Here is a 72,089-nt window from a genome sequence, read left to right on the forward strand (position 1 = left end):
CAGATTGGCCTAACAAAAATCGGCCAATCTGCCCCCAAGGGGGGCAGAAATGGTCTAAATACAATTTGCCCCCCAGGGGAGCAACCCTTGCCTAAGTGGTCGCTCCCCATATCTAGAAAACGGAGAAAAAAATGATCCCTAGCGCCTAAAGGATTCTGCCCCCCCGGGGGCAGATCGGCCTGATAACAATAGGCCAATCTGCCCCCAGGGGGAGCAGAAAAGGTCTAAAATAAATTTGCTCCCCCCCTCTCCCCCAGGAGAGACCCTTGCCTAAGGGGTCGCTTCCCTTGGGTGAAATTGGCACAAAAGAAAAAATCCCCGGTGCCTAGTGGTTTCTACCCCCATTGGGGGCAGACTGGCCTAACAAAAATCGCCTGCAGAAATGGTCTAAATACAATTTGCCCCCCAGGGAGAGACCCTTGCCTAAGGGGTCACTCCCCACCTCTAAAAAACAAAACAAAACAAAACAACAAAAAAAATGATCTGTGGCGCCTAGAGGTTTCCGCCCCCCGTGGGCAGATCGGCCTAATAACAATAGGCCGATCTGCCCCCAAGGGGGGCAGAAATGGTCTAAATATTATTTGCCCCCCAGGGGAGCGTCCCTTGCCTAAGAGGTCTCTCCCCACCTCTAAAAAACAAAACAAAACAAAAAAAGATCCCTGAAGCCTAGAGGTTTCTGCCCCCCAAGGCAGATTGGCCTAATAACAATAGGCCGATCTGCCCACAGGCGGGCACAAATGACCTGAAATAAATTTGCTGCCCCCTTGGGAGCGACCCTTGCCTAAGGGGTCGCTCCCGTCACAAGAAATTGGCAAAAAAAAAAGATTTGCGGTGCGTAGTGGTTTCTGCCCCCCCTTGGGGGCAGATTGGCCTAACAAAAATCGTCCGATCTGCCCCTCTCTAAATACAATTTGGCTCCAGGGGAGCGACCCTTGCCTAAGGAGTCGCTCCTCACCACTTAAAAAACAAAACAAAAACAACAAAAAACCCAAACAAATGTATCCCTGGTGCCTAGAGGTTTCTGCCCCCTCTGGGGGCAGATCGGCCTAACAATAGGCCGATCTGCCCCTGGGGGGCAGAAATGGCCAAAAATAAATTTTCCCCTATGGGGAGCAACCCTTGCATAAGGGGTCGCTCACCTTCTGTGAATTTGCCATAAAAAAAACCTCCCTGGTATCTAGTCGTTTCTGCCCCCCTTGGGGCAGACTGGCCTAATAAAAATAGGCTGATTTGCCCCCAAGGGGGGCAGAAATGGCTTACATATAATTTGCCCCCTAGGGAGCGACCCTTGCCTAAGGGGTCGCTCCCCAACTCTAAAAAAAAAAAAAAAAAATGATACCTTGCGCCCAGTGGTTTCTGCCCCCGGGGTCAGATCGGCCTAACAACATTAGGCCGATCTGCTCCCAGGTGGGGCAGAAAAGGCCTTGAAAAAAATTGCCCCCCTGGGGAGCGACCCTTGCCCACGGGGTCGCTCCCCTTATGCCAGTTTCTTTTGAAAAAATACATCGCTGGTGTCTAGTGGCCATTTCAAAAGCCGGATCGGCTTCACGATCCGGCTTTTGAAATGCTCTGAGAGACTTCAAAGGGAAGGAAATTCATTTCCTTCCCTTTGAAGCCTCTCAGGGCCCACATCACATGATCGGAAGAGAAATGCGATCAAGCGTGATGGGAAAGTGGCCTCTGAGAAGGTCAGCACGTGAATGCACTCTGATGTCATCAGATATCACTGGGGGGTCAGGGGGAGTCGGGGGTGGGAGGGAAGCCTACAGAGGGAGCTCTAGCGCTCCTTCTGAGCTCAGTGCAGAGGACATAATGGTTACGTCCTCAGCACATGAGCACTGTGCCGTTGGACGTAAACCATTAAGTCCACAGCACAGAAGGGGTTAAAGGAAAAATGTTTGGTAACATGAAGCATTACAAGTAAATAGCATGGGGATGGCTATGTATTTGTAATGAAGCAAAGAACCTTGGAAAATATTACTGTAGGTTAACCCATCAGGTGACAGCTGTACTGTCATGCCAGACCTAAACATCCATGTAGGTTGACTGCCCTCCTCCCATCTGCGCTGCTCACAGAGAAAAACACCATAAATTATCCAGTTATGTAAGACATGTTAATAGCATTACAATGTCATGTGTGTTCCCCTTAAAGTTCAAGCTCAGGCAGCTGGATAACTAAACAAATCACAGCTGTTTGGAGGGCAGCTTCTTTTTTGTGGAAGCATACACAATCTACTCAATCAAAAACATGTACTTCTGGCTCCCAACATGTTGGTACAGCGAAAGACCTTCCCTAGTAATACTCATGTAATTGTCTGGTGACAGCAGCGCTGTCGGGGCAGAACATTCTAAACAAGCATTTTCAATGCAATGGGTCTCGCATTTGCTCGAGTTAGAGCTATTAGCATTCTAAACTCCTAACCAGACTCTTCTTGCCACATAAATTGAAAATGAAAAGTAAAACCGTTTCACATAAGCAAGCACATTCAAACTGCCACCGCATCAGCGTGAAGGAGCATCCAAAAGAAACAAGAAGTTTGCTCGCAGTCAAACGTATCGACAAATGTACAATTAGCCATGTAACAGGGGCAATGACCAAGGCGGTAACTAAACCGCCCCAAGGAGGGACAAACGTAAAGCATTTACAAACGAAAATAAAGGATTTTTGAAGGGAAGCCCATGGACAAGTGATCGTGATGGGCATGTGGTGGGCGTGGTTAAAACGCCCAGGTACATACCAACACATTGGAAAAGCAGCACTTGTGCGCTGCTATGCTTGACCTAAAAAAACTTACACAACGGTGTAAGTTTACCTTTGAGCACCAGGCTCTCCGTGTTCACAAATACTTCTCGAGCAGATTGTAGGGCACCCATTGCAGTACTATGGTTACAGAGGTCTGCATTTCGCCCAACTCTAGAGAGGCAAAATGGAAAGATGGGTGGATACCTAAAAAGAAGTAGGTGACGGTGGAGAAAGAGCGAGAGAGGAGGTGAAAGAGAGAATGAGAACAAGCAGGAGAGAGGGTGTGTAACAAGGTGGGATGGACGAGAAAAGAGTGAGACACATACTAAAAAGTCCGATAGGAGTCAGAGCAATAAATACCAAATGCAAAAATAAATATTCTCACGTGCCTGTTTGCCCTTTGTCCCAACATCCAGCAACCTGAAGACAGAGTTTGTGTTTCGGCCCTCCTTAAAGTTGTTCACAGCTTCCACTATGGAATTTTTCTCGTCCCTACTTAGTTGATTCCCAAGCGATGCACAATAGCCCCTGACGCGAATGAGAGCGCTAAAACCGCTACCCACCATAACTCCATCCCGGGGCATCATCTGGCTTGCTGTGGGGATAGAGAGACCTTCGCCATGCGGAATCTGCCTCCCTTTGGCTGATGGCTGTAAATGCTTTGCCTGGAATGCAGTTTGGAAATAGAAAGACTGGCACAGGTGATTTTCCGTCCAGCCAGGTGACTTATGTACCTGAAACAACGCCTCCAAGGGAAGCATGCCAGGGCTAACCAAGGTCTCCGGGCACTTCAGGAGCCAGAAGGCACTGCAGTGAGGTAACTCCAGGACTGCACAATACCAGTTGCTTCAGTATGTTTGATTTTTAGCAGGTGTTGTCTCTCAAGTGCTTTTGTGTATATAAACAGAGAGTAGACACTCAAAAAAAAGGCATCAACGACATACCAAAGTTGGCGAGATAGGCATGTGTGCTTTACTTTGTGAACCCGGAAATACACATATTAAACAATTTTATCAAAAAAAGTGACAAATGGAAAACAAATGGAAAACAAAGTAAAACAAGTGTGATCGGGCTATGTAAAACCCATCGCGATTGCGCTGCGTGGAAATAAAAAGATAAAGTAGTGCAGAAAGCATGCTGAAAACATGGAGCCTCATATGCTTTCAGTAGTTGGCTGGTGTGCTCGAGGAGGGCTAAACACTGGAAAAAGCATAACGTTTGCATGCCTTTTACAAATATAATTAAGCGGATTTTAAAAGGCAAGCCCACGAACGAATGAAAGTTACAGGCGTGATATGGACGTGGTTAAACACCCACAGAGAGATTACAACGGAGACAGAGCGCTTGTGCGCTCGACCCTAATTATGGCCCACCTGGCCATAAAACAGGCCTACAAACTGCTAAACTACCGGCCCACACACTAATCTTTCAGATCCAGCCCACCGGGTACTACCTGATTTCCCCTTAGGCCAGCCTGACCCTGAAAACATCATTTCACTCCTCTGTACACAAGGACAAATACATACACACGACGCACTACTGGAGCAGAAAAGTCAGCCTGCCACCTCCGAATCACACGCACGGTATTTGCAACCTGTAATATCTGCTTTTGTTCTAAAGACATTATACAGAATTGTGTTTCCCCAGCAGTTTCTCCGTAATACACTAGAGCATGGGATATTGAGGTAGCAACACATATGAACTTTTAATTTCCTTCAGTTTTACTACTGGAGTAAAAACTAAATTATAATACTTACCATCATTAATATGGTTCCCTTTCCAGACAGAGGAAAATTATCAGTCAATGGCAACTGACCCTTAATGCCAGTAGGATTAAAGGTTTGAATGAGGGCTGTGAAAATTGCAGTGCCTGACGGGAAGCTATTTCAGAAGCTGATATTTTGCGACGCGTCCGACTCTATCACCAAGCCACGCCGCGCGCCTCTTTCCTGCCCTGTTATCACTTAGGACGTAATCTGGTGTATGAGACTTCCCCGTATTATTAGCATGTGACTGAACAAAGGCCGGTACATGCTGTTCGTGAGGCAGTGCACTTCGCTACAACCCTCGGCTTCCTCCCGAATGCTGTTTTGTTCTTCCGTTGAGAAGTGACACCAGCGGTGCGCAGTTAATTAAAGCAAACATTGCGCTTCGGGGTAAGCAAGTCTCGCTGCTCGGTCTTCTGCGGTAAGGTATCAGGCAAAACAATGATTCAATATGTGCTAAGGTATGCGCTGGCGTGGTTGCTGCTTTCGGGGCTTTGTTAATTAGATAACAAGCTGTGCTGCACTGCAATTATTAGACACATCCAGAACAGAATAAACTGCGCGGACATGCCATGTAGGCAGTTTGGACCAATATTGGGTTGAAGTGAACAAATACCTCTCACGTGTGCAATCACACACCTACAGCTGCTAACAGAAGCACACAGACCACCAGACAGACACATAGGTGTAGAGCGCCTGACAGGCAGTCCCACATACACACAGTCATTTGTTTTACAATTTGCATAGTGGTTTATGCGGCTCTGAGGCCGCCTCAAAGCACTAAATATGACAGGAAAGTGGCCATCAGATAACAATAGAAGGGAAACGAGGAATAGGCTGTAAAAGTGAAAAGATCATTCTCAAAATGGAGCTGTTCCTGACAGCGGACCGTAAGTATCCGAGAGGCAAGACAGAAGAGGAAAACAGGCTGCAGGAGAGGAAAGGTGAGAGCAGAATATGTTAGTTATAAATAGAAGGGACAAGCTAGGTTGACCACCTGGCATGGAGGCAAATTCAGGGCAGGATTGTAAAAAATTCATGACAAAGGGTCAAAATTCTAGACAAAAATTTAAGACAAAAGGTCAAATTTATGGGCACATCCAAGATGCGGCCATATCCCACTACTTTATCAGTGCATGTATTTACTATTTTTATGTTGCACTTATTTACTATTTTTATGCTCCGTGCTATAAGTATATGATATATTCAGATGGTGCATTATGTTCTTGTTTAATAGTAAATTGATGCCTTTGAGCACGTTGTCAAGGGCATCACATCTACCCAAATCTAACCAAATTTTCTTGGAGAGAAAGCAACAGCAAAATTGTGATTATGGTTCTAAATATTTCAATACCCATGGCAAACAGTCGGGGGAACATTAAGGTAAGTTACTTTTTCACCTTCTGCCCACCTCACTTTCCACTAGACATCATACATAAAACAATTAATGAGACCAAGAAGATGGAATGGGTGACAGTCTCACACCTAATGTCAGGATGTGAGGTACCCACAACTTGGCTGTAGTCTCACAGCACCAAGAAGAACCAACTGATACTTCAGGTTATACGTCAGGGATTCTACATTTATCTCAGAACTGGGAGTCCAATCACGAGACAGAGAATTAAGGAGCAAAATGAAATTAAGATCAGGTGAGAGACCCATAGCAACTAATTGAAAGGGACATTTGTTACAATCATGATGGATACTCGTAGATTATAAAAGAAGTAGGTTTATTTTAGTTGTAGGTTACAGTAAAGGCCCTGCTCAGCCCCTCTCACTTCAACTGTCCACACATCCAAGCACAAACACTCTCCAACATTCCAACCATACAATGAACTCACTCACTGGCTGTGCAGCTGGGAACATTAATATTGTGGGGATAATGCATAAAATAGCAAGAAGCCACAACGCATCTCCTCCTCTTATGAAAACAATAGAAAATTCAGCAGAACGGAGGAATGCAAAACCATGCCCACAAGAAGCCCTACAATACTTTAAGTGCCACCCCAACAAAATAACCATAAGAGTTTAAACAACCACTCTCTGCATTACTTCAATGTTCCAATGGGATGCAAGATGGTAAAAACACAGTTAATCAATACGTTCCACAAATTTACAATACAAGTGTACTGATAACCCAAAACTTCCCTGCTCATCCAACAGAGAGCAATAACCTGCGCCCCTCCACATGACATACACTACAACAGGACCAGCCCGTTCCCCTCCAGAACTCCACACTCAACAGGACTAGGGCTTCTTCCAACTCTACTGCATTAGGGTGTAACACATACCCCTCTCACCATTCATTTAGACAGGACAAGGGTTTAACCTACCATCTACTGCATTGGGGTTTAACCATGTACCCCATCACCATTCACTTAAACATAATCAGGGTTTCAGCTACCCTGTACTGCATTGGGGTGTAACACATATCCCCTTAACATTGGACATATTACTCTGCCCCCACATCCTTAACCCCTTTGGAAGGAATTACACATATCACTGCAGTGTACTCCCTTAACATTGGGCTTAGCACACGTACCCCCTGAACAATGGGCATAATACACCGCTCCCAAATCCTTAACCCCTTAGGAAGGATTGACACATATCACTGGGGTGTACCCCACTTAACATTGGGATTAATACACTGCCCCCACATCGCTGACCCCTTAGGAAGCATAGTCAAAAACACAATCCCACATAAAGACAAAGATACTAATATCACAACACTAAGATGTCACTCTGCATATGTGACTCTAACATCCAACATCAAATCATACATCTCTAAGATTTAACATTGCTTTGTAACTTCAGCACACTATACATGTGCAAATATTTTTGTAAGCCACTTTTCACATAGCATATGCAAATATATTTCACATGGCATGCGCAACATAAGTATACTCCTCACGACCCAACAACTTTAAAACTTGTCAGTAACAGCACAGCATTTCTCAATTCAGTAGAGCAAAACAAAATTTAAGTTCAGCGATTTCTCCTAATCTATTCACTTTGTTAATTATCCTATGCTTTTTCCCTGGTCTGCTGCAGCTTTTCCATAGCCAATTTAGGGGAGGGAAAAAAGCATTTCCTACTTCCGAGGACTTCCCCTTCCAGTGCAAGTTAACGGGTCATTTTCATGCTCTCCTTGTGGAGAATGCACATAAATTGTGATGTGGACAAGGACATGCAGCTGATGCATGCAGCCGGAGCATCACTGAAGCGCTGAAGGCGCACTAAAGGCAAGCCTATTAGTACCCATCCATGCCTGGATTGTACCTTGTACCACAACCCCTGGCAGATTTTTCCCAGGAAAAGACTCTTGATTTAGCTTACTGTAGAGAGCAGCTTTACTCTGGCGAAATTACAGTAATTGTTCTGAATGTCTTTACTCCACTGAATTTAACAAACTCTAACACAATAAGAACAGCAGCTGCCCAGAAGGTGGATTTGAAGTCACTCCTGCAGCACCTATTTCCAGTACAACCTTTCTTTTGCTTAACAATCCCATGTCCCTTCATCTTGGGGAAACGATTGTCTAAAGAGTGCCCAGTTATCTGGGATTCTTGATCAATGCTAGGTCCCTGGTGAAAAATAAAATGGAGTTTGTGGAATTCATTGTGACTCATGACCATGACTTGGGGGGTCATTCTGACCCTGGCGGTCTTGGACCGCCAGGGCAAGAATGACGGAAGCACCGCCAACAGGCTGGCGGTGCTTCATTCACTATTCTGACAGCGGTGGTAAAGCCGCGGTCGCACCGCCGGGGCCGGCGGTTTCCCGCCGATTTTACCCCGGCGGTGATAATCCGCCAGGGCAGCGCTGCAAGCAGCGCTGCCCTGGGGATTATGACCCCCTTACCGCCAGCCTGTTTCTGGCGGTTTACACCGCCAGGAAGAGGCTGGCGGTAAGGGGTGTCCTGGGGCCCCTGGGGGCCCCTGCACTGCCCATGCCAGTGGCATGGGCAGTGCAGGGGCCCCCTAACAGGGCCCCGGCCTGCTTTTCACTGTCTCCATGGCAGACAGTGAAAAGGGCGACGGGTGCAACTGCACCCGTCGCCCGGCCGCAACACCGCCGGCTTCATTAGGAGCCGGCTCCTGTGTTGCGGCCTCATTCCCGCTGGGCCGGAGGGCGCTAACATGGTTAGCGCCCGCCGGCCCAGCGGGAATGTTGGAATGGGGGCTGCGTTATTGCGGCCGCATGGCGGGTTCCGCCTACCGCCGCCAAGGTTGGAATCACCCCCTGGGTCTTTGTAACAGAAACCTGGGCCAAGGAATCGTCCGGTTCGACCTGGTTGATACCATCCCCTAGGTTACACAATTATTAAACAGGACAGGACGGGCAGATCAGGGGGAGGGCTAGCAGTCATACACAAAACCAGATACACATGCCCCATGGAACCTTTTCAGACCTCGACCCCTTGTGAAGCGAAATATTTCTCTATAAAATGCTACCTACCAACTCATTTCCGGGGGTCCTTGTCTAGAGACAGCCTGGTTCTAGGTCCGCCTTCATACTAGAGTTTGCTCACCTAATATAACCATACCTTATAAAATGTAACATCAAGCTCCTGGGGGATTTTAATTTCCATCCTCTAGAGATCTCTTCATACCAGAGTTTGCACAACTAATATAACCATACCTTGGAAAACATAATATCAGGCTCCTGAAGGATTTTAATTTCCATTTGGAAAATGATATGTGCAATGACTCCCGGGCTTTTAGGTTCATGATGACATGCTGTGGATTCTCACAATTAGTTATGACACCAACACACAGAGCAGAGCATACTTTGGATGGCATCTTGTCTAATGACACTCGCCTTAAGTTTTGGAGCCTTGCCCCTCACCAGTTCCGACCATTATGTTGTCCCTTTCTCCCTCTCCTGGCTTCATACATGGGAGATCTCTAACTGTGGGAACAATAGAACATCTAAAATAAACTGTAAAATAGTTAGTGTTAGACCTGACAGCCTTAGGGTGATCACCCCTAACTTTTTGCCTGCCTCCCTCCACTTTTTGGACACTGTTTTTTCTGGCTTTTAGACTCTGCACACTTTACCACTGCTAACCAGTGCTAAAGTGCATATGCTCTCTGTGTAAATTGTACTGTTGATTGGTTTATCCATGATTGGCATATTTAATTTACTTATAAGTCCCTAGTATTGTGCACTATATGTGCCTAGGGCCTGTAGATTAAATGCTACTAGTGGGCCTGCAGCACTGGTTGTGCCACCCTCTTTAGTAGCCCCTTTACCTTGTCTCAGGCCTGCCATTGCAAGGCCTGTGTGTGCAGTTTCACTGCCACTTCGACTTGGCATTTAAAAGTACTTGCCAAGCCTAAAACTCCCCCTTTACTACATATAAGTCACCCCTAATGTGTGCCCTAGGTAACCCCTAGAACAGGGTGCTGTGTGGGTAAAAGGCAGGACATGTACCTGTGTAGTTTACATGTCCTGGTAGTGTAAAACTCCTAAATTTGTTTTTACACTACTGTGAGGCCTGCTCCCTTCATAGGCTAACATTGGGGCTGCCCTCATACATTATTGAAGTGGTAGCTGCTGATCTGAAAGGAGTAGAAAGGTCATATTTAGTATGGCCAGAATGGTAATACAAAATCCTGCTGACTGGTGAAGTTGGATTTAATATTACTATTCTAGAAATGCCACTTTTAGAAAGTGAGCATTTCTTTGCACTTAAATCTTTCTGTGCCTTACAATCCACGTCTGGCTGGGTTTAGTTGACAGCTCCTTGTGCATTCACTCAGACACACCCCAAACACAGGGTACTCAGCCTCACTTGCATACATCTGCATTTTGAATGGGTCTTCCTGGGCTGGGAGGGTGGAGGGCCTGCTCTCACACAAAGGACTGCCACACCCCCTACTGGGACCCTTGCAGACAGGATTGAACTGAAAGGGGACCTAGTGCACTTCTTAGCCACTCTTTGAAGTCTCCCCCACTTCAAAGGCACATTTGGGTATAAAACAGGGCCTCTGCCCTACCACCTCAGACACTTGCTGGAGAAGAAACCGGAACCAGAACCTGCATCCTGCCTAGAAGAACTGCCTGGCTGCCTAAAGGACTCACCTGACTGCTTTCTACAAAGGACTGCTGCCTTGCTGTTGGCCTGCTGCCTTGTTGAACTCTTGTCTGGCTGCAAAAGTGCTCTCCAAGGGCTTGGATAGAGCTTGCCTCCTGTTCCCTGAAGTCTCAGGACCAAAAAGACTTCTCTTTTTCAACTGGACGCCGTGTGCGCCGAAAAATTTGACGCACAGCTTGCTCCACGGTGAAAAGTTCACTGCATGCCGATCCGGAAAGACGCCGCTCGATGTGATGCCTGCGGTGCGACCAGAATTTCGACGCACGGCCTCGCATGGACAACGCCACCCAACTTCCAGAGAGGAAATCGACGCAACGCCTGCCGTGAGAAAGAAAATTCCACGCACAGCCCACCGGAACGACGTGCAGCCGGATAACAAGCAGACGAATCCACGCACAGACCCTGGGACATCTGGTAATCCCGCGATCCATAGAAGGAGACGGTCCGCGTGCTGGAAAACGATGCGCGTCTTCCCCGAGTGAAAAATAACGACGCAAGTCCATGTGTGAAGGGGCGAATCTGACGCACACACCATTTTTCTTCCCGTAGAACGACGCACGTCTCCCCGCGTGAAAAATAACGACGCAAGTCCGTGTGTGAAGGGGCGTAACCGACGCATCTCCTCTTCTGCGGCCCTCTGCAGAGATTTTCCACTCCAAACCAGGTACTTTGTGCTTGAAAGAGACTTTGTTTGCTTTTTAAAGACTTAAGACACTTTATATCACTTTTTGGTGATATCTTTACAAATTCATATTGCATCTTTGATCGTTTTGGCCTGCAAATACCCAGATAAATATTATATATTTTTCTAAACACTGTGTGGTGTATCTTTGTGGTGCTATATTGTGTTATTGTATGATTTATTGCACAAACACTTTACACATTGCCTTCTAAGTTAAACCTGACTGCTCGTGCCAAGCTACCTGAGGGTGGGCACAGGATCATTTTTATTGTGTGTGACTTACCCTGACTAGAGTGAGGGTTCTTGCTTGGACAGAGGGTAACCTCACTGCCAACCAAAAACCCAATTTCTAACAGTTGGCAAAGAAGCCTTATCCCAGGCCCTAAATAGCAGTAACTGGACCAATCACGGGGATGCAGAACTAGCAGCCGCTGAGTTCTGCAGGCTCACTTCAGCCATTAATATTACAACTCCCATTAAAAAAACATATACGTGGAGGCAGACGTCATGTTCCCTGTGGTTTTCAGAGAGGCTTAGAGTTTCAAGACAGGCCTGTTATCGTCAAGAATGAGCCTGGTGAAAATGATATGATGTGCAGGAAAGAGCCTTATACAAGTCTTCTTTGGTGGAATACAAAGCTTCCATCAATTAGGAGAAATCACTCTACTTGTACCAACAAGTTGGCGACTGCCAAATCCACTAGAGAGCCCCTTCCAGTATAGAGGTTTCTTCACACTAAAATCCTGAATATTTATAAAGAACTCAATCGCCTCAACTAAGAGCTCCATGGTCCTTCCTAATGGGACGTCCTTGCTGAACTAAGCCTATCAAAAACTGTGATAACCAGAGGCAGCCCAACAGGATCCCTCCCCTGCTTTGCCCACCTTACACAAGAACAGACAGAGTGCTATCTTTTCAACTTGAGATCAGGTTCTCCTTTTGAATCTTTTCTTCCCAAAATTCTGCAGCTGGGAGCTAACACCATTGCCTCACATGTTACAGTAACCTTGAATAAGATAATCACTGTAGGATGCTACCCACAAGTGAGGAAAGAAGCGACTGTTAAGCCACTTCTTAAAAAAGCCTAATCTGCAGCCCACTGATTAAAAAAAAAAAAAACTGCCAGCCTATTTCCCTTCTGCCTACCCCTGCTAAAATCCTGAAAAAAGTGCCTGAAATCCCAGTTGATGGCCTATCTGGAGCAATATGAATTGCTGGATGCCTCACAGTTTGAGTTCAGGAGTAACCATGGAACCAAAACTGCAGTAGTATCAGTACTCAATAACATGTGTACCATGGTTGATGCAGGGCAGGCTGTGGCACCATCTCTCCTACCTTGCTTGTGGGTCGGCTGCAGGAACTGGGGGTCTCATGTTCAGCACTAAAGCTCCTAACATCCTTTCTCAGTGACAGGTCACAGATGGTAATGATGGATCAATTCTGCTCCGAGTCCATCATTCTGCCATGTGGGGTTCCTCAGGGTGCTTCCCTGAGCCCTACCTTCTTCAATTGTTTGTCACCCCATTGGCTAAGCTTATAAGCTCTTTTGGGCTACAGGCTCGTTCATATGCTAATGACACACAAATAATCATGTCAATTATCAAAGAGACGTAGGCTATTTCAACCAGCTTTAAGAACGGTGGGCAGGCAGTAGCCATCTGGATGGGGAAAAAACGACCTCAAACCTAATGGAGACAAGACGGAGGTGTTGTTCTTTGGCAGTCAATCATCCATTTGGACCATTTCTGGGTGGCCAGAAATGCAGGGTAAATTCCCCACTCCCACAGACTTCATAATAAACCTTGAAGTACTGGTAGATAAAAGCTTGTCCTTTGAGCTTCAGATCAATCAGATGGTCTCATCCTGTTTCTTAGTGATCAGGACTTTAATGAATGTGTTTTCTTATATCCGTCTTCCAGTGCTAAAGCAAGTGGCTCTGGCAATGCATTTTATTTGGACTTCAACAAAACTGCAGTAGCCAAGTTGCAGCTGGTTTAAAATACGGCAGCAAGACTGGTCCTTAATGTTCCTAAATATCAGTCAGTCTCAGCAGGGATATATGAGCTCCACTGGCTATCTGTGAACAAGCATGTTATTTTTAAAGCTTTATGCATTGTCCACAAGGAATTGCAAAACCCCGGGAGTGTAGGAATTAATAAATTGTTATCAATAGTATATTCCCTCCAGACAGCTTTGATCATCTAGCCATAACTGAGTAATTATTCCTACATTCTGAAAGACAAGATGGGGAGGCAGAGCCTTTTCAGTCCAAGCTCTAGAACTCCCTCCCACGTTCCATCTCCAGCCTCATACCCAGTTCCATAAGGCTTTAAAAACCTGATTCTTCACTCTTTAATGGAGGCTCAGGGTCCTGGAGGTCATAGATTTCTACTTCCTGTAAAAAGTGTTTATTTGACATATGGAAGTGTTTCAAATTAGTATATTGGATCATAACATTGCATTGATATTTTTGAACTGGATGTTTCTAAACATGAACTTTAAAACATGTATTAACCCTCCCTCCTGACAAAGTTGTGAGTGAACAAAGTGAACCAATTGTCTGGTTCCCTTATATCATGACGAATAAGGGTTTTATTTGTAGCTGGTGGAACAATACTGACCATTTAAGCATATACAAATGAGATTTTTGTATAGGATCCATTTGAACTTAAATACTTGAAAGTGCTTCTAGATGTCACTATCAAGTGAACTTGACACATGAAGTAAGTTGATTTTACTTAAATCACACAATTTAGTCATGTGGGTGAGCCGGTATTTTAGCCAAGGTTTCCTGGTCACACATAGGCCCACATTATGACATTGGTGGTAAATGCCGCTTACCGTCACTGCTTACGGCCACCAACATACTGCTGCGGTGGCGATTAACTGTTCGCCATATTATGGCACACACACACCAATCCGACAGAATACTGCCACAAACACAAATCCGCCGGCCCAAAGGTTAGTGCAAAAGTGGCGGTCCCAACACCCATACGTTACGCCAACAAAACAACACCCATCACATTATTACCCACGAATAACCATGGCGGACATTCAACGGCGGTAAACCATTGGCGGTACATACCGCCGCGCTAAGAATGGATACCCATATACAAAACAACACTACAATGGCCAATATGAAAAACACACACCTGACATTAATACACATACCAAACCCACACACCCATGTAGGAAAGTACCATCTTGCCTGGCATGTTACCCCCATATTTCACTGTATATATGTTGTTTTAGTTGTATGTGTCACTGGGACCCTGCCAGCCAGGGCCCCAGTGCTCATAAGTGTGCCCTTTATGTGTTACCTGTGTTATGACTAACTGTCTCACTGAGGCTCTGCTAATCAGAACCTCAGTGGTTATGCTCTCTCATTTCTTTTCAAATTGTCACTAACAGGCTAGTGACCAATTTTACCAATTTACATTGGCATACTGGAACACCCTTATAATTCCCTAGTATATGGTACTGAGGTACCCAGGGTATTCGGGTTCCAGGAGATCCCTATGGGCTGCAGCATTTCTTTTGCCACCCATAGGGAGCTCTGACAATTCTTACACAGGCCTGCCACTGCAGCCTGAGTGAAATAACGTCCATGTTATTTCACAGCCATTTTACACTGCACTTAAGTAACTTATAAGTCACCTATATGTCTAACCTTTACATGGTAAAGGTTGGGTGCTAAGTTACTTAGTGTGTGGGCACCCTGGCACTAGCCAAGGTGCCCCCACATTGTTCAGGGCCAATTCCCCGGACTTTGTGAGTGCGGGGACACCATTACACGCATGCACTACATATAGGTCACTACCTATGTGTAGCTTCACAATGGTAACTCCGAATATGGCCATGTAACATGTCTATGATCATGGAATTGCCCCCTCTATGCCATCCTGGCATTGTTGGCACAATCCCATGATCCCACGGGTCTCTAGCACAGACCCGGGTACTGCCAAACTGCCTTTCCCGGGGTTTCACTGCAGCTGCTGCTGCTGCCAACCCCTCAGACAGGTTTCTGCCCTCCTGGGGTCCAGCCAGGCTTGGCCTAGGAAGGCAGAACAAAGGACTTCCTCAGAGAGAGGGTGTTACACCCTCTCCCTTTGGAATAAGGTGTCAGGGCTGGGGAGGAGTAGCCTCCCCCAGCCTCTGGAAATGCTTTGATGGGCACAGATGGTGCCCATCTCTGCATAAGCCAGTCTACACCGGTTCAGGGATCCCTCAGCCCTGCTCTGGCGCAAAACTGGACAAAGGAAAGAGGAGTGACCACTCCCCTGACCTGCACCTCCCCTGGGAGGTGCCCAGAGATCCTCCAGTGTGCTCCAGACCTCTGCCATCTTGGAAACAGAGGTGCTGCTGGCACACTGGACTGCTCTGAGTGGCCAGGGCCAGCAGGTGACGTCAGAGGCTCCTTCAGGTGTTGCTAGCCTATCCTCTCTCCTAAGTAGCTAAACCCTCTTTTCTGGCTATTTAGGGTCTCTGCTTTGGGGAATTCCTTAGATAACCAATGCAAGAGCTCATCAGAGTTCCTCTGCATCTCTCTCTTCACCTTCTGCCAAGGAATCGACTGCTGACTGCGCTGGAAGCCTGCAAAACTGCAACAAAGTAGCAACGACGACTACTGCGACACTGTAACGCTGATCCAGCCGCCTTCTCAACTGTTTTCCTGGTGGTGCATGCTGTGGGGGTAGTCTGCCTCCTCTCTGCACTAGAAGCTCCGAAGAAATCTCCCGTGGGTCGACGGAATCTTCCCCCTGCAACCGCAGGCACCAAAGAACTGCATCACTGGTCCTCTGGGTCTCCTCTCAGCATGACAAGCGAGGTCCCTTGAACTCAGCAACTCTGTCCAAGTGACTCGCACAGTCCAGTGACTCTTCAGTCCAAGTTTGGTGGAGGTAAGTCCTTGCCTCCCCACGCCAGACTGCATTGCTGGGAACCGTGTGTTTTGCAGCTACTCCGGCTCCTGTGCATTCCATGAAGATTTCCTTTGTGCACAGCCAAGCCTGGGTCCACGGCACTCTAACCTGCATTGCACGACCTCCTGAGTTGTCCTCCGGCGGCGTGGGACTCTCTTGTGCAACTTTGGGTGAGCACCGTTTCACTCCACTTCGTAGTGCCTGTTCCGGCACTTCTGCGGGTGCTGCCTGCTTCTGATAGGGCTCCTTGTCTTGCTGGGTGCCCCCTCTGTCCCCTGACGCAATTGGCAACATCCTGGTCCCTCCTGGGCCACAGCAGCACCCAAAAACCCTAACCGCAAGCTTTGCAGCTAGCAAGGCTTGTTTGCGGTCTTTCTGCAGGAAAACACTTCTGCACGACTCTTCACGACGTGGGACATCTATCCTCCAAAGGGGAAGTTTCTATCCCTTGTCGTTCTTGCAGAATCCTCAGCTTCTACTGTCCAGTAGCAGCTTCTTTGCACCCACAGCTGGCATTTCCTGGGCATCTGCCTACTCTCGACTTGATTGTGACTTTTGGACTTGGTCCCCTTGTTCCACAGGTACCCTCGTCTGGAAATCCATTGTTGTTGCATTGCTGGTTTTGGTCTTTCCTGCAGAATTCCCCTATCACGACTTCTGTGCTCTTTGGGGAACTTTAGTGCACTTTGCACTCACTTTTCAGGGTCTTGGGGTGGGCTATTTTTCTAACCCTCACTGTTTTCTTACAGTCCCAGCGACCCTCTACAAGGTCACATAGGTTTGGGGTCCATTCGTGGTTCGCATTCCACTTTTGGAGTATATGGTTTGTGTTGCCCCTATCCCTGTGTCCCCATTGCATCCTATTGTAACTATACATTGTTTGCCCTGTTTTCTATTACTATACTGCATATTTTTGGTATTGTGTACATATATCTTGTGTATATTTGCTATCCTCATACTGAGGGTACTCACTGAGATACTATGGCATATTGTCATAAAAATAAAGTACCTTTATTTTTAGTATATCTGTGTATTGTGTTTTCTTATGATATTGTGCATATGACACTAGTGGTACTGTAGGAGCTTCACTCGTCTCCTAGTTCAGCCTAAGCTGCTCTGCTAAGCTACCTTTTCTATCAGCCTAAGCTGCTAGACACCCCTATACACTAATAAGGGATACCTGGGCCTGGTGCAAGGTGTAAGTACCCCTTGGTACTCACTACAAGCCAGTCCAGCCTCCTACAACCCACACCACTATAAAACACACACCCACATTACCCACAACCCTTTATGAATACAAATCATTGCCACAAGACTGACACCAAGACCACTGCAAAAACTAGACATCCCTCACGCACACCACATCACACACCCCAAAACACTACTCAACACACACTCACCAACACACACCACACAACACCCATTGCCCCACAAAGGCACCCCGTTTTACTGATGAGGAGTTAAAGGTCATGGTGGAGGATATTGTCAGGGTAGAGCCACAGCTCTTTGGAGCACAGATGCAGCAGATATCTATTGCAAGGAAGATGGAGATATGGCAGAGAATCGTCGACAGGGTGAACGCTGTGGGACAGCACCTCCAGTCCAGCAGGTAAGTACACTTTGGGCATGATGCATGTGGGAAGGATGCATGGAGATGTGTGCGCAAGCATCGTGTCATGGCCTCTGCAGGTCAGCGCCCATCAAAAGAAGGGATTATGGCATGCCATTGCCAGGGACTGGCGGACCCCGGGGGTCTATGGCAGGCGGAGCACCCACTGTCAGAAACTGTGGGAGGACCTGAGACGCTGGGCACAGAAAACCGGGGAGCCCCAGCTGGGGATGGCCTCCCAACAAGGAAGGGGTGCCCGTCAGAACATGACCCCCCTGATGGCCTGCATACTGGCGGTGGCCAACCCTGAGCTGGATGGGCTCTTGAGGGAATCACATCAGCCACAAGGGGTGAGTACAGTGGGTATCATTACACATTTTGGCAGGTGGGGTGGAATCCAGGTGGTGGATGTGAGATACTGGGTGCCCCTAAGGCCAGGCCAGACGTTGCTGCGTGGGTCATCTCTAGGATAATGTGTATATATTAAATACAAGTAACCTAGCTTGTTAGCAATCTATTTTAGGCAGGGCATTGCGGGTCCCAGGAGGGGTGCAGTTGGCGGTGTGTGGCCCTCATCGTGCCTTAGCATCTAGCCATGTCACTGGCAGTGCAATGCATAGTGCTTAAGCCTGTTCCCTGTGTGTGATGGTGCTGTGTATGCCAACTGTGGTGTTGGTGCAGTCACTGATCCAGTGTTTCCTTGGTCTCTCTCCCCCAATTTTTTGTTCTGTCTTCCTGTCCTTGTGTGCATTAGCATCAACTGGTGGAGGAGCAGGGGTACTGGTGACAGAGGGAGCTGCATCCCACAGGGACCAGGAGGCAGAGTCCACTGATGCTAAGGGAACCAGTGGGACAGAGGGCGAGGGGAGCACCACGGCAGAGACAGGAGGTGACAACACAGACTCAGATACCTCCTCCGATGGAAGCTCCCTGGTGGTGGTGGAAACCTCTGTGACCACCCCAGCTGCAGGTACGGCAGCCACCCCCGTACCAGCACTGCCCTCTCAGTAGCCCCTCAGCGAGTGGCCCATGCCCGCTCACCAAGGAAGGTGAGCATCTCCTTCACCTCAGGCACCGCAGGCCCTCCCCCAGTCAACCCTGCTACCCTGAGTGAGGAGGCAATTGACCTCCTGAGATCCATCTCTGTAGGGCAATCAACCATTGTGAATGCCATCCAGGGGCTGGCATCCCAGATGCAGCAATTCAATGCATTCCTGGAGGGCATTCACAGTGGATTGGCGGTCCAACAGAGATCGATTCAGGCTCTCGCATCCTCTCTGATGGCAGCCATTGTCCCTGTTTCTACTGTCCCCCCTCCAGCTACCACTTCCCAGTCCCATTCTCCTCAAACCCAACCCATCCCAGGCACACATACAGACAAGCATGCACACAAGACAACACCCAAGAGTGGCACAGGCAAACACAAGCACCACACTTCATCCCACAAGCACTCACGTAAACACCATCTAGTTGCAGACACGACAACATCCACTGCCTCTCCCTCCTCCTCCACTTCCCTCACAGTCATGTCCACACTCACACCTGCATGCACTACATCAACATCGACCACCAGCATCACCACACCAAGCAGCACACACAGCTCACTAGCAGACACCTCCACAACATCCATGCACGCGTCTCCTCTGTCCTCTCCCACCCTGTCTGTCCCCTCTCCTAAAGGACACAAACGCAAGCACTCACACACCCATCCACCTCACATCAGCATACAGCCCATAGAGCAATGGGCATGGAGCCCCCTCCAGAACCAGTGGGCTTGTTCCCGACTCTGGCTGAGGTGTCCCCCCTTCCCTTGAGGTGCCTGCCCACTTGCAAACTGATGGCCCTGCAGAGTTCTATCCAGATGAGGTCAGGATTTGAGTTTGACCTTGGACTGTGCCCTATGGCCATGTGGGCCCTTTGAACAATGGACTGGGCAGTGTACATATCTGTTTCACAGACAATTTGATAATTTATTAGCTGTTCATATGAATACATTCATTTTCGTACATTCCTGTTGTCCTTGCATTATTCTGCTGTGTATCGGATGCAAATAGTTTTTCATGTGCAGCTGGACGTGTGTATGGTGTGTGTGTGTCTGGTGTGTGATGTGCGTGTGTGTGTCACTATCGTTTTCCTTCCTCCCTCCCTTGTGTGCTAGGCAGCTGTACTCACCATCATCGTCTTCGTCGGCATTGGTGTTCCAGGTGGAGCATAACGTAGAAGATCATCGGTAAAACATGCAGTTCGGGTTCCATTGCTGCGTTGTTGTTCCTTGTGTCTCCGATCGTGAGTCTTTTCTCCTCATTGATGTGTTTCCGCCAGGCTTTTGATGGCGTTGGTACCGCCCCGGCAAAGGTGGCGGTTTGCAGTGTCATGATATGGTGGGTGGTACTTTGTCTCCCGCCTGGCTGTTGGCGGCTACCGCCGTGGTGAGTGTTCTTTCTGTCTTGGCGATTGGTGTGGTACATTGGCTGTCTATGGTAGTTATCACCGCCATGGTCATAATTTGGCGGTAGTTACCGCCAGCCTGTTGGCTGTATTACCACCACTTTATCACTCTTCACCAGTCTCATAATGAGAGCCATAGTGTATTTAAGCAACTGACTAGATTACTTTCTTTTTCTCAATATCTTTTAGCACCAGAGGACAGTAGCTTTGTACAAGTCTGTCAGATGAGTAGACTATGGCCCTCATTATGAGACTGGCAGTCATTAGACCACAGACCCATCGATAAAGACCGCAACACTACAAGTTGTGGGGTTTGTCAAAAGACAAACCTCCACAACACCACCTGGCCCACCGGTGTGGTTGCACCGAAGTGGCCGGCGGTGTAAACCTCCAACCCGGCGGCAGGCCTTAGCTGGCCAGCCCGATTTCAAGGTTGCGGACTGCCAGGCTTTCCGCAGAGGTCACCCTGCCATGAAAACCATGGCAGTAACGCACCCGGCGACAGGAATCCCCTTTCCTGTCTCCAGCACATGCACCCCCACAGATTCACACACATGCACACCCATCCACACACTTACAAACACCCCCCCCCTTCACGCACGCATGCATTCACATACACACCCCTCGACATATGCATACATCCACACAGACTCCCCCACTCACGCTCAAACATGCACCCACACTCACTTTGCAAACATGCAGATACACACCAACATACACGTACACAAACATTCACATTCATTCGCATACACCACCCCTGCCCCCTCCGCATACATGCACTCACACTACACCTCTTTACCCCTCTGAATACACAAACACACACACACACACACACTGACACCGCCCCTTAGGACAACTACTTACCTTCTTCGTCGAGGAGGTCATCCTGGAGGGGATGGGTACAGGCGGTCTTGCACCACCATGCCAGAAGGACTCCGCCAAGCCGTATTATGGCTTGTAATGCAGTGGGCAGAGCCTAGCTGGCATGGTGGTGCTGCCGATGCAACTGCCTTTTTGGAGTCAGACTTCCACCCATAAATGGGCAGAAGTCCTCTTATGACTCCTTATATGGCAGTGCTGGCAGTCTGTTGCCTGCAGGGGCTTCAGCGGTCTTACAAAAAGACCACTGAAGTTGTAATGTGGCTCTATGTTACATAAATACAGATCAGAGGTTAATTTGACACAATATCTAAAAAAAAGGTACATAGTAAAGGTGAGTGACTGCTGGAAACCATGTGCTAACATCCCTGGCTTTCTCAGGTCTTACATAGCTAGTCAAAGCAGAGGTCGAAGTGCATTACAATTTATGGATACTGTGATTCTGAGTGCAGTTGGGAAGGGGTCAGTGAGCATGGAGGTGAAATCATAGGTGTGGCTAAAAAGAACAAAATATTTTGTGATTATCGTGTTGATCTTTCACGATAACTACAAATAAACTAATTCACACCTTAAATGAAAAATAAGTGAAAGCCAGACTAATCAATGGGAAATACACTATTTAATATTATGAAACCTCTCTTGATTAATGTGATCACTGCAGTTGTATGTGTGGCCAAACAGAAGAGCATGGGATTGATTCCTGTTTGGTTAGCAGGGAATAGTGACTTGTGTATTTTTGATGTTAGGAGGTCCCTGCCCATCACATAAAGCACTGTGAATGTGAGTACTTTAAATTTGCATTACACACAGTATAAGATAGGTTGCCACAAATTGCAGAAATAAATGTAGGTTAATGACAAAAAAAAAGTGTTTTTAAAGTGTAGATTTTAATTATATGCAGATTCCACCTTCGGCAAACAGTTTTTCAACAGTCCATTAAAAGCACACACTTCACTGCTCAGCTTGGGGCACCCTAACAATACCTCTTCAAAAGAAGAAATCTTTCACTTCAGGCAGCTTATACTGAACTCTTACCAATTAACACCTATACCGGCATTCACACAGCCTTTATGTGCTCAGATTAACCATACATATCTTTGAGGTAGCCAGCACATTGGCTAGAAGGCTAGATCGAGTTTACTTGTCTACCCCTCCCTTATAATTACTGCACACAATACACTGTCCCTTCTGCTTCAGCTGAGCCAGACCAAGTGTTGGAGTTAAGATTTGTCTTTTAGCTTAAAGGATAACATTATGGACAAATGCAGTCTGTAGAAACTTCCATCATGGATAATGGACATTAGAGTAACTTCACAGACAGTCTGTGTATATTAAAGATGGGTGGTCACCCTATGGACAATGACGTGAAAAAAAACATGCCTGATTAAGCCTTCTAATGTGAGACACAAAAAACATGGTGTACATAATCATCTGCACCTAGGACAACAGTATGTAGATATGACAACTAGACTGTCAAAATACACATCAATGAGCAGAGAGGCATGTTCAGATGCTAAAAGACAGCAACCAAGCTGATGCGCCACTTTTTAGAGACAGTCCACAAAACAGATGATTTTGTGTGGTATATTATTGACCATAAAGAGGAATGCATGAGTGACATATGCCAGACTTTGTTTAGAATGGAACAAAGATGGGTATATCACTTATTAACTGACAAGGAGGGACTGAAGAATGACATACCTTAGTTACAGCTGAATGCCAGATAAACACTCCATTACCTAGATGTTACCAGTGGTATAGCATTATATTGGCGTTGACTCCAGGCATGTTCCATTACGACCTCTGCGCGGGGATGATGATGTTACTACATAGGAAATCAAGCCTTATCTCTTGCCAGGACAGATAAGGTCAAACACATAGAACACATGATTATTCCTAAACTGTAAAAAAACATTAATGGGGTAGTGAGACATTCTTTTGCATGTGACTAGAGATTGCATACACAGCGGTTAAAACAGGCTAGGTGTATATAACTTTTGTGAGTTAGGCAACGACGGGCAGGACAGCCAGTCACTACATGGGAGAATGTGTTGAACATGTTTCCCCACCATCATCACCCTTGTGGGGGATAAGACTGGTGGAAAACATGGAATTACGTCTTATCACCAACCAGGACAAATAAGGATAGACATATACACTCCCAATTTGTGAACTAAATGAAGGGGATATTAAAACATTTGTACATGCATGTGATGAGAGGGTATCCCTCATAGATATTGTGGGAGAATTCTGGGCATAGATAACTTCTAAGGACTTGGTGATGGTAGGCTGGACAACCAGGAATTACATGTGTGATCTTACTGTGTACAGTTGATAAGACCAGCAAGGCAGGAGACCTATAAATGAAAATGAGCAACACAACGATCACAATATTTAAAGGCAATATTTAAAGGGTTTGCAAGGTTTAATTAAAATGACCATCATTCAAGTATTTACACAAACACATTATGACCATTACCATTCAGGACCACAACCCCCATGATCCTTAGGGACTCACTTCTGCCCAGGAATGAACGTTTCTTGCTCTCCTAACATGACTCCGATGTAGGCGTGGTCATGTGGGCTCTCACTGGCAGCATGCAGTATTGAAAAATGCTCAGTTGAGCGCTGACAGATATCTGCAGAGGCACTGGATGGGGGTTGTAAGTGTACCTAATGAATCAGCACAATGACAAAGTAAGAAGTGGGTCGGGGGGCCCCGGGTCCTACTATGAGTGCAAATTTGTTTATGAAAGGCCCAGTTTCACTTTTTTTAAATGTGCACATGATTCTGTCTGTCCAGGGGCCCAGGAGACTCACTTTGACAGAATACAGTTGTGCTGTCCTTTCAACAGGTACCACAGCAATAGAGGCCCCTTGGGGACCTCAAGCGATAGAACCATGAGTACTGAGAGTGGATAGAACTTTACATTGAAACGAAATTTGGTTTGAGCGTGACCCTCCAGGAAAATAATGGTCTCATACCACCCATTGTAATTTATTGACATGTGTGAGACCGACATAGTTGCATGTTCCCCCCGGGCAGGGTGGGGTCATAGATTTGGAATATTATGAATGTGATGATATGAGGCTCCTAAATAACTATGATCTTATGTTGCCACGAAACCTGATAGGCATGCATGTGGAGAAAGAAGCCTACAGTTGCATGGGTAATGAGATGTTTTTGTGAGTTATTCCCCATCACATTTAGATACTGCAGTAGCCACCAATTACAACAGCACTTTGGGGGCTAGAAAAGTATGATGAATTGTGTGGTTGAAGCTTTGCATATGCTTTTTAAGAGGACAAACTGGGCTAGATTACTTCCATAGACAGGGGAAAAGAGTGTGCAGTAACACTCCAGTAATTACCCTTTAGATTACACAGGGGGAGGTTTGGAAAACAGTGGGTCTAGGTAAGTTATCTCCCTTGAGAATATATAATTTTTTGTCCATCATATTGGAAGTGTGTGACTACAGGTAAGACTCCACCATCTTGTGACCAATGGTTCCTGTCCCTGACTGTTGAACGGTCAGGGTGGGACACACAAAGTTGAGACATCCCAGTGTGCAGTGCATTCACAACAGTAATACATGCATGACTATAGTTATGTGAGATGTACTTTTTTTCTCACAGAGTGCTTTTTTCGTGTCTCACTGTGTTATCTGTTCATCACAATAAATACAGTATGATTCACAAGGAGATGCTTTAAGTGAAAGGCTGGTCTGAGTAATAACCTTCTAACTACCTCTACTTTGCATCCTTTTCTAGGCGACTTGAAGAGGGCATGGTGAGAAATAGTCTTACCTGTTCCATGTATGTGTAACATTTAGACAGATGGTAGGGATCTCATTATTTTGCCCTGATGAAGGGCCAAAACCCATGACCTGGAAAGGGCTATCACCCGAGGAAGGAGTTTTTTGAAAAGGGGACCGAAACATGTTGCCATGAAGTAATTGTTCAGGTGTGTGGTCTCCTAACTGACCCTGAGACACCCATCAGAAGCTGCTCTGCTAAGGTCAAAGCAGTGAATATTTTAATCCTGCCATGTGCAATCCACAATGAAAGAGATATCCCGGAATAGCACAGAGGTAGTTTTAATAGAACACCGGTTCTGTGCATCCCAGGAAAAATAAATATTTTCCTGTGGTTAGATTGATGCCATTGGGTTAGGATTATCTTAATCTGACGGGATGGACAGGCCAGTAATAAAGCATGCCACGAATATATGGGTGAGGCCTATCCACCCACAATAATAAGACTCTGCACACTTTACCTCTGCTAACCAGTCCTAAACTGCTTGTGCTCTGTTCTTTAAAAATGGTAACATTGGCTTACATCCAATCAACCCATTTCATATACTTGTAAGTTCCTAGTATAATGGCATTACATGTACCCAAAGCCTGTAAATTGAATTCTAATAGTGGGCCTGCAGCACTCATTGTGGCATCCACCTAAGTAACCTTTTAAGCAGCCCTGTCACTGCAGCCTGTGTGTGCAGTCTTCAACTGTGATATTGATCTAGCAAGATAAACCTCTTGCCAGGCCCAAATGTCCCTTTTCAACACATGTATGTAAGTCACCCCTGATGTAGGCCATAAACAGCCCAGCTCGAAGGGTGCAGTGTATTTAAAAAGGAGGACATGTACTTTTAGGTTTACATGTCCTATTAGTGAATAAGTCATGTTTTATTAATACTGTGAAGCCTACCTCCCCCATAGGATAACACTGGTTTAACTTATTACATTTAATAGGCAATAACTGTAAATTGAGAGCAGGTAGGAATGTCGAGTATGGTGTCTAAAGAAATGTAATGTAAAGCCCTCTTTTATGGTGAAGTTGGACTTTAAGTCACAATCTTGAAAATGCCACTTTTAGAAAGTTAGCATTTTCTTTTCCTAGTCTGCAGCCTTTTTACTGGTTCGCATGACTGGAGGTAGCTGGAAGCTGGTCTTTGTGTATTGCTCCCAGACAGTGAGACCAAGAAGCCATAGTTTTTGGTAGGATGGGGCATTCTAACTTGATGAGAGAGGAGCTATAACCTACCACCCTTGCACATTACAAAGGCTCTATCTGAACACACTCACAAAGGGTTTGGCACTAGTCTTGTGTGACCCCCAGACAATCCGGGGTCAGGATAGGGAATCAGGAAATTCTAAGCACTTCTGGGGGTGGAGCCCCCCAGAATCTTCTCTTGTAAAGTGGACACCACTTATAAATATTGGACTCTCAGACTCAACTATTCAGCATACATCTGGACCTTTTGAAGGCACAGAAGAAGGACTGCTGTGTAACTTTACTGCAAGAAGGACTGCCACTCTGCTGCCTTGATGTGCTGCCCTGCTGCTCTCCAGCCTATGAAGGACTGGACCTGCATCTTGAACCTAGGACCACCAGGAGTGATTCCAAAGTCTAGTTGGCTGGCCTCCTGACCAGAGCCTCAGGGACAGAAGGATCCAACCATATTGGACCCAGCACCTGTCTGCAGTGAGCCCTACCCTCCCAAGTGGTGCCACACAGTCCTGGATGTTTGAAAGTGGGCCGTAATGTGCTCTACCACCCCAGGTATGGTACTGGCAGAACTGATGAAGCGCAATGCATCGCCTCACAAAACACCGACCTGGAAAAGCTGCGTGATTCATCTCTAAAACAGGACTTTGCATAGGAGCCCGCAGCCTCATTGGATCCACTGCTGTACGATGCATCCTCAATGCATACCTTCACAAGCATCAGGTGTGTGACTTATCCTTGATGCACACTTCGCATCACAAGCCCCTCATCGGCAGCATCCTCAACAATGATGCAGGACATTGCATCACGGCCTCATAGCTTTCCGAAACCCTTACTGTGTGATACACCTCTATTCCAGGACCTCGCGTCACCTTGGGTGCATGACGCATCCTCAATGTTGGATCTCACAATGCTCTGCATCCAGGATTTAAGGTACTCCACAATTGTTGTTGGCCTGAACTTGTGACTTTGGCATGGTCAGATAACCACTGTTGGTGCTATGTGCTTTTTAGCGCTATTTCCACTCAAGTCCATAAAACTGCATATATCTGGTTTTACTGATTGGATTTTTATAGTTCTGTCCTTAATTTATTTATTAAATTTTACACTAATATTTTGATTTGGTGTGGAATTTTTCTTGTCTTGTGTTTCACTTTATTACTTTTGAAGTGCTACATAAATAGTTTACACAGTGCCTCTAAATTAAGCCTAATTGCCCTGTGCCAAGCTACTAGAGGGATGAGTACAGATCATTTGTGGATTCTGCTTGAGTATGGTTTCACCCCCATCAATAAGTAACCCAGTTTCTTACATTTCCATTTCCTGCTTTCAAACAGTTAATAAGTACTGGCATGTCACAATACGAAACAATGAAAGAAAAAGCTTCACACATTCATTCATGTTGTTTTGCTGTGATAAATGTGTATTTGCATTTTATTATGTCTTGCTTTTGCTTTCACATTTATTGAATATTTTGTAGCTTGACAACACAAATAGCAACAGCTACACACACACAACTTGTTTTAAATTATTTTATAGTGTATTGTTTTCAATTTTCCCTGATGACAATTGCTTCATACCATTTGTCACATGTAAGATGGGGTATATTTCATAGAGCCCTGCTTTGAAAACAAGGACATGTTACCTTTAAAGGGAAGCACTGTTAAACTTTACGTAGCCGTCACAGCAGATGCCTACTTTGGAGTGTATGCTGCCCAAACAGCACTTTGTTTCTAACTGTAATTCTGGTCCACCAATTAAAATGACAAATGTTGAGTTAGTATGTAAGAAGGAAAAAGTAATTATTGCATAGCTCACTCTCAATAGTCCATCCCTAGCCTATCATTGACTGTGATATGGAATAGTTTGTCATGAATTGCTCAAATGCTAATAAATCAAATGTAAAAGGGAAGAGACTGTGATCATCAGCAGGACAATTGCTCCAGTCATTGTAGTGACTATGGAGATGCATCTGGTATTACAAAGAGGTCCATGGGTCCATATAAACGAACTCTGATGTACTTCTAGGATTGTTATTAAATTGAGAAAAAGTGCACTCAGATTGAGCCATGCATCTATGCTGATTCTCTGCTTTTGCTGGTGAGTAAGGCCCTATATATTTATATTGTGTCAAACATCTGAGTATGTTGTTTAAAATTGATGTAAATACATTTTTGGATGAAAATAGGGATTATGTTACAGAGAGCAACTTCAGAACTGCTGTTCAAGCTCTTGTCATCTTGCATCTGGACGGCGGTAACAGCCTGCTCCACGTGCTCTTAGACTCAACACTGGTATTCATTAGGGGCATCCTAAAGGCCACATCTCAGTTCATCCAGGGCCTAAAGAAATATGGCTACATCTCCCCATCCTGTTGGAGCTCCATGGTTTCCCTTGCTGGCCCATACTATCTTCAAAACCGGCTACATCATTTACAAACCCATCACAAGCAACATGTCACTTATCTTGCAGAAAAGCTCACAATCTCTGTGTATTCTTGGAACATCCACAGCCAGAACACCATCAGACTTCAGATTAAGAAATGTGAAAAAGGAAAGCAAGTTAGCAGGCCTTTACTAGCTATGCACACAGGATCTGGAACAGCATACCTGTGTCCATCAGGACTGCCTCGGTTTAGGAAAAAGTTGAAGATGCTCCTCTTGAAAGAAAACTACAGTACAATGCAATAACAGTCCTTAAACCAGCTACCTCTCTCATTACCTTTATGCTTTCCTTTGACCCTGCACAGTACTCAACTGCCTTTTAGTTAGGTTTCCTTCTATAGAAATACCACACACATACATACATACATACATACATACATACATACTTAGTAAAATAACATACGTAACTGACCGAACCACCCTATTTAGTAATTATAGGTAGCTGAGCAAATGTTAAAGACACAGATTTTGAGCAAGATATAAAATATTAACAACACTGTGTCCTATTGATATTATGAAAAGCATATTGGACTCATAATTGTGGATAACATAAATATTCTTATAACTATTGTATGTGTATTTGAGTGAATGCTTACTGTGTAAACAGGTTTGACTTTTTATTTCAGTAATGCACTCTGATGGTTCTATTTAAAAAAACTTTTAAAAAACTGCAGGCTGAGATTTACGCCTTGTCAGCGAGTGCCCGTTCGCCAGGAAAACGGGATCTCAATGCGTCCTTCTTCTCCCCTGCAGGACAAGTACCATCATTGCAAGGGAAGTTTACAATCTGAAGAGGAGGAGTGGTTAGAGGATAACTTCCGGGTGCTGACCCTGACATCAGGAAGGAAAACGGGCCTGGATATGAAGATAGCATCGGAGGCGGGGCCAGGAGAATACAGCACCGAACGACCAGAAGAGGAACAGACGCGCCACACGTCCTCAAGGGCTGACTGGAGCTGTAGAAGATGGTGGGAACTGCCCCCTTTGCTGTGACCCAGAGTAGGAGAAATTGGAAGGGAAGCACCCTGAACCAAACCAGGAGTGATTCAGGAAGCTGTTTTCCATGGAGCTGCATCTTCCTGCCATGCTTTAGGAGGAGGTTGGCTCTGTCAGGTGTGTGGCCAGGTGCAGGGACAGGGAAAGACACTTGTGGCTTTCCGACCACCACAGTAGTTCTAACAAAGTGAACAAATAAAGAGGTGGAAGGTGGGGCTATGTCTTGCAAGCTAGTGAAGGGCTGAGCATAAGGCTCGCTTCCCTATTGGGGCACCATATACATTTCTTACATTTTTCTTCTTCCTCCCAGACCTAAAAGGGAAACAAAATTTTCTTTCTTCTCCTATCCACCACTTTGAGTGCACACTCATGGTGTTTATGGTGATAGTATTAAACTAAGAAGCTGAATCAAATACTCATTACTACTTACTGTGCTTCTCTTGAGGGAAGAAAGAAGAAAAAAAGACAAGCATTAATCTTCATCTGATGTTATGTTAGGATACCTTGAGAAAAATGAATAGAAACAGAGAAATCCTAGCTAGAGTGAGACTAATTCCTGAGAAGCGCTGCCAGAAACTCACACATCTGCATCTAGCTTACTTTTCTTTTCAAATAAAAAAGGTTTCCCAAAAGTATACCTAGAAAGCTATGCCAGGTACAGGTTTTTAGGTATATGCTTGAGGCTGGCATGACTTTTTATAACGCCAGTACTCCCTTTGCTGAGATCTTCAAAGTGAAATGTGGAATGGACTCCATCTGGTCTCTACCAATTTACCGTCCTTCCCTTTGGTCTACTTGGTGCTCCCACAATCTTTCAAAGACTAATGAATACTGTACTGCATAATCATCAGGCATACCCCTCTGTCTATTTGAATGATATAGTAGTATTCAGCAGAACCTGGGATCATCATTTACACCACCTCTCTCTAATGCTTTCTGAACTACACAATGTCCATCTACATATCAATGCCAAGAAGTCCATATTTGCCTACGCTCCAAGGTCAAGTACTTAGGTTATTTGCTAAGGGTCGGAGGCACAGAACCACAAACAAAAAAGTGTCCAAGGTCAAGTACTTAGGTTATTTGCTAAGGGTCAGAGGCATAAAACCACAAAACAAAAAAGCAAAGGCAATCCTCAACACTCCCTTACCTACTAATAAGAAGGCCATGAGAGCATTCCTAGGATTGACTGGATATTATCGCCATTTTCTATTGTGATATTCTGAGATATTGGCCCCCTTAACAGACCTCCTGAAAAAGTCAGTTTGACCACATGTTTTTGACCACCCCTCAGCAAGAGCAAAAGAGGCCTTTGACAATCTAAAGAAAGCTCTCATTACGAAACCTGTTCTGTTGTCTCCCAACTTTGACAAACCATTCATAGTGCAGACGGATGCTTCACACGTAGGAATAGGGGCTGTATTATCCCAGAAGTATGAGAAAGGAGACAACATCCCATTGTATTCATTAGTTGTAAGGTATTCCCTATGGAACAGAAGTACTTCTCTATTGAGAAGGAATGCCTTGCCCTGAAGTGGCCTGTGGAAAACCTACAGTATTGCCTGGAAGGGAGAGATTTTCTTTTCTACACAGACCATGCTCCCTTAACCTGGTAACATAAGAACAAAGGACAATAGAATATGTTGTTGGTTTTTGGCATTACAACCTTTTAGTTTTGAGTTTCTGCATCAGAAAGGCAAGGAGCAGGGCAATGCCGCCTTTCTCTCACGGTATCCTCTTTCCCCGATCGGCAAAATCCTGGGGAGGGAGATGTGTCAGCGACAGCCTTATCACCGGGAGAATGAGATCTCAATACGTCTCTCTTCTCCCCTGCAGGACAAATATCATCACTGTAAGGGAAGTTTAAATTCCGAAGATGAGGAGAGAGCAAAGAATACCTTCTGGGTGCTGACCCTGATGTCAGGAAGAATAAAGAGGCTGGACTTGGAGACAGTATCTTTGCAGTGGCAACCAGGGGTGATGACAGGAGAAAACAGCACCGAGCAACCAGAAGAGGATCCAAAGCTCCGACGTCCTTGAGGGAAGACTGGGGCTGAAGAAGATGATAGGCACGCCCCCTTCATTGTGATCCAGAGCAGAGATGGAGAAGGAAAGGAACCTGATGCAGACCAGGAGACGACTCAGGAGGCTGTTTGCTGTGGAGCTGCACTATCCCACCACGCTTTCAGAGGAGCGTGACTCCATCCGGTGTGTGGCCGGGTGCAGGGACTGGGAAAGACACTTGCAGCTATCTGACTGCCTGGGTAGCTCTAAGAAAGAGAAAAAATCACAAGGTGGAAGGGGGGGATCTGTCTCGCATGTCAGGGAAGGGCTGAGCATAAACCTCGCTCCCCTATTGGGGCACCATATAAGTTTATATTTTTCTTTTTCCTCCCAGACCTGAAAGGGAAACAAACTTTTCTTTCTTCACCCATCCACCCCTTTGAGCTTTCAGTGCACACTCATGGTGTTTGAGGAGATGGTATTAAACTAAGAACGAGAACCAAATACTCATTACTACTTACTGTGCTTCTCTCAAGGGAACAGTAAATGGACCTCCTCCTTGAACCTTGGAAGAAAGAAGTAAAAAAGAACAAGCATTAATCTTCATCTGATGTTTCTGTTGAGATACCTTTAGAAAAATAAAAGAAACAGTGCAATCCCTAATTATAGTGCAACTAATTCCTGAGAAGCATTGCCAGAAACTCACACACCTGCACCTAGCTTACTTTTTAAATCTTTTCAAATTTAAAAAAGTTTCCCAAAAGTACACTTTGAAAGGTGTGCCGAGTACAGGTTTTTAGGTAAATGCCTGAGGCTGGTGTGACTTTTTGTAAGGCCCAAACTCCCTTTGCAGAGATCTTCAATGTAAAGAAGTCCACACGTGGGGAATGGAGCCCTCTGGGTCCTGTGCTCACTGTGCCACTGGAATCAAGCTAGCCTGGCTGATGAAGGGTGACACCCTAAAACCAGACCCAGGATGCTTGTTTCCAGTCTAGGGAGGACCTGGCCTGGCAGTTCGGGCTGGACTGTTCCCATGAGGAGCAGGGTCCAGACTGATGTGCATATGGTTGGGTCCAAACAGGGGTAGCATGGTGAGTAAAAGAACGATGGATTAAACCCAGATCTGTGACTGTGGTTAGTCTTTGAAATGTTTCAGCACTCCATCCATCATCCTTTTGTGTTGCTAAAGTTGCCCTAAGTGGGAAGGGTATGCTCAGACGTGGGTCTCATGCTCACTGTGCCACTGAATTCCAGCTAGCCTGGCTGATGAAGGGTGATACCCTAAAACTGGTCTCAGGATGCTTGTTTCCGGTCCAGGGAGGACTTGATCTAGCAGTGCGAGCAAGACTGTTCCCATCGGGAACAGCGTCAAGGCCGACTTGCATACGGCTGGGTCCAAACTGGAGTGGAGTGGTGAGCAAAAGAATGATGGATTAAACCCAGGTCTGTGGCTGGGGGTGAGTGTTTGAAATGTTTCAGCACTCCATCCATCATCCTTTTGTGTATAGGTATGGCAACAATTTTGAACAATTCTTGTTACATGATGTAATGTCATATTTCTTTGCTTATATTCCTAGCAAAACATTGGATCAAAGGTTGGTTTATGATTACCTACAAGCATACCTTTCATTTTGAATTTCTACTATTGTGTTAATAGTTCACTTACTAGTAAAATGATTATCAGTCGTGGGAGCAAGACACCTTCAACTCTCTGCTGCTACATCATGATGTGTACATGAAGGTAGCTGTTCCTTCTCATCATCAGTTATAGTGTCAGATAAGTAAGTTCTAAGCATTAGCAACTTGCTACATTGTGTAGAATTGCACATGCTGCTACAATCTTGAAACAGATTTCAGGAAAGGCACCACCACAAGGATCCGCTTTCAAATATGTCTGTTAATTTCTCACAGGAAGAACCCGAGGGGTCAGACTTCCACCTTCACATCAGAGAACAAGAAACTGATATTCGGCGTCCCACAGGGATCATCCCTCAGCTCAACTGTTTTCAGCATAGACATGAACCAACTCGCCAAATCACAAGACTTCACTGTCATCTCCTACGCCTATGACACCAAACTCATCCTCTCCCTGACAGACAAGTCAAACATCACCAGAACCAACTTCACCAATTGCGTGACCATGGTAGCAGACTGGAAGCAAACCAACTGCCTGAAGTTCACCTCCGACAAGACAGTAGTACTAGTCTTTGGCTCAAGACATCCCAATGGGATTCCACCTGCTGGTCATCAGAGCTGGGACGAACACCCACAGACCACACAAAACATCTAGTGATGATCCTTGATGACATGCTCAACATGACCGCTCAAGTCAACCTCCTGCTTGGACATCCTAAGCATGCTGCAAACAATCTTTAAATGGTTGCCTCAGCACACCAGATGGACCATCTCGCAAGCACCCATCACCAGCAGGCTGGATCATTGCAACACTCTTTACACTGTGAATATCCAAACAACTCCTACACAGACTCCAAACCATCCAGAATGCAGCTGCTGTGTCTGAACACTAATATTCCCCTGGCAAATGTGCTACTGTCTGTAATCACGTGTTTTGTGTCACATGCCACTTGTATGTTCACAGAAGGAACATTTTTCCTATTGTGGAATATATACTCAATGCCCGAGAGTGAGAAGATTGTCACGCATTGGGGAAGTTAGCTATCCCATAAAAATCTATATTGGTGGTATGCAATTTCTGTGCTTTTCCAGGGAAATATATGTAACTATTAATGTGCATTAACAAAGTATCAAGAAACACATGGGAATACCACCACATTACACTCTAGGGCACACCACCAGCCGCTGCAATCACACTTTGATAGCTACCAGATACTAACAGATGCAAACTACATAACACCTGCACAAGGGTGGTTATGGACTTAATGCATAAGGTGTGCCTCTCAAGCTGTGGCTTTAAATCAGCAATTAGATCAAGGATTACTTCACAACTTAGCCTAAACTTGTATATAGCTTCCTCTGTTTGTTGAAAAAGTGTGAACAGTCTGAATATTCTCTATTGTCTTCTCCACTTTCTCTGTAAACCTGCCAGAATCTTCATTCTGGAGCTGTTTATATAGTTTGCACATGATTACCACCTGGGTAGTTGAGGTGGAGAAAAATGTAATGTGACACACAGTGTTTTTGGGAACGTTTGCTAATTGGAACTGTGATGAACATATGAATAGTGAATCGCAAACAATGATTTCTTATTTGCAATTCATTATTTGGAGTCGGTAAATTTGAGAATTGTAAATCCTTCCAACTACTAAATTTACGGCTGTGAATGTGTTTTTTTCATTGTTTTGCGACTGATATTCAGTTTGCGACTTAACACCAATTCACAATGGTTTTGCAACCATCAGTAATCAATACTTATGAGAGGATAGCGTACTGCTTTGTCTCAGGTGGACTTTTTTGTTAGCATGTGTATAATCCAATCAGTATTCATGTCATTTGACAGAGAACAACATTCTGTTACCTAAGATGTCCATTGAAATAGTATTTTTTGAAGACCGATGTGTCAGTCCTTCAGGAGCAGTAAGGGGCAAAGAGATACAGATGTGGATTTGCTGAAATCTTTAACCCTTTTACTCAAATAAATCTTGTGAGTCGCAGCTTCTTGCTAATAACATTGCCTTTATAATACTGAGGTTGGATCTCTAGAAGATTCTGCCTCTAATTTATCCTCCCAACTGTTATTAACTGGGAAAAAGGAAGGTAGATTTTCAGTATCAGTGTATGATGTGTAGATGCATTTTATTGAGTAGGGATTCTGTACATGAGTCATAGTTCAACTATACATTTTCAGATACTTTACACCAAAGCTGACAACGCACCATCTATGGTACTCCCTAAAATATACGTTTTTTAAATATTATAGGAATATTTGCATATATTGAAAATGTTCAACTGGATATGCGTGAACCTCCTCTTTGATTAGAATAGTGGCTCAAATAATTCAAATAGTCATTCAAATCAGTTTCAATAAATCAAACCAGTGTTAGGCTGATTTCTCAAGAGTTCCAAACTGAACATAAAAATGGTTATTTGTATTGGCTTTAACTAGAACTGACTACATCCATGGGCATCTATTGGATCAAATTGCCACTGTATAGCGTGAGTGATGGAAACCCAATATTTCACATAGCCTCAAGACATTTTAAAGCTCCGTAATGATATATTACGAGTTTCAAATGGTGTTATTTTTCATTTATATAGAGGAAGCAATGAAGGGGAAACAGAGGTTGGGGAGGAAAGGAAAAAAAGAGAAATATAGATGGAGTGAAGGAGAGAGAAATAAAAAGACATGGACAGAGAGCGAAAAAGAGAGGTAGTAAAAGAGAGAGAGAGATAGAGAAAGACTGGAGAAACATGACAAGAGTAAAACAGAGTTTGTTTGAAAGGGAGACTACTAAATCTTCTTCATTAAGAATATTATAATGTGAAAAGCAAGATTAAATGCATGTACAGCTACATATGTATGTACATGGACTATACCAGTAAAGCTTACAGCAAGAGAGTTATTACCTCTTTGAAACTTGTTCTGGTCTAACTCCACACTCTTTTCAGTTGTCTTTTGCAGACAGTCTTGTAATAAAAATGTAATATGTTCTATGCACTGAATTTGTGCCTGCCCCTTGATAATTATTGTTAATGATTGGCTGCGTATTTCTTCTCTTTTGTTTCCCAGCTTCCGATTCAATGGCTTTCCTCTAAAAAGAATTTTTGTTCAACACCTGGAGCATCTGGGTTGAACACTCATTTTTGACACCAGACACTGCTGTTTCAGGATCATCTTTCCCTACCTGCCCACCAGTCACCCCTCACTGCTTTTGTCTTTGCCACTGATTGTAAACACATGAGTGGAATTATATCAAATAAGATTTAAAGATAGCCGCTGCCTCTAGGGGCTTGGACAAAGCGTTCCCAAGCTGCAAAACCAATAGCGGCTTAAAACAAGAATTACTAAAGCGAGAACGATTGGCGCTTCCAATACTTTTTAAAAATCTGAGCCAACTTTAAAGAGATTGCTGTTGTGATGCATGTCTTAAAAAGTGTTAGGAAAATATATTGTATCTTTTAACTAGCAAGGCATTTCTGTAATCACTGGGAGTAACAACGTAGTCAACAAATCAATATATGTTGATTCAATATCAGATAGATTAAAAATAGCAACACCATATAAATGTAGACAGATACATTGAAGCAAATGGTAATTAGCCCAGCACAAGGGAAAATATTAAGAAACGGTTTTAGGATACAGCAGTATCGGACATAGACACATGCACCATACAATAAACTCCTAATCTAAAGAGGTTAGTGTGTCTTTTGAAATTGCAATTAATATGTTCATACATCCTAAGCTATCATCGAGCTTCTGCTCCACCTCCATGTACCTGATGTAGGCGGATTCTTGTACTGTGCTCACATTTGCTGTGCAATATGTCAAATGCGGAAGTGTTAGGAAAATCTCCTCTCCGAACCACAATCACATTCACCAGTCAACAATTAGCAATTAGTAACTAAGAACACACACACCAGGGGGCAACCAGAAATGAACACAATCTTGCTGACACCTTTGTAAACGTAGTTGCTCACTGTGGTGGCATTCACACAATCCTGGTGGTAGACATGGAGCACGCCTCAGACTCTCTATCATGAAGTAGCATATTCCTGGTATCATTTTATTATTGTTTTGACTATTTATAAGTTCAGTGCTCATGTAGTGATAGGTCTCTTGCTCCTTGTTGGACTTGGCCCTCTTTGAAGGGTCACCCTCAACCTTTTTGCCTTCACCCTTCCTGTTTGCTGATCCCATTTTTGTTGGTTTTTAGGATTCTGCCCACTTTCCACTGCTAACTAGTGCTAAAGTGCTTGTGTTCACTCTTTCAAACATGAAACAATTGGCCTACAATTAATTGGCAAATTTAATTTATGTATACGTCCCTAGGAAAGTGGTACAAGATGTACCAAGGTCCTGTAAGGTAAATATTACTAACTGGCCTGCAGCACTTACTCTGCCACCCACTTAGGTAGCCCTTGGAACTGTCAAGTTGACCTGGCTAAATAAATCTTTCACCAGGTCTAAACTGCCCTTGTTAATATACATAATTCACCCCTAATGTGGGCCCTAAACAGACCATAGGGCAGGGCGCAGTGTATTTAAAATAATGGAGATGTAAGTTTAGGAACTTCGCACGACTGAATAAAATGCAGCAGACTTGAAAAATAAAAAAAAAGAAAGTAAATTTATTACCATTTTATTTTTCACTACTGCCGAGCATCAGGGAGGAGCGTGGCCATTGCTGCTGAGTGACAGCAGCAGGGAGGAGTGATGGGAACTTAAATTTAAAGTGCGCATGTCTAGCTGGCCGTCACAAGACAGCCGGCCAAAGTGACAGGCGTACTTTAAACTTAAGTTTAAAGTACAACAGCTCGGTTTGGCAACACAAGGTCGCCAGTGCCTGAGCGCGCACTGAGCCAGCATGCTTAAACAAATCCTGGTGTTTCTTTCATACTGCTTAACATTATAAGCAGCATGAGCAGCATCTGGAGTGGTTCAGGGAGTTCGTTCTGAAACCATGTGCTCCCAGCAGGACTGAGGAACACCAGGATGAAGGGGACAGAAAGAGGCAATCCAGTCTGTAACTATTATTTTATTTTTTATTGTTTTGACCCACTGACAGGCACTGTGATAAACTCACACTGCCTTCAGCCTCAACTCTAGAGCTCTCAGTCATGTCCTGTTATAAACACTGTTTATAATGAGCCATGATTGAGAACTTTGGAGTTGACCCTAGAGGCATTTTCAGTGTCCCAGTGCCTGTCAGTGGGTCAAAATGAATGATTTGTTTGCCACGCCACTTATGCCTGCTACCAACTGCCACTGTCTACATGTCCTGGTAGTGAACACTAACAAATTAATAAGTGCTAACTTATGATTAGGGACAGGCAGAAAAGTTTTTTTTGGTCTCAAAGGAATTGGAATTTAAACTCCTCTTTAATGATAAAGTCAGATTTTAGGTCACAATACTGAAAATGCCAGTTTCAGAAAGTTTGCTTTTTTTGTCCTAACCATTCGGTGCTTGCAGCCTGTGTCCTGGGTCACATGACTGTGCATAGAGTGGCAATTGGCCTTTTTGTACTTTCTGCAGACAATGGGACAAAGAGGGACTAGGTGTTCGCAGGATGGGCAATCCTGTCAGAATGGGAAAGGGCAAAGCTGCTCCCCACCCCACGTATATTTCAAAAAGGCTGCCTCCAGCATACTGACAAAGAACTTGACACTAGCTTTTTGTCACCCAGACCTCTTGGAACCTGGGCAGGGGGAGGAAGGAAATTTCCAAAACCAGATGTGGAGGGAAGTCTAGACGTTTCTCCGACTTCAAAGCTCACTTCTATACCTGCTGGGGAGCCCAAGAAGGGCTGCCTTGCACGTCAGAGGGCTATCCTGCTGCTTGATGCCTGCTTTGTATTTCAGATGACTGTTCTGCTGCCAATAAAGGGCTGTCCATTGTTTGAAGCCTTCCTTATACCCTCAGAGGACTGCACTACTGCTTGAGGCCCGTCTTGCTCCTTGAACCCATGACTACCAGAGTGACCAAAGAGGGTAGTCGGCTGGCCCCCTGTTCTGAGCTACAGGGACATAACACACTCCAACAAGCTTGAATCCACACCTAAACCATGCCTGAAGTGAGCCCTGCCTCCACTCCTCCCAAGCGGTGCGCACCCAGTCCAGGACACTTGGAAGTGAGGCTAAACATGCCCAAACAGCCAACAAAAACTAAATTTTGCACTTAGAAAATTAACCCGTAGAAAGTGGTCTGAGAAAAGACATCAGACCGGGACCTACCTGCTTAACAATCTGCCCAAGGTGCATCACCATTAGCTCCAACTACATTTTTCACATTAGCAAATCCTGCTCAACAGCTCCTCTTCATAAGTCTATCAGACCTTACGGAGCCCCGGTTGCTTACAGCTTGCAGCTTTGGCCAGCTGGAGTGTTTGAATCCAAAAAAGTGGCAAAGCCCGAACGTAGAAATCTTCATCCAGCTGCTTCCCAACAATGACACCTCTTCCTCAGACATTTTTCTTCTAAATTTCTTCTAAGTCCAAAGGCAAGCTGAGATTGACCCAGTCCACCTTGTGTATCTGAACTGCACTCCATTGCGATCCGCCATAACTTTCAACTTTGCCCAGTCTCAAGTGACTAGATATCTGTGTTTGGTGCTTTGATTTTGTAGGCTCTATTTTTCACTAAAAACTATAAAATAATAATAAGTCTGGTTCTATTGATTGGATTCAATTAATGTTGGTGCCATTTTATTTAATACGATTTTCTCTATTTTTCCAAAATGGTGTGGGATTTTTCTTATTTTGTGTTTTCACTTTATTACTGTTTGAGTGCGGCATAAATACTTTACACGGGGATCCAAGATAGCAGCCGCATTTCCCGGCTGATCACCACCACCGCTCTAGCCCATCCCCTGTCTGCACGCGGCTCTCATTCACCCGCCGCGAAAGCCGCGGATGCCGCGGACACCGTGCGCCTGCATCTCGGACTGCTGCAGGCGCTTTACGGTTCTCTAGCAGCTCCCCCAAGGATTGTGGCCGCGAGGGCAAGCACCGGAGGGCACCGCAAGAAGAATTGAGCGCGGCGCTCACCCTAGAGCAGCGCTCTTTCTCCTCCCGACCGAACGCGACCCCCGCCGTTTTTTGGGCGATGGCGCCGAAGCCGAGCAGGACCCCTCGCTCCTTACGGGCACGGCAGAGTCAAGACCCAGGAGGAACCAGAAAGGATATAAAGCTACCGGTCCCCGGATTGAAGGAACACAGCAATCTTTACACAAAGGGGGCCCTGCAGAAGACAACCGATATGGAAAAGGACACAAGGAACTCGGTTCCAACAATGTTTACCAGCATGATGCGGATTAAGCAAATGCCCACGGAAAAGGCAGTACGTGACTCGCAATCCAGTGTGCCAGGAGTCGATGGTGGGCAGGTATCTGTTGCAGCTATATCTCTTGAAGTACTTACTCCTATATGTGATGCAGGGGGGGAAGGAGCCAGCCAGCCTAGAGACTACCAGTACAAGCCCAGGAAATAGCGGGGAGGTGGTGGTTCCACCCTGGTGGGGGGTGAGAAATCATCTGAGCAGGAACCCAAAGAGCTAAAGCCAGGGCTTCAGGAGACTAATCCAGAGAAATGCAATGTACAATCTCGCGCCTTAAGCAGCAAGGCGCACGCGCAACAGGCTGAGGGTATGGCCAAGCACTTAACGACGCATGAGACTATTACACCAGCCTCGGCCCAGAGGGGGAAAGAGGCGAAACCAGCAAACAGCGATCAGGGGCCATTCGATGCAGCAGAAAGCTTTTTTTTCCCTCTCCGATCAGTCTAGAGATTCAGACTTAGACGGGGAAATCCCTTTAACAGACTCAGATATTGAAGGTAGCTCCGCAGCAAGTATCTGGGTGTCTAACTACTCAACATGTAGAAGAAAATCATTTGAGCAGACTGGTGCTAGATGCAATTCGGGGGCTAAGCTTAGGAGGGACCCGCTTAATCCTCAAGAAGAGGATGGTGAAATGCAGTGGGATTATACTGCTACCCAACAGGCGTTTTTGAAAAGAGATTTGGCCTGCAGCACTCTAGTGCCCCCTCCTACAGATGGCCCTGCAGAGACTCCCTTGTTGGATCTTATTTACCGGACAATGGTTCAGAATCATGAGCAGGCTCCGAGGGAGAGCAGGAAAGTGAAATCAGCAAATAGACAGCTACAACTATCCATCAAAAAAGTGGTTAAATCCTGCCAGGACATTTGTGCACGCATCGCCTCCATGGAGACTTGTACTGAGGAGTTGGAGACTGAAGTTAGAGCGGCAACAGCGCAGACGACGACACAAGGGCAACAGATCTCAGATATTCAATGGAAACTGGAAGACGCGGAAAACCACCAGCGGCGGAATAATTTGAGGATTTTGGGTATAGCGGAGGACCTCGAGGGGCAGGATACCAGGGCCTACATAGTTTCACTTTTCAAGAAAGCATTCCCAGACCTTCCTGGGTGGGATTGGGAAAAGAAGATTCAGAGAGCACACCGTTTTCCGTTAATGAAGAAAAAACAGCCATCGACTACTACTGGCAGAGACCAGAGCTATCCACGGGCTATCATGGTGTATTTTGGTAATTTTTTATTGAGACAGGCGGTGTTTGAAAAGACTCGCCCCAATTCAAAGGTGATGGTGGAAGGCATATCATTCTTTACCAGGCCAGACTTTTCGCATGCCACTGTAGAGAGACGGTGGCGACTCAGGCAGATGATTGCTCAATTCCAAGAGTTGGGGGCGGAAGCCTACTTGTTAAGCCCTGCGCATCTAAAAGTTATCTATAAAACAACTACAAGATTTTTTCTCTCAGAAATCAAGGCAGGGGAATATGTACAGCAATTGAAAACCGGCCAAGCGCAGGGGGTTCGGGAGAAGGGGGGGGACGGTTTGTCTTAAATGGCCATTTATATGTAAGTGTATGTGATAGTGATTGGGGGCAGGCAACTCCCCCTTTTCTCTATTCTCTATTCCCCCTATTTTTTCCTTTGTATCTATTCATTTTCTTTCCATTAGTTTTTTTCCCTTTTTTTTTCTTTTTCGATTGTTCCTGGTAGACGGCATTGATTGGGAGGGTGAAGAAGAGGGGCTGCGTGCAAAGATTTGTAAGGCATGAATGTGTGTAGGTGTTTTATATATGGGTGGGTTAACAGGACTGGCAAACACCATCTTACAGGCTCAGGAGCCTGGCGATTCCATTTGTAGGAGTAAGGGTCGGGGTGGGTTAGAGGAGGGCGGAATCTTTTTTTAGGGGTAGGGGGTGGGTTAGAGGGGTGTGTGGGGGGCACAGGGACAAAAGGGATAATGGGACACACAGCAGGGGAAGTGGAGATGGTGCTCATCAGTGGAAAAGGGGTCAGGTCGTGAAAGCAGCAAAGTTGAATGGGGAGTACAGGGGAACCGGAAGGATCAACATCCATAAAAATGGGGCAGGAAAGTGAATTACGTATTGCCACAGTAAATGTCTGTGAGCTCAATAATATTAAAAAGCGACAGTTTGTAGGAGAGGTCTTCAAGTCATGGAACGTTGATATTCATCCTGTATGCAGGAGACACATATTCCAGGCACACAAAAGCAGCTAATGGAGTTTTGTGTGTGGAATCTAGTGGCTTTTACACATCAACACACAACCACCAGAGGGGTTGCGATATTAACTCGGATCAGAACTTTGGGTATACATAAACAATTTGCTGATAAATTAGGCAGGCTGGCTCTGTTGGAATGTTCGGTTAAGGGGCTAAGGTTCACTATATGTTCCATTTATGGATCGAACACAGATGATCCAGAGATACTGGAATCGCTTAACTTAGAACTTAAGACTTGGGAGCGCCTGTTATAATGTGCGGAGATTTCATATATACATCTAGATAATAAAGAACCCATTCAGGAACAAACGCTCTACCTGGGTAGAAAGAATAAAGTCTTTAGGGCGCTTCAGTCATTGGCCATTAATCATGGCTTGATCGACGCCTGGCAGCTGTGTTGCCCGCAGGATCCAGGGTTCACTTTTTTCTCTGCCCCACATAAGAAGCTAGTCAGGTTAGACTACTTTTTTGTGACAGCATCTCTACAAAACCAAATAAGGGTCAATAGACTCCCTAGAATCATATCAGATCATAACCCACTGGTATTGGCTATGGAGATTGGGAGAAAGGGCCCGCAGCCTAGATCTTGGACATTTGATAGGGCACTATTAGCTGATCCAGGGTATATCCAAAAAATGAAGGAATGGATCCCGGAATTCTTCAAGATAAATCAGGGCTCTGCTTCTTGCTAGACAGTATGGGATGCATTTAAAGCTGCTGTCAGAGGAGAAACCTTGAGCTATGGGTTAAGAAAGGAGAAAATACGCATGGATCAGTTAAAACTAATTTAGACAAAGCTGGCGATAGCGGAGCAGCGATAAGGGGAGGCGATCCGTAGTAGAGCACAGATTTCTGATATTTTGTGTGAGGTAAATATCATTAAGGCAGAAACCACTAAGATTTTTATGGATAAGGTTGCTGCAAAACTTTTGGTATATCGCCAGAAATGTTATGAGTATAGTGGGAAAGTCGGCCAACAGCTGGCCTTAGGAATAAGACAAACGCAGGTATTTGGGAACATTAAAAGCTTAATGAATGAAGAGGGGCAGTTGATACACAACGGCCCAGAGATCATGGAAGCCTTTAGACGATTCTATCTAAAATTATATACTCATGAAGAACAGCCCCAAGAAGAGGAGGGGGTTGGTGCTACGGGTAATGTGATACTAGGCCAATTGAGTGATGAAGATAAGGCAGCTTTAGAAGCGCCCATGACATTGGAGGAATTGGATACAGCAACCCGCGCTCTAGCAAGCGAGAAGGCGGCAGGGGGGATCTAATTCCACTAGAATTTTATAACTTTTTTTTTTGTGGAGATATGTAAACAGCTGCTTAGCCTATTCATCGAAGTACAGGCAGGGGCCCCTCAACCGGCCTCCTGGGGGGAGGCCAAGATAGTAGTTTTCCTGAAAAAGGACAAGGAACCCTGCCTTCCTGGTTCATATCGCCCAATTTTGTTAATTAACAGCGATGCCAAAATCTATGCTAAAATACTTGCTAGCCGACTGAGTTTGGTAATCTCAGGTTTAGTATCTCCATGGCAGCATGGCTTTATCCCGGGGAAAAGTACGGCAGATCATATAAGACGGGTTATCGCGTTACTTGACGCTAGTGCAACGGCCAAGCTTCCCATGGCAGTAATTTTGCTAGATGCAGAAAAAGCCTTCGATCGGGTTCACTGGCCCTTTTTATGGGCTGTCCTGCGCAAAAACAACATCGGTCCTGGGTTTGTTAAAGCAATTCAACAGCTCTACCACAAACCAACGGCCACGATACAAGTTGCCGGGCTAACGTCGGCTTCAATCAGTATTCAGAGAGGTACGCGACAAGGTTGTCCGTGTTCACCATTTCTTTTCGCGCTATATATCGACCCCTTGATCAGGAGAATGATCAGTAATGATCGGATCATTCCAGTCTCATTGAAAGGGGGGTGCACCAAGATCTTAGCATATGCAGACGATATTGCGGTGGTTACCACGGATCCCAGGACTGCTATATTGGAAATAGAGCAGGAAGCCCTACAGTTTGGGAAAAGGTCTGGCTACTTGTTGAACAAAAACAAATGCCAAATGTTGGTGAATGAATCGGTAGACTTTAAGGATGAGCAGGTACAGACACAGGTTCAATATTTAGGTGTTAAACTAACAGCAAACCTCTACGAAGTGGTGAAAATAAACATGGCCTCGATTTTAACGAAGACTAGGAAAGGTCTTGCTCGCATTAATAACCTACACTTATCACTCATGGGACATTGCAATGTGGTTAAAATGGTGTTTTTACCTAAAGTACTCTATCTTTTCAGAACAATCCCGCTAGAGATTGGGCAGGACTGGTTCAAACTAATAGAGGGATTGGTTAATAGCTTTATTTGGTCCTACACGAAGCAGCGCCGGGCCTTCCACTATATGACTCTTCCAAGAGAGAAAGGGGGGTGGGCACTCCCCAATTTTAAACTTTATTATCTGGCAGCAGTGCTGCAGTATGCACAGACTCTTTATGTCATGGATAGATCCGGGCAAGATGCCCTCCCTTCGATATATACCCTGATTCTGGGCAAAGAAGCAGATGCAGTTTTCTTGCGGATTTTGGAACCCAGCTATTACAAAAAGGTTAAATTCAAGGTAATTTATTCTGCATTTAAGGCATGGACTCAGGTTAAGCGCAAGATAGGTACAGGAAGAATTTGCTACTATACCCCTCTGTGGAATACTCCAACGTTTCCAGCGATATTTAAAGACCACTATTGTTTGAGGTGGAGTAGTCGTGGCATTCATAAAGTTGGGGACCTTTTCCATTCTAGTAGCCACTTCAAATCATTTGAAGATCTAAGCGTGGAATTTGCGCTGGAAAAAAGAGATTTTATTTTTGTTTTTACAGATCAGAGCTTTTCTACTAACCAGTATGACTCAAGGCTGGCGCATAGACAAAATTAAGCTAATGGAGGTTTCGAGACACTCCACTAGCTGCGGCATAAAAAACTTGTATCCACTGCTTTTAAGTGCTATACAGGATGACCTGGTTTTACTTGTCAAAAAATGGGAAGGACGGGTTGGCGCCAAAGAGGCAGAGGTTTGTGAGTCTATGGAAATGGCACGGACGGTCTTATTGCCTGCGGGCCCGCAAGCTCAACATTTTATGGTATTGCATAATCTATATGATACACCTGCTAAGATTGTGAGCTGGGGTAAGACGGTGGGAATTATTTGTCCACGATGTGGTTGCCCGAAAGCAGACCTCTGCCATATGTTCTTTGAGTGTGCAAAATTGGAAAGTTTGATTACCGGTATATCCGATATATTGAAGAAAATCTTGAAACAGGCAATCTATCTGACACCTCAAATGGTTTTGTTGGGAGTTGATCACTCAGTCTGTAATAATCGAGACAGATACTTCCTGTTCATAGCAATGTCGGTATTTCGTACCTGCATAGCATCTTTTTGGCGGGATGTAGATCCCCCACGGTTTAATCAATGGCTTTCACGACTTTTATCTATGTATCATCTGGAAAATAGCCTGTATGAATTAAAAGGAGCCGCGGCCGGCAAAAGGGTCACTAGAGTTTGGGCACCCTTTGCTGCATGGCTCCTGGGCCCCGAGAATATGTTAGCTAAAAAATGAACTCTATATGAGACCTCAAAGATTACAAAGTATGATAATTGATTAGAATGCTTCTCTCTTCTGTATGACAACATTGATGTACTCATGTTTCCGTGCTGTAAACATGTACCCCACTGTGTGTTCTAATAAAAAAATATATACTTTACACATTGCCTGCATGTTAAGTCTGACTGCTCTTGTCTAAGCTACCACAGGGTGAAGCACAGATTAGTTTAGTGCCTTTTTTGTGGCTCTTTCTGATAGGTATTGTGGTGTTGCTTGAGAAGGGTTCAAAGATTAGTTTAATGCCTTTTTGTGGTTCTTCCGGATAGGTATTGTGGTTGTTGCTTGAGAAGGGTTCAAAACCCGCAACCAAAAATCCAACTTCCTACAGTCCTATAATGATATATAATCAAAACTGAATGATTCACACTTATACCAACAAATGGAGAAAAGCCACGTGAATGGCACTTCAAATTATCTGTTACACGTTAACAGTTTCTCAATGGTGCTCATTCTAACTTAAAAAGCTCTGCCACCACCGTCTTAAGGTGAACTTTTAGCATCAAAGTTTACTTTCATGGGCCCTATTTTCTCTCTAGAACTCTGTGTTGTTGTGACTAAAGATGCCATTTATCATGTAGAATACTTTAAAGAAATCCTATTATTGATGAGAAACCAATGAAATTGAAACAAAGCATTCACTATATGATCAATTCTTTTCTATTGGAGAAGTGTTCTTACAGCAGTATTTCAATATAATACAGTGTAGAAATAAGTCTTTCTTGAGATCCAAACAAACTGAATTGCTGAAGTCAACTCATCATAGTATTGAGGTATTTAGATCTATGACCGCCTGCAAGACTGCCAAAAATGGAGTAAACCTTCTGAGGACTTACATATGTTAGTAACACATTTGGATTCTAACCAATTTGTGCTGTGTTCGGGAGAGCTTAAAGTCATTCATTGTTCCAAAATTCCTCACAACCTGTACAGCTTGTAAGAAAATTACAAGCGGTAAGGGCCAGGGCATAGGCCCTAGTCTGAATTTTTGTAAGGATAATCTTAGTTGAAGTCTGATTTAGCTCAACCACTCTAGAATTCCATCTACCACACATAGAATGTGTTTGATATCTCAGAACTATCTCTGTGAAAATTTAAGATGATCTAGCTGTTGCTTGCATATAAATAAACTGTGAGCCCAAACTCAAAAAGCAGCTAAGCCACAGGGTGCAAACACAGGATAAAAAGTAAATTGGATCGTGTTGATTCCCGGTGCACTCACCAACACATTAGTACATGTTCCAAAATAAATCAGCCCAGCTAAATTGCCTGAACTTCTTAACTTGGGAATTGTATTATCCACTCCAAGCAATGCCTGTAATCTAATTATTCATGTGCTGTCTGATGAGTAATTGATAGTCAACTTTGTCAAATGCTGCTAATAGCTAGGAACATCGATGCACTGACACCAGCTCCATCAACCACCATTCTGAGATTATCAACTACTGACATGACCAGTACCTTTGTACCCATTCTGGGAAAAATACCTGCCAGATATGTATTTAGTAGACCTGCTGCTTCCAAATAGCTTTGCATCTTCTCGGTTCTGTAACTGTTTAGATAGCTAGGGTAGCAAAGACACTGACAGAATTTAGACAGGCTACTAGAGTCAACTATAGTTTTTTGCAGTGTTCACATCATAATTTTCTACCTTCAAAGACAGTGGGGCCACTCCTTGTTGTTAGGGTATATGCATTTGCAAAGTCACACATCTGTTAGGGATCCATTTGGCGTACTAAGACTCATCAGAGTCATACATCTATTTTTGTTAGAGGCAGAAACTTTCCAAATACAGCAGAGCTCTTAACCGTTGTTAACTGTGTCTACCGTATCCATATCTAAGGCTCTCATTATGACTGGGATGCACTTAAGTGCAAAGATAAGGTATGGCTGGAAAGAACAGCCAGTGCTTGCCCCTGTTCTCCCCATACACCAAGCTCTGAATTACCCCATAACTATTCTAGCAAGGAGGAACAATTTTTCCCTAGCCTACATTCTGTTAAAAATATCTTGTGAAGTGAATTTTCCATTATTCCATTAATAAACACATGACTAGCACTGACTGCTGGTGAACAGTAATTAAACTAGCCACACACCTACTTTTGTATTATTGCCTCAGTTTTTAGTCTTGCCCTAAGTGTTCCTTCAGCACATCCATGTTGCAGCTGACAGCTAAGCTAAGCCATCAAATGAGCATAGTCTACACTCAGCTTCAGCCGACAGGCAAAGCAGTCAAGGTAACAAACTGCCAAGTGAAATATAAATTAAAATTACTATCTAACTTAAAAGTTAAAGGTACCAGTCAAGGCGACTTGTAAGATAAAAATTTAAGATAACTGATTAAAATACAAACATAGGAGATGAGGTCCAAGCACTCCTTGAACCAGAGGTTGGATACAAGGAAAATAATAAAAAGGCCAACTTAAATGTGGTGATCTGTCTAAAAGCAAGCCCACAAGTGTGGCTTGCACAGTGCTGCCATAAAATGGCTACCCTCTCATCACTGCTTTAATAAACTTAATCCCTGCCATGATCCAGACAGGACAGGCAACACTACCAAACAAACAAACTGCAAAATGAAGTTGAAAGTGAGCAAGCTAAATTAGGAGTAAAAGGGGTCATGCAGCCACAGTTACAATGAAGAAAAATGTACCATAACTTAAATTAATATGAAAAATGGATGGTGAGGTATAAGCACTCCTTTATTTAGAAGCAGTTACGAGGGAAAAAAGCCAATTTAAGAACAGTGGTCTTTCGAAAAGCAAGCCAATCAGTGTGACTTAATCAAGGATAACAGTGAAAACTAAGTTGCACAAGAGATTTTAGAATGATCTTACTGCAATTAAAAGGATAAGCCCAATAAGACCAAATCCAAACAGCATAGACAAAATTACTGACAAAATAAATTCCAAATGAAATGTAAGGTAAAATAACAAGCTAAATCAAGAGTAAAAGCGACAGTGATGCTGAAACAATTTTCAGACTGAGGGTGCTGAAGAATGGTGTCATAGCACTAAAATGACAGAGTTGGAAAAAAGTCTAGTGGCACTAGAGAAGTCTAGCAAATGTGCAACCACATTTGGCCCTATTCACAAACTACATTTTGTAGTACATTCAGTAGTACTAAGATAGAACTTCTAAAGTACTACAAAATGCTGTTCACAACTCTATGAGTGTAAATCTCCACCTTTCCTACTTTTTAAGGCTGAGGGGGAGTGGATTGAAAATAGGGCATGCATTTTAAAGAGTGAGAGTGGTTTAGGGAGAAGTAAGCAGGATTGAGGGATTCACGAAGGGGCATGCACACAACTACAAAAGAGTACGCACATTGCTATTCACAAACTATACTTCTAAAGTTACTACAGCAAAAAAGAGACCAAAAAAGTAATAAAATACTCCAGCTCAGAGCTGGAGTTCTTTCAGCACCACATATAGCCAACCATTGGTACTACAACTCCCTCCCATTGAAATTAATGGCAAAGACTTAAAATAAAACCTCATTGGAAAAAAAAAAAATATTTAAACTTGTTGAAAATTCTATTAAATATTTGTTAATGTTCAATAATATCTAAAAAGAAAATAGATATATTTATTTATAATTTCTAAAATAGTTTAACAAATGTTTTTGAATGTATTAATTGATGTTAATTTGTATTCAGTATAATTAAATTACTTTCCACCAATTATATACATTATGTTTTATACTTATTAATTCATATTAAAAAGTAGTTTTTTAATGTAAGTGGGAATTTATTTAAAATTTTGAACTTCACTTGTTCAATATTTTATATTAATTAAATGTGTAGTTTTAAAATTAGGTTAATAGACCTGTAGCATTTTTCTTATTTTATTTTGCGTTTAAATAAATATACAATTAATTTCCTTAATATTTATAAAAAATAATATATACTTTTTTATTTTTGGTTGGTTTTCACCAAAACCCCTTTTGGGGTCTGTTTTTTAAGTAAACTCCAAACAACCTCCAACCTCCTTTTTGGTCTGCTTTGGGGGTAACTCCCTTAAGTCCTTTTGTTTAATAAGAGTCCCTCATCTAACAAATCCTTTCACGTCTTCCCACCCCATAACTGTATAATCACACTCATTACTATTTGCCTCTAGCTACACCGTTACCCCTTTTTTCTTTAAAATAACATTAAAAAAATGTTGTTAAAAAGCTTACCTGCAGACTAAAGTACAATGTGGTAAAAGATATGGGATAAAAGTAAAAACGCAATAGAACCACTTACCTGTGTGGTACTTACCTGCCTGGTAAAGACTGAATGGTAAATGTCATGTGGAGTAAAAACCACTGGGTAAAGATACACCCAAATTAGTAAAGTCACTCAAATGTATAAGAGTAAACTAACATATGTAAATTACTATCAAGTGTAAGTTACCTTTGTGAATAGCCGCACTAGAATCTAGAGTATTTGCTTTTGTGAGATGCAGTTTCCCAGTACTTTTTATTTAAAAGTCAGTAGATTCATTTTGAGTTGATATTGCTCAATATGTGACTATAATGTGGTAGGCAGTGTATAGTCATTATAGTGATCACAGTCTCCATAGAGCATCAACGTCTTACTTTAGGAGGAAGCAAAATCCTTCAGGAGATTTGGGTTTTGTTATGAAATGATTGTCAGGGTTACAGTCTTCAAAATATTCTATGCTCATTAGAAATAATGTTAACGGTATTACAGTGCAAGGTGATATAACACCTCATGATGTTGTGCCGAGGAACAATAGCTCTCTGTATTGGGGTTGCGATCAAGCACACGGATTCCTCAGTTACAAACCATGCCCTCATAATCTGGTGCAGGATATTAAAGCCTGTATAACAGATTTCGGCTGACATACAAATGCATGTGCGTAGCTGTGACATACATCTCATCAGGCCATATTCCTGGCATGTAAGTATTTATGGTATGTTCTATGAGGATGTGCAAGCAAGTAATGTTTTAAATATTTTGCCGGTTCATTGTATAATTTCAAGCTCCAATAAAATGAGTTTCAGTGCTAATGCTCTATTATGCCTTAATTGTCATAGTGCCCAAAATCACTCATAGCTCTTTTCTTGCCATACTCAAGGTTTTGTTATTAAAATGTCCTAAATCCATCGGAGTCTGCTGTTAACAATACCTGGAAGAACCCAGAGCTGTGTCAATAATATAACACAGACTAACATCACCCAGAGCACTGTCCTTGATAATTCTCAAGATCACTTACAAGTTCTGTTCATAACAATGGAAGAATCAATTAGAGCTCTGCTCTTTTAACACTCTATAAAGAGGTCTTGTATTAACAAGACTGAGGACCTAATTTAAAGTTTGGCAGAGGGGGTTACTCCATCACAAATGTGACGGATATCCTGTCTGCCATATTACAATCCCATTATAGCCTATGGAGACTGTAATATGGTCGATGAGAAATCTGTCACATCTGTGATGGAGTAACCCGTCCTCCAAACTCCAAATCAGGCCCTAAATGATCTGAGGTATGTTCTTGATAATAGATCCTCAGAAAATAATTTGTAATAATAACTAGAATGTAAAGTCCCTCAGAGAGCTATGATAAATAATATTGAATCACTGAGAGACCTGCTACAAATAATATGCAAACTCACACATCATTCTGCTTTTGATAGTATCTGATTGGTGAGACTAGTGAATTCTGATTTTAATTATAATACAGAAAGTCCCTATGAGGCCTGCTCTAGATAACAAAGACATGTCCAGTGCTGTCTATTTAATAATATCCCAGGTATCACACTGATATTCCCCTTATCCCAAGAGTGACCCTGAGTTCTTCTTAACTATAAAACCAACTGCTCTTGATAGTACCCAGATCCTTTCAGGGCTCTGCACTTGTTGATGCATAGTCATCCAGAGCTTTTCTTTTTACAACATCATCACCAATTCAGAGTTCTACTCATTATATTACGCCGACTCCCTAAGAGATCTGCATTCAATCATGCATGACTCAATGGGAGAACTACTCATGAAAAATCCCAGACTTCCTCATAAATCTGCTCTTGATGGCAAATACATTTTTTCAGCGTTCTGCTCTTGATGATAAAATCAACCAGAGCTCAGATTTTTACAAAACCTTCTGCAAATCAGAGCTCTATTTCACATAAAGTTCAGACTTACCCAGAGAGATGCATTGACAATACCTACATTTACTCAGAGTGGTGCTTTTGAAAAATGTTCAATTTTAACTCTGCTTGGTATTAAGCAGCCATTTATAAATTTACTCTTAATAGTACACCTACATACCTAAAACTCTGCTTTTTGACAATACCCAGATTTCGTCTGAATCCTCATCTAATGATACACATACTTACTCTGAGCTCTGCTGTTGAAGGTAGCCAGACTCAATCAAAGCTCTGCACCCGGTAGTACAACCTTACCTAGAGATCTCCTTTTGATTATCCCCATACTCACTCAAAGCTTTTCTCTTGATATGACCAGGACTGACATAGAGTTTAGCTTGTGCTAATACGTAATCCTATATAGGAATTTGATTTTGATGTTACCAAAGCCTTCTTAGAGTTGTGATGCTAATAGTACAGACTCACTTGCAACCCTTGCAATCCTGTCTCCTGGCGTATATTGTTACCTTATATTGCAAGGGTGATCCTTTAGGCCAGTGAAACATTGTCTGATCTGGGAAGAAGCACTAAGCTCAGCTTATCCGTTACCATAGGAGACAGTCCTTCCATTGCACCACACACACTACAGATTCAAATTTATTTATGTGAGTTGTACAAAGCATATGGTGGTTGCTTTATGGGCACATGCCCTGCTAGCTATTATTTATGTACTATAAAATTGGTAGCTTGTGTTTGTGATGCTTGATTGAGTTTCTTCTGGAAATTGTCTTTTTTAAAGCACTTTTGTTTTTTGAAGCTCCTTGAATTGTGCTCAACATAAAATATGGGGCACATTTACTATTATTTCACATAACACAGCGTACAAAAGAAAATCTGCTCCACTGAGTTGTGTTGCATAAAAGGGACAGAGCAGAAATGCTCCATAATTATGAAGATAAGGAGGATTTCTGCTCTCCTTGTCCTGGCACACTTTGTGCGGCCTGGCGTCAATGCAGGCACCCTTGCATCATAGTGCAAGGATATCTACATTATGGACAGGATTGCTTTGAGGAGGGTGGGATTTCTTCCTGCACAAAAACAATTCTGAAAGGCTTATTCTCCTTTGCATGTGTGCTGCAGAATGTAGCACACATGAAAAGAGGCAGTAACAAATAAAAATAGTTCTCCTTGTTATGCATCTGTAGGGTAGGTTCACCATTTTGGTGCAAACCCAGCTTTTCAAGTCTTTGTAAATATGGGTTTGAGTCAAAATGTATGGGTGGATCCATGTGAAGCTGCATGTGCCACCCATGTAACACCTACCAAATGCAAAGTAACACAAGGCAGCACTATGAGCTGTTTTGCATTACTTTGTATTTACTAAACCATGCAAAGCCATGCAAAGTGGCTCTACATGGCTTAGTAAATGCCAAAAGTGATTTTTCATCACGGCTGTGCCACAAAAGTGAAGCAACTTCAATGCAAAATCATAGTACATCTGGGCCTATATATTTTACATCATACGTGCATCAAAATAGTCACAGCTTAATCAGACATTTTTTAGGCACTGGTCGTTACATGAATGAAGATAGCCCATAGCCCAACCTCCTCCACACCTGGACCCTCGTCAACAAAGAAGACATCGCCAACACCATGGCCTCCATCCACTCCGGATCCCCATCGGACCCTTGCCCGCACCACATCTTCAATAAAGCAAGCAACATCATTGCTCCCCACCTCTGCGACACCATCAACAGCTCCTTCAAGTCAGCCACCTTCCCGGACATCTGGAAGCACGCAGAAGTCAACGCCCTACTGAAGAAACCCAAGGCGGATCCAGATGACCCGAACAACTACCGGCCGATCTCCCTCCTTCCCTTCCCAGGCAAGGTCATCGAAAAAATCATCAACTCCCAACTTTCCCGTTTCCTGGAAGACTGCAAGGCGCTCGACACCACCCAATCTGGATTCCGAAAAAGTCACAGCACCAAGACTGCACTCATCACTGCCACGGATGACATCAGGACCATGCTCAACGAAGGCGAAACCGCAGCACTCATCCTCCTGGACCTATCTGCAGCCTTCGACACGGTTTGTCATCACACCCTCCGTACACGACTCCAGAACCAGACACCGGAATCCACGACAAGGCTCTCGACTGGATCTCGTCATTTCTCACCGGCAGAACCCAGAGAATCCGCCTTCCGCAGGTCCTGTCAGAAGCCTCCGAGATCATCTGTGGCGTCCCCCAGGGATCATCCCTCAGCCCAACAGTCTTCAATGTTTACATGGCCCCACTCACCAACATCGCACGGACCCACCACATCAACATAGTTTCCTACGCAGACGACACCCAGCTAATCATTTCCCTCACGACCCTACAACTGCAAAAATAAACCTCCACAATGGACTTCACGCCATCTCCAGCTGGATGGAATCAAGCCGCCTCAAGCTAAACACCGATAAAACAGATATCCTTATCTTCGGCTCCAACCCCTCAGCGTGGAACGACTCCTGGTGGCCCAGCTCCCTAGGTACCGCACATTCGCCCACCACCCACGCACGCAACCTGGGTTTCATCTTGGACTCCACTCTCAGCATGACACAGCAGGTCAACGCAATCTCCTCTTCCTGCTACACAAGATCCACAAGATCTTCAAGTGGATTCTCGTCGAAACCAGGAAAACTGTCACCCACGCCCTGATCAGCAGCAGATTTGACTACGGTAAAGCTCTATATACAGGGACAACGGCCAAGTTGCAAACAAAGTTGCAATGGATCCAGAACACATCCGTCCGCCTCATCCTCGATGTCCCACGCTGCAACCACATCTCCCCCCACCTCAGAGACCTGCACTGGATACCCGTATCAAAGAGGATCACTTTTTCAAGCTCCTGACTCACGCCCACAAAGCTCTCCACAACACAGGTCCAGCCTACCTCAACGACAGACTGTAGGAGGCTGGACTGGCTTGTAGTGAGTACCTAGGGGTACTTGCACCTTGCACCAGGCCCAGTTATCCCTTATTAGTGTATAGGGTGTCTAGCAGCATAGGCTGATAGATAATGGTAGCTTAGCAGAGCAGCTTAGGCTGAACTAGGAGACGAGTGAAGCTCCTACAGTACCACTTAGTGTCATATGCACAATATCATAAGAAAACACAATACACAGATATACTAAAAATAAAGGTACTTTATTTTTATGACAATATGCCAAAAGTATCTCAGTGAGTACCCTCAGTATGAGGATAGCAAATATACACAAGATATATGTACACAATACCAAAATATGCAGTAATAGTATTAGAAAACAGTGCAAACAATGTATAGTTACAATAGGATGCAATGGAGACACATAGGGATAGGGGCAACACAAACCATATACTCCAAAAGTGGAATGCGAAACACAAATGGACCCCAAACCTATGTGACCTTGTAGAGGGTCGCTGGGACTATTAGAAAATAGTAAGGGTTAGAAAAATAGCCCACCCCAAGACCCTGAAAAGTGAGTGCAAAGTGCACTAAAGTTTCCCAAAGGACATAGAAGTTGTGATAGGGGAGTTCTGCAGGAAGGACACAAACCAGCAATGCAACAACGATGGATTTCCAGTCGAGGGTACCTGTGGAACAAGGGGACCAAGTCCAAAAGTCACAAGCAAGTCGGAGATGGGCAGGAACCCAGGAAATGCCAGCTGTGGGTGCAAAGATGCTGCTACTGGACAGTAGAAGCATAGGTTTCTGCAAGAACGACAAGGGCTAGAGACTTCCCTTTTGGAGGACGGATCCCTCACGCCGTGGAGAGTCGTGCAGAAGTGTTTTCCCACCGAAAGACCGCCAACAAGCCTTGCTAGCTGCAAATCGTGCGGTAAGGGTTTTTAGACGCTGCTGTAGCCCAGGAGGGACCCGGATGTCGCAGATTGCGTCAGGGGACAGAGGAGACGTCGAGCAAGACAAATAGCCCTCTCAGCAGCAGGCAGCACCCGGAGAAGTGCCAGAAACAGGCACTACAAGGATGCGTGAAACGGTGCTCACCCAAAGTCGCACAAAGGAGTCCCACGTCGCCGGAGAACAACTTAGGAGGTCGTGCAATGCAGGTTAGAGAGCCGTGGACCCAGGCTGGACTGTGCACAAAGGATTTCCGCCGGAAGTGCACAGAGGCCAGAGTAGCTGCAAAAGTTGCGGTTCCCAGCAATGCAGTCTGGCGTGGGGAGGCAAGGACTTACCTCCACCAAACTTGGACTGAAGAGTCACTGGACTGTGGGAGTCACTTGGACAGAGTTGCTGGATTCAAGGGACCTCGCTCGTCATGCGGAGAGGAGACCCAAGGTACCGGTGATGCAGTTCTTTGGTGCCTGCGTTTGCAGGGGGACGATTCCGTCGACCCACGGGAGATTTCTTCGGAGCTTCTAGTGCAGAGAGGAGGCAGACTACCCCCACAGCATGCACCACCAGGAAAACAGTCGAGAAGGCGGCAGGATCAGCGTTACAGAGTTGCAGTAGTCATCTTTGCTACTATGTTGCAGTTTTGCAGGCTTCCAGCGCAGTCAGCAGTCGATTCCTTGGCAGAAGGTGAAGAGAGAGATGCAGAGGAACTCGGATGACCTCTTACATTCGTTACCTAAGGAATCCCAAGAGACAGAGACCCTAAATAGCTAGAAAAGAGGGTTTGGCTACCTAGGAGAGAGGATAGGCTAGCAACACCTGAAGGAGCCTATCACGAGGAGTCTCTGACGTCACCTGATGGCACTGGCCACTCAGAGCAGTCCAGTGTGCCAGCAGCACCTCTGTTTCCATGATGGCAGAGGTCTGTAGCACACTGGAGGAGCTCTGGGCACCTCCCAGGGGAGGTACAGGTCAGGGGAGTGGTCACTCCCCTTTCCTTTGTCCAGTTTCGCGCCAGAGCAGGGCAAAGGGGTCCCTGAACCGGTGTAGACTGGCTTATGCAGAAATGGGCACCAAATGTGCCCATGAAAGCATTTCCAGAGGCTGGGGGAGGCTACTCCTCCCCTGCCTTCACACCATTTTCCAAAGGGAGAGGGTGTAACACCCTCTCTCAGAGGAAGTCCTTTGTTCTGCCATCCTGGGCCAGGCCTGGCTGGACCCCAGGAGGGCAGATGCCTGTCTGAGGGGTTGGCAGCAGCAGCAGCTGCAGTGAAACCCCGGGAAAGGCAGTTTGGCAGTACCAGGGTCTGTGCTACAGACCACTGGGATCATGGGATTGTGCCAACTATGCCAGGATGGTATAGAGGGGGCAATTCCAATATCATAGACATATTACATGGCCATATTCGGAGTTACCATTATGAAGCTACATATAGGTAGTGACCTATATGTAGTGCACACGTGTAATGGTGTCCCCGCACTCACAAAGTCCGGGGAATTGGCCCTGAACAATATGGGGGCACCTTGGCTAGTGCCAGGGTGCCTTCACACTAAGTAACTTAGCACCCAACCTTTACCAGGTAAAGGTTAGACATATAGGTGACTTATAAGTTACTTAAGTGCAGTGTAAAATGGCTGTGAAATAACGTGGACGTTATTTCACTCAGGCTGCAGTGGCAGGCCTGTGTAAGAATTGTCAGAGCTCCCTATGGGTGGCAAAAGAAATGCTGCAGCCCATAGGGATCTCCTGGAACCCCAATACCCTGGGTACCTCAGTACCATATACTAGGGAATTATAAGGGTGTTCCAGTAAGCCAATGTAAATTGGTAAATTGGTCACTAGCCTGTTAGTGACAATTTGAAAGAAATGAGAGAGCATAACCACTGAGGTTCTGATTAGCAGAGCCTCAGTGAGACAGTTAGTCATAACACAGGTAACACATTCAGGCACACTTATGAGCACTGGGGCCCTGACTAGCAGGGTCCCAGTGACACATACAACTAAAACAACATATATACAGTGAAAAATGGGGGTAACATGCCAGGCAAGATGGTACTTTCCTACACAACCCCCCCCAAACGAAGGACAATAAGACTAGCCATGACCTGATGAGTCTTCATTGTCTAAGTGGAAATATCTGGAGAGTCCATCTGCATTGGAGTGGCTACTCCCAGGTCTATGTTCCACTGTATAGTCCATTCCCTGTAGGGATATGGACCACCTCAACAATTTAGGATTTTCACCTTTCATTTGTTTTAGCCAAAGTAGAGGTTTGTGGTCTGTCTGAACAATGAAGTGAGGGCCAAACAAGTATGGCCTCAACTTCTTCAGTGCCCAGACCACAGCAAAGGCCTCCCTCTCAATGGCAGACCAACACTTTTCTCTAGGGGTCAACCTCCTACTAATAAAAGCAACAGGTTGATCCTGGCCCTCAGAATTAAGTTGTGATAGGACTGCCCCTACTCCTAATTCAGATGCATCAGTTTGGACATAGAATTGTTTAGAGTAACAAGGGCTTTTCAGGACAGGTGCAGAGCACATGGCCTGCTTCAGCTCCTCAAAAGCTTTCTGACAGCTAGCTGTCCACAATACCTTTTTAGGCATCTTTTTGGATGTGAGGTCATTAAGAGGGGCTGCAATGGAGCCATAGTTCTTAATGAACCTCCTGTAATACCCAGTGAGGCCTAGGAAGGCTCTCACCTGAGTCTGAGTAGTAGGGGGAACCCAATCAACAATAGTTTGGATTTTCCCCTGAAGTGGTGCAATCTGTTCCCCACCAACAAGGTGTCCCAGATAAACCACCTTCCCCTGCCCTATCTGGCACTTTGAAGCCTTGATAGTGAGGCCTGCCTTTTGCAGGGCCTCTAAAACTTTCCATAGGTGGACCAGGTGATCCTCCCAACTGGAGCTAAAGACAGCTATATCGTCCAAATATGCTGCACTAAAAGCTTCCAGCCCTTGCAGGACTGTGTTCACCAACCTCTGAAAAGTGGCAGGTGCATTTTTCAATCCAAAAGGCATTACTGTGAATTGGTAATGGCCTCCAATGGTTGAAAATGCAGTTTTAGGTTTAGCATCTTCTGATAATTTGATCTGCCAATACCCTGCAGTCAAATCAAAAGTGCTTAGATACTTGGCAGATGCCAGTGTATCTATGAGCTCATCTGCCCTGGGTATAGGGTGAGCATCAGTTTTGGTTACCTGGTTGAGACCTCTATAATCTACACAAAACCGCATTTCCTTCTTTCCATCTTTGGAATGAGGTTTTGGTACAAGTACCACAGGAGAGGCCCATGGACTTTCAGAGTGCTCAACCACTCCCAGTTCTAACATTTTCTGCACCTCTTGCTTTATGCAGTCTCTGACATGGTCAGGCTGCCTATAGATCTTACTTTTGACAGGCAAGCTGTCTCCAGTATCTATAGTGTGCTCACACCAAGAAGTGGTACCTGGCACAGTAGAGAAGAGTTCAGAAAACTGACCCAGGAGATTTATGCAATGGTCTTTCTGCTCAGCAGTAAGACAATCAGCCAAAACTACACCTTCCACAAGAGCATCTTGTTCTGTGGAAGAGAAGAGATCAGGTAGAGGATCACTGTCTTTTTCCTGTCCCTCATCAGTTGCCATGAGCAGGGTGAGATCAGCCCTGTCATAGGAGGGTTAAAGGCGATTGACATGGAGCACCCTAAGGGGACTCCTGGCAGTGCATAATTCAACTAAGTAGGTGACTTCACCCTTCTTTTCAACAATTATGTGGGGTCCACTCCATTTATCTTGGAGTGCTCTTGGGGCCACAGGCTCCAAGACCCACACTTTCTGCCCTGGTTGGTACTGAACCAAAACAGCCTTCTGATCATGCCATTGCTTCTGGAGCTCTTGGCTGGCCTGAAGGTTTTTACTGGCCTTTTTCATATACTCAGCCATCCTTGATCTGAGGCCAAGTACATAATCCACAATATCTTGCTTTGGAGCTTTTAAAGGTTGTTCCCAACCCTCCTTGACAAGTGTTAGTGGACCCCTAACAGGGTGTCCAAAGAGGAGTTCAAAGGGGCTAAAGCCCACTCCTTTCTGGGGTACCTCCCTGTAGGCAAAAAGGAGGCATGGTAAAAGGATATCCCATCTCCTGCGGAGTTTTTCAGGGAGTCCCATAATCATGCCTTTGAGAGTTTTGTTAAATCTCTCCACCAGTCCATTTGTTTGTGGATGATAGGGTGTAGTGAACTTGTAAGTCACACCACACTCCTTCCACATGGCCTTTAAGTAAGCAGACATGAAATTGCTTCCTCTGTCTGATACTACTTCCTTTGGGAAGCCCACCCTAGAAAATATTCCTAGGAGGGCCTTTGCCACTGCAGGTGCTGTAGTGGTCCTTAAAGGAATTGTTCAGGATATCTTGTGGCATGGTCCACTACCACCAAGATAAACCTATTGCCTGAAGCAGTAGGAGGGTCAAGGGGGCCAACTATGTCAACCCCTACCCTCTCAAAGGGAACCCCAACCACAGGCAGTGGAATAAAGGGTGCCTTTGGGGTGCCACCTGTCTTGCCACTGGCTTGACAGGTTTCACAGGACTTACAAAACTCTTTTGTGTCCTCAGACATTCTAGGCCAATGAAACAAGGGAACAAGCCTGTCCCAAGTTTTCATTTGTCCTAGATGCCCAGCTAGGGGAATGTCGTGGGCTAGAGTTAGGAGAAACTTTCTGTACTCCTGAGGAATCACTAACCTCCTGGCAGTTCCAGGTTTAGGATCCCTTGCTTCAGTGTACAAGAGGTTGTCCTCCCAGTAAACTCTGTGAGAGTCACTGACATCCCCATTAGCCTGTTTGACAGCTTGCTGTCTTAGACCCTCTAGTGTAGGACAGGTATGCTGTGCCACACTCAGCTCCTCCCTGGCAGGCCCCCCTTCATCCAAAAGCTCAGCAGTGTCTGCTTCCAGCTCCTCTGGTGTAGGTTCTGCACAGGGTGGAAATTCTTCTTCCTCAGAAGTAGAATCCACTGTAGAGGGAGGGATAGTAGGAAGTGCTTTACTTCTACTAGCCCTAGCTTTAGGGAGCACTTGGTCCATTGTTCCAGGATCCAAGTCACCCTGTCCTTTTTGCTTTTTGGCCTGAGCCCTTGTTAAAGCAAAAATATGCCCTGGGATGCCCAGCATTGCTGCATGGGCCTCCAACTCCACATCTGACCAAGCTGATGTCTCCAAATCATTCCCTAATAGACAGTCTACAGGTAAATCTGAAGCTACCACAACTTTCTTTGGACCAGTAACCCCCCCCCAGTTGAGATTTACAACAGCCATGGGGTGGCTAAGTGTGTTGTTGTGAGCATCGGTTACTTGGTACTGGTGACCAAGTAGGTGTTGTTCAGGGTGGACCAGTTTCTCTATGACCATAGTCACACTGGCTCCAGTGTTCCTGTAGGCCTGAACCTCAACACCATTTATTAGGGGTAGTTGCTTGTACTTATCCATGTTAAGGGGACAAGCAACCAAGGTGGCTAAATCAATAGCCCCCTCAGAGACTAACACAGCTTCTGTGGTCTCCCTAATCAGACCAACCCCAACTAAGTTACCAAAAGTGAGCCCAGCTACTCCCTTGGATTGGCTATTAGTAGGTTTGCTCCCACCACCACTGCTATTAGTAGGGACACTAGGTGTATCAGTAGGGGTTGTAGTGGTAGGAGGCTTGGTGCTTTTCTTTGGACAACTGGGTTCTGTTGTCCAATGGCTTTATATTTTACATAAATAGCACCATCGTTTATTTTCTTTGTTTTGATTAGAAGAGGATTTGGGCCCACCACCCCCACCAGAGTGTTTTTGTGGGCCTGATGAAGACTCATTTTTAGATTTGTCCCCACCCTTGTCAGAAGACTTACCATCCTTCTTCTTGTTGCCATCTTTGCCACCCCCTGTATGAACTTTTCTGTTCACCCTTGTTCTGACCCATTTGTCTGCCTTCTTTCCCAATTCTTGGGGAGAGGTCAGATCAGAGTCCACCAAGTACTGGTGCAACAAATCAGACACACAATTCTTAAGAATATGCTCTCTCAGGATCAAGTTATACAGGCTGTCATAATCAGTAACTTTGCTGCCATGTAACCACCCCTCCAAGGCCTTCACTGAATGGTCAATGAAATCAACCCAGTCTTGTGAAGACTCCTTTTTGGTCTCTCTGAACTTTATCCTGTATTGTTCAGTGGTTAAGCCATAACCATCCAGGAGTGCATTCTTAAGAACTGTAAAATTATTGGCATCACTTTCTTTCACAGTAAGGAGCCTATCCCTACCCTTTCCACTAAATGATAGCCATAAGATAGCAGCCCACTGCCTTTGAGGGACATCCTGTACAACACAGGCCCTCTCAAGTGCAGCAAACCACTTGTTAATGTCATCCCCCTCCTTATAAGGGGGAACTATCTTGTGCAGATTCCTAGAATTATGCTCTTTTGCAGGATGACTATTGGGAATACTGCTGCTGCAACCATGGGTTTCTAAACCTAGTTTCTGTCTCTCCTTCTCTACTTCTAAGGACTGTCTATCCAAATCCAGCTGTTGCTTCTTGAGCTTCAGTCTGGTTTGTTCCACTGTCAATCTATTGAGCTCCCTTTCTAACAATCTGTCATCAGGGTGGGTGGGAGGGACATTCCTAGACACAGAAGTATGGTAAGAATGGACAGAAGGAGACCTGTCCCTTACAGAAGGCACCCTAACAGCTTGGCTAACAGTGTAATGTGAGAGCACACCATCTGTATGATGTGACCCAGCATCTGTACCAACTATGCTAGACTGTCTAGTAATGGGCAGGCTAAGAAGTTTTTTTCTTGAATATTTTCCTGGGAGAGTCCCTGGATCTGATTGGGAACCATTAGCCACTTTTTCAACAGATGGGGCACTTTTAGCCTTATCCTGTTCTCTAAGCATGTTAAGTAACAATTCCAAGGAAGGATTCTTCCCTACACTCAAACCTCTCTTTATGCAGAGACTCCTTGCTCCTTTCCAGCTAAGGTGATCATATGCAAGTTTGGACAGATCAACATTTTGGCCTGTGCCAGACATTTTTAGAGAGAGTTAAAGTGATAGAAAAAGATAAAAAAGTTTGTCAGAGCTTTTAGAAAGACAGAGAAAAAAAACTTTTACAACTTTTTAGAACTTTTTGAAAGTTTAGAAGTACTTTTCAGCACTTTAGAAAAGAGTGAAAAGAGGAAATGCAAAACTTTTTAGTTATGTGTACACACACTGAACTTGTTTTGTATATTTTTCTCTTATGAAAAGTACAATGACAAGAGTGGTAAGTAGTCTCAAAGCACTTATCCCACCGCTGCACAACCAATGTAGGAGGCTGGACTGGCTTGTAGTGAGTACCTAGGGGTACTTGCACCTTGCACCAGGCCCAGTTATCCCTTATTAGTGTATAGGGTGTCTAGCAGCATAGGCTGATAGATAATGGTAGCTTAGCAGAGCAGCTTAGGCTGAACTAGGAGACGAGTGAAGCTCCTACAGTACCACTTAGTGTCATATGCACAATATCATAAGAAAACACAATACACAGATATACTAAAAATAAAGGTACTTTATTTTTATAACAATATGCCAAAAGTATCTCAGTGAGTACCCTCAGTATGAGGATAGCAAATATACAGAAGATATATGTACACAATACCAAAATATGCAGTAATAGTATTAGAAAACAGTGCAAACAATGTATAGTTACAATAGGATGCAATGGAGACACATAGGGATAGGGGCAACACAAACCATATACTCCAAAAGTGGAATGCGAACCACGAATGGACCCCAAACCTATGTGACCTTGTAGAGGGTCGCTGGGACTATTAGAAAATAGCAAGGGTTAGAAAAATAGCCCACCCCAAGACCCTGAAAAGTGAGTGCAAAGTGCACTAAAGTTTCCCAAAGGACATAGAAGTCGTGATAGGGGAGTTCTGCAGGAAAGACACAAACCAGCAATGCAACAACGATGGATTTCCAGTCGAGGGTACCTGTGGAACAAGGGGACCAAGTCCAAAAGTCACAGGCAAGTCGGAGATGGGCAGGTGCCCAGGAAATGCCAGCTGTGGGTGAAAAGATGCTGCTACTGGACAGTAGAAGCGTAGGTTTCTGCAAGAACGACAAGGGCTAGAGACTTCCCCTTTGGAGGACGGATCCCACACGCCGTGGAGAGTCGTGCAGAAGTGTTTTCCCACCGCAAGACCGCCAACAAGCCTTGCTAGCTGCAAATTTTGCGGTAAGGGTTTTTGGATGCTGCTGTGGCCCAGGAGGGACCAGGATGTCGCAAATTGCGTCAGGGGACAGAGGGGACGTCGAGCAAGACAAGGAGCCCTCTCAGCAGCAGGCAGCACCCGGGGAAGTGCCAGAAACAGGCACTACAAGGATGCGTGAAACAGTGCTCACCCGAAGTCGCACAAAGGAGTCCCACGTCGCTGGAGAACAACTTAGGAGGTCGTGCAATGCAGGTTAGAATGCCGTGGACCCAGGCTGGACTGTGCACAAAGGATTTCCGCCGGAAGTGCACGGAGGCCGGAGTAGCTGCAAAAGTTGTGGTTCCCAGCAATGCAGTCTGGCGTGGGGAGGCAAGGACTTACCTCCACCAAACTTGGACTGAAGAGTCACTGGACTGTGGGAGTCACTTGGACAGAGTTGCTGGATTCAAGGGACCTCGCTCGTCGTGCTGAGAGGAGACCCAAGGTACCAGTGATGCAGTTCTTTGGTGCCTGCGGTTGCAGGGGGACGATTCCGTCGACCCACGGAAGATTTCTTCGGAGCTTCTAGTGCAGAGAGGAGGCAGACTACCCCCACAGCATGCACCACCAGGAAAACAGTCGAGAAGGCGGCAGGATCAGCGTTACAGAGTTGCAGTAGTCGTCTTTGCTACTATGTTGCAGTTTTGCAGGCTTCCAGCGCTGTCAGCAGTCGATTCCTTGGCAGAAGGTGAAGAGAGAGATGCAGAGGAACTCGGATGAGCTCTTGCATTCGTTATCTAAGGAATCCCAAGAGACAGAGACCCTAAATAGCTAGAAAAGAGGGTTTGGCTACCTAGGAGAGAGGATAGGCTAGCAACACCTGAAGGAGCCTATCAGGAGGAGTCTCTGACGTCACCTGATGGCACTGGCCACTCAGAGCAGTCCAGTGTGCCAGCAGCACCTCTGTTTCCAAGATGGCAGAGGTCTGGAGCACACTGGAGGAGCTCTGGGCACCTCCCAGGGGAGGTACAGGTCAGGGGAGTGGTAACTCCCCTTTCCTTTGTCCAGTTTCGCGCCAGAGCAGGGCTAAGGGGTCCCTGAACCGGTGTAGACTGGCTTATGCAGAAATGAGCACCAAATGTGCCCATGAAAGCATTTCCAGAGGCTGGGGGAGGCTACTCCTCCCCTGCCTTCACACCATTTTCCAAAGGGAGAGGGTGTAACACCCTCTCTCAGAGGAAGTCCTTTGTTCTGCCATCCTGGGCCAGGCCTGGCTGGACCCCAGGAGGGCAGATGCCTGTCTGAGGGGTTGGCAGCAACAGCAGCTGCAGTGAAACCCCGGGAAAGGCAGTTTGGCAGTACCAGGGTCTGTGCTACAGACCACTGGGATCATGGGATTGTGCCAACTATGCCAGGATGGTATAGAGGGGGCAATTCCATGATCATAAACATATTGCATGGCCATATTCGGAGTTACCATTGTGAAGCTACATATAGGTAGTGACCTATATGTAGTGCACGCGTGTAATGGTGTCCCCGCACTCACAAAGTCCGGGGAATTGGCCCTGAACAATGTGGGGGCACCTTGGCTAGTGCCAGGGTGCCTTCACACTAAGTAACTTAGCACCCAACCTTTACCAGGTAAAGGTTAGACATATAGGTGACTTATAAGTTACTTAAGTGCAGTGTAAAATGGCTGTGAAATAACGTCCACGTTCACAGCCATTTTACACTGCACTTAAGTAACTTATAAGTCACCTATATGTCTAACCTTTACCTGGTAAAGGTTGGGTGCTAAGTTACTTAGTGTGAAGGCACCCTGGCACTAGCCAAGGTGCCCCCACATTGTTCAGAGCCAATTCCCCAGACTTTGTGAGTGGACGTGGAGTGGAGTGGAGTGGAGTGGACGTGGACGTTATTTCACTCAGGCTGCAGTGGCAGGCCTGTGTACCTTCCACGCTCCTAACCGCCATCTTCGCTCCCCCAGCCTTCGACACAGTTTGTCATCACACCCTCCGTACAAGACTCCAGAACCAGACACCGGAATCCACGACAAGGCTCTCGACTGGATCTCGTCATTTCTCACCGGCAGAACCCAGAGAATGCGCCTTCCGCCATTCCTGTCAGAAGCCTCTGAGATCATTTGTGACATCCCCCAGGGATCATCCCTCAGCCCAACAGTCTTCAATGTTTACATGGCCCCACTCACCAACATCGCACGGACCCACCACATTAACATAGTTTCCTACTCAGACGACACCCAGCTAATCATCTCCCTCACGAAAGACCCTACAACTGCAAAATTCAACCTCCACAATGGACTTCACGCCATCTCCAGCTGGATGGAATCAAGCCGCCTCAAGCTAAACACTGATAAATCAGAGATCCTTATCTTCGGCTCCAACCCCTCAGCGTGGAACGACTCCTGGTGGCCCAGCTCCCTAGGTACCGCACCTTCGCCCACCACCCACGCACGCAACCTGGGTTTCATCTTGGACTCCACTCTCAGCATGACACAGCAGGTCAACGCAATCTCCTCTTCCTGCTACACAAGATCCGCAAGATCTTCAAGTGGATTCTCGTTGAGACCAGGAAAACTGTCACCCATGTCCTGGTCAGCAGCAGATTGGACTACGGTAACGCTCTATATGCAGGGACAACGGCCAAGTTGCAAACGAAGCTGCAATGGATCCAGAACGCACCCGCCCGCCTCATCCTCGATGTCCCACGCCGCAACCACATCTCCCCCCACCTCAGAGACCTGCACTGGCTACCCATATCGAAGAGGATCACCTTCAAGCTCCTGACCCACACACACAAAGCTCTCTACAACACAGGTCCAGCCTACCTCAACAACAGACTCACCTTCCACGCTCCCACCCGCCATCTTCGCTCCCCCAGCCTCGCCCTCGTCACCGTCCCCCGCATCCGCCGCACCACCGCTGGAGGAAGATCCTTTTCACACCTCGCCGCCAAGACCTGGAACTCCCTAGCGCTCCACCTACGCCAGACCCAAGACCTCCTGATGTTCAGGGAACACCTCAAGATGTGGCTCTTCGACCAGTAGCGTCCCCCTCCCCAGCGCCTTGAGACCCTAACGGGTGAGTAGTGCGCTTTATAAATGGATTGATTGATTGTCCAAGATCGGTGCGCCTAATGAGTAAAGTAAGTGATAAGTGACGGTACAGTTATTAAGTGGGTTAATACACCTACCACACAAATCCAAAAATACTTTAAACTTAGGGAAGAACAAAAACACAGTGTAAAATTGTTTCCAATATCTGCATAGCATAATAAAACACTATGGCCTTCATTGCAATACCCTCAGCAATCCTAATCCGGGTACAAAGAAGTATTTCTACCCAAAAGAGACTGCAAGTGATGCACAGTTAGTGCACTGACCTGACAGCAGATAGAGACCTCTGACCTCTGCAGAGGGCATTAAGAACTGTTAATACCTTCAGAGGAAGTCATTAATAGTTATTAAAAGTGCTTCCTAATCTCCATTAAATCAAATAAAAATATAGTTTACAAGAAAACATCATGAGGAATTATCTCTCAAAAAAACAAAAATGGATGACAGAGCTGAGAGACCAAGATATCTAGCTGCTATGGGGAAATTAAGAAAACACAGTTTTTTTTTACGTAGAGAGCCATTTGGCCAACGCCCGCATAAGTACTTCAAAAAATGTTATCCAGTGTAGTCAACTTTTAAAGTAAGTCTGCAAGCTACAGAGGCCGAAAAATGTTCAATTAATATTGTTCAAACATGCACAATAACCGTATGTCTGCTTTTCAGAACCTACCCATAAACCACATCATGTCTGAAGTTGTTTTCAGTTCTCTTTTCAATTATTTCAAAATGCTAGAAAGCGATTTGAGCGGAGCCAAACTTTCTCTGTCAACCTTCAAAGGTCAAACGAGCTGTGACACCGAAAATTCAAATGCAATTAGTTGGAGATTTAGCGGGATTGTGCGCCAATCTTCCAGTAGCTTAGACGTGACACGGTATCTAACCTTTGGCAGTCCCGGGAGGCACGCAGGTAGATGGGAAGATAAATAGCAAAATACACAGAAACCAGAGAACAGTTGCTATTTCTGCGGCCTGAGCGAACAGTAAACACGGCTTCCCATTTTCTTGACACGAAAATGAACCAGGCTGCATTTTGCAAAGTTCATCTATTTTAAAATAGCTCACTTGGCGTTTGATTGGAACACGGACTTTTTTTTCACATGCATGTTTTTTAATGGTACATGTTTTAATAATTATGTTAATTTGACAGACATACGAAAGGATTTATGTAATAACAATTGTTGTAAATGCTAGCAGGTGGCCGGCCCAAACTATGCTTGTCTGCGGCCTAATCTGGCGGTTGCTTCATTTTATTTTCCTGGCTGCTTCTCTAATCAATACGGAACATTAAAGAGAAATATACTAGAAATTAGATATACTTCATGCCAGTCCTCCGCGGTGGACTCCCTCCTTTGAGTTGGAAGGTAATATGGCTCCGACAGACACTTGCCTAAATACAGTCTGCAATCAATACCGCATTCCGCCTTGACAGAGAGCTGCATTTTTATCTGTTAAATGCGTGAGCTCGGGGCAGCAATGTGTCTGGAGTGGTTTAAATCTAAAAAGTGATGTGCTGCGAAGAAACTTGATTGACATCTTTGTTTATTGAAAAGTATTACACGGCAACAAAACATAGGCCGCTACCGAGCACTCGGCAGGCTGCAAAGTGCAGCGGTGTTATTTTTCAGTCCTGTGTTCTGCCCCTTCGATGCTTGTCTGATGTAATAAACCCTGAGGATATAAAACAAACACAAATTCTCTTTGATACAGCAGTCACACGACTTGGACCGCGGTGATTTTTAGTATGACTCAAGGGTGGAGGATGAAAGAAACTGCACTTTGATAACCATATTGTTTGGGTCTGAGCATAAACATACAATAAAATACAATAAGGAAAGGCAAGCTGGTGCGTATATTCACTGTGTGCATTATTTTGTGTACTAAATACCAGAACTGTTGATATTGCATGAAAAAAACACATTAAGTGGAAAACTGTTTTTTTTTTTTAAATAACTTGACATTTTTGTATTCATCAGTGTTGGTGATATGGAAGGTTGTAAGCAGTGGCCAATAGTTTTGCATAATGATTCTTTGCGCTGTTCCAGCTGACAGAACTGCTATGTCGTCTGAATACCCGTGAACTACAACCTCCTCTATAACAGGTAAAAAGATAAGGGAGAGCATGGGGCCTTTGGAACGGAGGACCCAGGTTCAAGTCTCGACGTGGGCTCAGAATTCCCTGACTTTGGGCAAATCACTTAGTGCCTCATTACAAGTCTGGGAATGCATCAGATTCCTATGCCACACATAGTAAGAGGAAAACACCTCTTGTGATTGTTTTTGTGCTGGAAGGTGTCCTTCCTGCACACAATCATCCCCACAATGCAGGCACCCTTGCACCATGGTGCAAGGGTGCCAGCATTAGCAATGGACAGCAATTTCTGTGCCAGCGCAGGGAGAGGGCAGCTTGCTACTATCAGCTTTACCAGAATGACACATAGATTGAGGGTGTTAGAAATGGGGTCTCTAGTTGGCAGTGGTTTGCACCCTATCCAAGTGGGGACCCTCACTCTAGTCAGGGTAATGGTGTCACACAGCTAAGATAACCCCTGTTCACCCCTTGGTAGCTTGGCACAAGCAGTCAGGCTTATCTCAGAGGCAATGTGTAAAGTATTTGTACACACACACACAGCAACACAGTGAAAACACCACAAAGTACTCCACACCAGTTTAGAAAAATTGTATTTAGTTGAGTAAAACAAGACTTAGACGACCTGTGTTGCAGGTCGCAGTCGTTGCACTCTGTGAGGACTACAGCTTCAGTGCAGGCAGCCTTGCAGAGTAAGAGAGTGGCGCCAGTTCCAAAGTGGCTCTGGAGTCGATGTGCTTAGGTTCTTCTTAGTTTCCAGAGCTCACTTCCAAGGGCTCAGGAACTGGATTTGGCACCACTTGGCAAGTCAGGACTCTCATCAAGAGAGCCCAGGCATTAGTAGGTGAAGCCTTTGATGTCCCTGAGACTTTCTAACAAGAGGGAAGCTCAGTTCAAGCCCTCAGAGGACTTTGGAAAACAGGATGCAGAAAGCAAAGTCCAGTCCTTTCATGCCCAGGACAGATGCAGCAAGCAGCAGGCCAGCACAAAAAAGCAACAGGCAGTGTGGCAGTCCCTCCTACAGCATCCGGCCCTTCTTCCTGGCAGAATGTTCTCAGTTCAGAATTGTTCTAAGTGGTGTCAGAGGTCTGGTACTTATACCTATTTCTGCCTTTGAAGTAGGCAAACTTCAAATAGTAGTCTTTGTAGTGCACAAGACCCTGTCTTTCCCTGCCCTGGCCCAAGCTGCACTCCAGGGGGTTGGAGACTCTTTGAGTGAGGACAGGCACAGCCCTATTCAAGTATCAGCTCCTCCACCCCTCTAGGTCAGTAAGACCCATCAGCCAGGTGATGAGCCATCAGGATATGCAGGGCATGCCTCAAGGCCCTTTGTGTGACTGTTTAGAGTGAATGCACAAACAGCCCAACTGTCATCCTATCCCAAACTTGTATTCAGCAGACAGGCAGCGGCATAGAATGGTTAAGCAAGAAAATGCCCACTCTCTAAAAGTGGTATTTTCAAACTTAAAATTAAAAAAACAACTCCACCAAAAGATGTGAAAACTGAAATTCTGTTAAATTGCCATGAGCCCCTCCATTTCTCTGATAAACATCCATTTGCTTTTTCTAAAATCTGCTTGCGTGAGCAACCCAGCTGCAAACTCTGCATGTTCGCGTTCTACGCCCACATAATGCTCCAGGAAGCAAGATTGATAAAGATCAGACTCGCCCCAGGCTTGACAGCTTGCATAACCACACAAGTTTCCAACTGTCGTTTTCAGCATCTCCGTCAAAGGTCACCTACTCTCCATGTAACAGAGACTGCACAACAAGGTAGACTGAGATCACGTTTCAGGTTCTGCCACAGGAAACAAAGCGAACATTGACGCACTAAGCGGCTGTCTGAAACTACCTACATCAATCTTCAAACTTTCCATCTTGCCCTGGACTTCAATCATTAGTACGTCTTGCTTTGACTAACTGTGACATTCTGGCTAGCAGTTGCCACTGACAGGGGAGTGTCCACACCCTATAAAAGGGCGCTGTGTGCCCCTCATCAGCGGAACAGTCTCTGAGCCTGCATTAGATGTGGACTTGGACACTCTCCCCTCTCTAGAGATTACGCTGTATTATTGTCTAATAAACTTGTGTTTTCTTCCTCTCTAGATTGGTGTGGTCTCTGCTTTGCTGATTCTGTGAACCCGTAGACTTAGGGTGGGCCCTGCACCGCCAATTGGCCCTCAGGGGCGCCTTGGTTCTACATTTGGCGCTCAACTTGGGGCACCTTCAG

The 72,089-nt window shown here is 45.0% G+C and overlaps 1 long non-coding RNA gene across 1 annotated transcript; it reads left to right on the forward strand.

The window, feature by feature from the left end:
- Positions 1–4,720: 4,720 nt before the first annotated feature.
- LOC138297379 (uncharacterized) lies at positions 4,721–36,022 on the forward strand. The gene is made up of 3 exons (XR_011204067.1): positions 4,721–4,899; positions 29,357–29,716; positions 33,515–36,022. It is a non-coding gene; the product is annotated as an uncharacterized lncRNA (long non-coding RNA).
- Positions 36,023–72,089: the final 36,067 nt, after the last annotated feature.

Source organism: Pleurodeles waltl, chromosome 5 (assembly GCF_031143425.1).
Source record: "Pleurodeles waltl isolate 20211129_DDA chromosome 5, aPleWal1.hap1.20221129, whole genome shotgun sequence".
In the NCBI taxonomy this organism is placed as follows: domain Eukaryota; kingdom Metazoa; phylum Chordata; class Amphibia; order Caudata; family Salamandridae; genus Pleurodeles; species Pleurodeles waltl.